This window comes from Zingiber officinale, chromosome 5A, assembly GCF_018446385.1.
Source record: "Zingiber officinale cultivar Zhangliang chromosome 5A, Zo_v1.1, whole genome shotgun sequence".
Classification (NCBI taxonomy): Eukaryota; Viridiplantae; Streptophyta; class Magnoliopsida; order Zingiberales; family Zingiberaceae; genus Zingiber; species Zingiber officinale.
The window spans coordinates 118,493,931-118,566,019 of record NC_055994.1 but is presented as its reverse complement, the minus strand read 5'-3'; the positions used below and the strand labels follow the sequence as shown (position 1 = coordinate 118,566,019).

The 72,089-nt window shown below is 37.2% G+C and overlaps 1 protein-coding gene across 3 annotated transcripts; it reads right to left on the bottom strand.

The window, feature by feature from the left end:
- Positions 1 to 28,940: 28,940 nt before the first annotated feature.
- Positions 28,941 to 37,993, bottom strand: LOC121981478 (2-oxoglutarate dehydrogenase, mitochondrial-like). Of its 3 annotated transcripts, XR_006111821.1 has the most exons (10): positions 37,843 to 37,993; positions 35,983 to 37,629; positions 33,187 to 33,413; positions 32,769 to 33,101; positions 31,122 to 31,368; positions 30,703 to 30,831; positions 30,401 to 30,616; positions 30,167 to 30,290; positions 29,188 to 29,505; positions 28,941 to 29,049 (listed from the first exon to the last, which is right to left on the bottom strand). XR_006111821.1 is itself a non-coding variant. In XM_042534014.1 (9 exons), the coding sequence occupies exons 2-9, from the start codon at positions 37,540 to 37,542 to the stop codon at positions 29,267 to 29,269; spliced, it is 3,075 nt and encodes a 1,024-aa protein (XP_042389948.1). In that variant the 5' UTR covers positions 37,543 to 37,629; positions 37,843 to 37,993; the 3' UTR covers positions 28,941 to 29,266. The 3 variants fall into 3 exon arrangements, 2 of the variants coding, with proteins under 2 accessions (XP_042389948.1, XP_042389949.1); XM_042534014.1 differs by having other exon boundaries at positions 28,941 to 29,505; XM_042534015.1 differs by having other exon boundaries at positions 28,941 to 29,505; positions 37,877 to 37,962.
- Positions 37,994 to 72,089: the final 34,096 nt, after the last annotated feature.

Sequence of the window (72,089 nt, the reverse complement as noted above, 5' to 3'; positions counted from 1 at the left end):
TGGCTGGGAAAGCTTATTTTCAGCATTTTGAACCTATTTTAGTCTAGGTAACCATTCCAAACCCCTGAAAATACATTTGTATACATAAAAAGGGTGTTTTCGTGTGGAAAACAAGGATGGATTGGTTAAGGAAGGCTAAGTTGAAGTTTAGGTTGAGGTTTGTTTCAAATTTTGAATATTTGAACCTCAAAACTTCTAAAATTGGGTTTCCTAAAGTTTTGGGGATTCCAAGTCATTGTTGGTGCAATGACAGAAGTTACCACCATGTCTTTATGGGGAGGGACTCTTTAAAGACATAAAAATTATTTTTCATGAACCTTGGAAGGTGGTTAACCTTCCGTTAAGAACATGCTCAAGGTTGAGCGTTCGAACTTTAATAGAGAGTGGATATCCTCATTGTTCAAGTGGTTTCAAGTGGATAATGCTCAAGGATGGGCATTTGCCTACATTGGGGGAGAATGTAGGGTTAAGGTTAATGAAGGGTATGGGACCTTCATTATCGTGCTGATCACAACGAGTGAAGTTGTGAACGACGATGAGCAACTCTTCAGGGGGAGAGTTTTCAACAAGTTAATCTGTTGATGTGTGCCCAAAAATGGGGCATGGTTTGATGTGTGCCAATAGGGGGAGAATGAAATGGAGTAAGTTAGGCTTTTATCACCTAGAGGGAGTTTGCCCTCTTAGGGGGAGAATGAAGGGCTTAACTTATGTATTCATTACCTAGTGGCATGAAGAAGGTTTAGGCTATGGGATTAGCCTAACTTACATGTGGTATTGTAAGTGATAGTGTTGGTATTGTCAAACATCAAAAGGGGAATGTTGGTGCAACATTCCTCGGTCAAGGTTGACTGGTTGACCAAGCTTGAGTCTTGGTTTGAGTTTCGATGTTTGACAATGCAAGGTTGATTGAAGAAGAGTCAAGTAGGTCAAGGATGACCGGATACTTGACTGGGAAGTCCTAACTGGGATGTTAGGCAGGAGGAAAATCCTGATGAGTGAAGCCAGGTGAAAGACTAGGCAATTGGGAAGTCCTAGTGAGTGAAGTTAGGCAGGAGAAAAATCCTGGTGAGTGAAGCCAGGTGAAAGACCTAGTGAGTGAAGCTAGGCAATTGGGAAAGTCCTGGTGAGTGAAGCCAGGTAAGAGAAATCTAGATGGGTCAAGGTTGACCAGACATCTGGTGAGAGTCCAAGTAGGTCAAACGGATTGACCGGATACTTGGCACGAGGAAGAAAAGTCCAAGTAGGTCTTAGGGAGTGACCGGATACTTGGCAAGAAGAGAAAAGTCCAAGTGGGTCAAAGGGATTGACCAGACACTTGGTGAGAGAGTCCTAGCTGGTCAAGGGTGACCGGATGCTAGGTCTTATGTACCAACAAGTCATGGTTGACTAGATGTTGGTTTAGGGGGCTTTGGGCTTGGTTTTGGGCAAAAACCAAGATCTGGATTGATCAGCCGATTGATCCAGCAGGTTTGGATTGATCCAGCAGGTTTGGATTGATCCGTGGATCAATCCAGCAGATCTGGATCGATCCGTGGATCGATCCGGTGAGTCCCCGCGAACAGAACCCCTCTGGATCAATCGGTGGATCGATCCAGAGGTCCCAATCGATCAGTGGATCGATTGGGACGCTGCTGCTTCGCTGGATCGATCCGTGGATCGATCCAGAAGTTTTTCCAGAGCACAGAGGCGCTCTGGATCGATCCGTGGATCGAACCAAAGCCTCCCCGATCGATTGGGAGCATTCCAATCGATCGGGATTCGACCGTTAGCGTCGATTTAAGCCGCAGGCGTTCATTTCCTTCAGCAGCACTTCACCGATTCATTCCAGATTCATCACAGCTCCTCCCCAGCACTCTCTAAGCTCCTCACCGCCAGTTCTTGAAGGTTCTTGGAGGTTCATCCAAGTCAAGAGGCGAGTTGCAACGAGAAGAAGAAGAAGCTAGGGTTTTTACTGCATCTCTTGTAAGCTTTTGCTTATTCTTTACTACCTTTTCTTCTACTTGTATTGAGAGTCTTGTAAGGCATCTCCGCCTTCGGTAGTTACCGAAAAGGAGTGTTTATTAGTGGAGGTGTGTGTGTGTGCGTGGATCCTTGGACTAGTCACCTCTTGTGAGGTGGATACCAAGTAAAATCCTATTGTTAGCATTGTTGTAGTTTGTTTCTTTGTATTTCGCTGCGCATCACTTTGAAGAAACAAGTAACGAAGCTCGACGAGCACACGCGAAGCTATTCACCCCAGCTATTTGGTCACAAGACCAAGGAGAGAGAAAATGATATGAAAGAAAAATTAAATAAATATATTTTGATATTTGATATTAAGGGGAAGAATTTTAGTTTTAGGTCAAGGGTATTTTTGGAATAAGGAAATATTTTGATTGTTGAAAATAGAATAATGGCTTTCCCCTCTGCAAGAACTCCTCAAGGGGATATGGAAATGAGTCATTACCCAATTATAAGGATTCATTTCTTTATTTGTATTTCTATTCATGTAATATTAACAATGACAATTAATGATTACTATTATTATTCCCCATTCTGAACCCAAACATAAGAGAAGAATATGATTCGACATGATCATATAGAGAGAAAAGCATATAAGATTAGAAACTATATGAACAAAAAAAAAATGATATTTTTCGAGTTAAGAGTAATAGCAATTCGTGTTCCGTTTGATCAATGCGACTGACTTAACAAATCACCTATAGCTTATTGAAAAAACATTAGGATGAATCAAATGATTCCATGAAATGGAATGACAAACAGTGCCCTAATCGGTTTGGATTGGTCGGAGTCAAATTCGATCGATGTTAGATCTCATATTTTGATTGGAGGTTAAGATGTTCAATAGCGGAGCTAGAAATTATAATCTACTCGGGTTGAATAGATGAATTTGATTTGGGGATTTTAGGAAGTGACAAAATCAAGGGCATAAAAGCATCTCCGTTAATAAATTTTTACTAGATATGTATAACAATATATATGAACTCTAAAACATCAAATTAATATCATTTGGTACTCAACTTAATAGTCCTCCTCTTTTATGATAAGGAGAATACTAGCAGAGCCAATTCATCATCAGCAGCCATTGAACATGGACGACGTGAAGCGAGCAAAGAACTTAGTAAGTTTAAGAATATGTGCACAAACTGAAAATATACATATTCAAGCTTGAATTATCTTTTTTGGAATCCCTTCATAATTTATCGAGTTCACATGCAGAATGTCTAACAGACTTATCAATTCTACCTCTACACTCCAAACAAACATAAATATAACATATAGACAAGTAAGCAAATTGAATTAAAGGCAAAATATCGATATAAAAAAGCATCAATAAGTTGGTGCAGTTCCCTATGATTGAAAAAAAAAAAAAGCCTATAGTCCAACAATCACCTGAATCCAGGACACAAATCAGAATTTTAAAAAAAACAGAGAGATCCAAATCTTCTTGGACAAATATATAGAAGCATAGTGAGGAATTTACAATTTCCCTTAAAACTGTGAGGCTGCTATTGATATTTTATAACTCCATCCAGTAAGAAATTAATGAACTTTAAATAAAATAAATATCTTTGAAATTAATCATTAATATTGATAATCAAATTAAATGTTATTTAGCCAAAATATACAAAGATGATTCATATATATATACACATTCCGACTCCTCTGTGTAGTCGTCATCATATTCCACTTCTATAGCATCCCTATGATAGGATTGCAAATGTACTATTATCGTTAAGTAATAAAAAAATCCATCAAGATATATTGTATGATCATACTCGATGCTAGAGGGACAGAATGAATAGCACTACAAATTTTATAGACTAAAATTTTTGAAAATAACTAATAACATAGTAGCATAGTGAAAATAATTGAAATATTGACTTAGCATAGGTTTAATCAAAAGCAACACAGCAATGTAAATATTCAAAACTTGTTCAATAATTTATCAATCAAAGCAGGGTTAGACATGTGCAACTATAATAAAATATAATTCTTATTTCTTGATTTCTCTTTTCTAGAAAGCCTCTAAAAAGTGGAGAAATATTATAGAAAAATAATTAAAAAAATTAAGCATAAATCAAGAATGGCAACAACAAAAAAATAAAGAATATATGCTAGGTGTTGCCATTTAGAAATAAAGCACAAAGTTGCAACATGTCATAAGCACAACACAGAAAGCACAAGAGCACAACACAAATGAATATAATTCTGAAAGGGATGATTTGTTTGTTTTGCCTTAATGCTTTGATATGGACTATGTTTGTCGCTGACGTGTTATTCTCTGGTTGACTAGAAGCTCTCCGATCGCTTGGAGACTACTGATATAGCTATTGTATACAAACCGCAAGTGCACGGTCTGTTGTAATCTGATTACGCTAACACAGTAATCTATTTGCACCAAAATAGCAAGCATGCAATAAACAGATAATATAAGAGTAAGGTTCAGAAATGGTGTATCTCTGGTTGAAGCGCCGACGTGCCGACTGTCTTTAGAGAATTTATTACCGCCCATGGTGCAGAGGCTGTCCGGCAAAATTCTCCCAAGATCCGACAACCACTCGTGTCGTTCGTAGGTGCACTCCAAGACGAACGCCGCACTCGGACTCAACCTCAGATCGCGGAACCAAAGCCTCAAAACAGAGGAAAACTCGGAAGGAAGAAGAAGAAGGAGAAAGCATAGAATGCTTTGCTTAAGAGAGAGTGAGTTTAACCAGGAACAGAAGGAGTGTATTTATACACTTTGAAGTAGCGCAAGCACACCAGGAATCAAAGCGTGCGTTGCTTCGCTTCCTCACGCGGATAGAGGTGTATCGCGTTGCTTCGCTTCCTCACGCGGACAGAGGTGCGTCGCGTTGCTTCCTCACGCGGACAGAGGTGCGTCGCGTTGCTTCCTCACACGAACCCAAGTACGCTTCCTCATAGGCGGGTCAGAACCAAGAACCAGAGACTGGCAAAAATAAACCAGGTCGCCTGCAAGCATGAGGCCCACGAGCAGGGGATTTGCACCCCCCCTGCGCGCGATGATCGCGTGCGTCGCGCCCGGTTTAAGGATTTCCGGCTCGAACCCCCCGAAACCACTTGATTTGGGCTCGGCCCGCACATGCGTGTAGGCCCCCTTAACTTTGCTAAGCAATGATGGAAGGGGTCCATATATAAGGCCTTCCAACCTTCTTTGCTTAGCAATGTGAGACTAAATGGATACATATGCATTACCAAAAGAAATAACTTGAATTAAAACTCAACAATCCCCCACTAATTCAAATTATTTTTGGTCGAAAACAAAGATATGTTCTGAGGCTTGGTTGCAATGAGCTTTTAGTGAAAATACCTTCTGGTTTGAATTTTCACCTAAGTACACCAATTTTATTCACATAGATTTGAAGAGAACTCAGTCTTGATCTTAAACCTTTTACATGTGAAAACAATTGGTAACAACTCATCACTTGCGACGGTTGAATCCTTCTGGGTTGGTGCATTATGGTCATGCCACCAAATCTTATTTCATAAGTGCTAAGGAGAGTTGCCTAGACCCCCCACACTGCGACCCCACAGTTACACTTATATAGGTGAGTTCTCCAAGGATGTACTGCGAGCATCCTGTCATTAAAACCTTGAACTCATTAAGAGCTCCTAAGCTCATCCTTACTAGCAGTCAAGCATCTATCCAGGAAGAGACTATGAGATTACATCTCAATCAATTTGATGCTTACGGTTCACCCTTATAGCTTGTTTATACCACATTGAACATACTTCTTGGGATCTACAATCAGATAGGTTGGGTTGCCGCTATAGATGAAACCAGGATAGGCCTCAGTCCCATTTCCTTACTGGATCTCTTGATTTTCTCAAAATCAAGTCCTTTAGTGAGTGGATCATCAATATTGTCATTTGAACTTACAAAGTCCAATGACACCACTCCAAGAGACACTAACTCACGAATATACTTTAATTTTATTCGTACATGTCTCTTTTGTTTCTAGTTATACTTGGAGCTTCTAATCTGAGCTATTGTTGTTTGATTATCACAGTGTATTGAAATAGAAGGTATTGGCTTTATCATCAAGGGAATTTCAGAAAGAAGACCCTTAAGTCAATCAGCTTCAGTTACTGTAGTATCCAAAGCACACAATTCTACCTCAGATGTAGAATGGATTATAATCGTCTGTTTAACAGACCTCCAAGCAACTGCACCGCCTCCAAGTGTAAAGACATAACCAGTAACGCCTTTACACTCAACAGTGTCAGCTATCCAACTAACATCACTATATCCCTCCATGTAACACCCACGAATTTCTTAAGCTAAGTATGTGAAGATTTTCTCTTAGAATAAAAAGATAAGATGGAACCAAAAATATATAAAAGAAAAGGAATTGGTCAAGGATTGAACCTTGAACCTTTTTAAGCTAAGGATTATGGAATTACCACTAGACCATCATAATTTATTGTTAAAGGAGGAATGGAAACTCTAGATAAAGTTAAGAGCATGATAAAAAGAAGAAACCAAGAAAAAGACAAATTGTCTTCTTTTCCTTCTTTTTCATTTTCGTGGATGACAAGATGAGGGAATTGGAGAGCAAAAGGGGATGAATGAAGACATTTCTTCATCATTAAGAGAATAAAGGATGAGTTAAGAAGAAGGGAAGGCAAAGTTTCTTTTTGCTTCTTACTCCCACCTAGCATAAGAGGAAAAACAAAGAAGGGATTTCATTTTTCTTCCCTTCCCTCACCATTGTCGTGACCTAGAGCATCCTCTCTTTTTTCCCGAAAATCCAACTAAGGTTTTCTCCCTAAGAAAACTAAACCACAAGAAGGAATCCTCAAGATCTACCTCTCACAAGCAAGAGAAGCAAAAAGGAGCACTAGGAGGAGAAGCTCTCTTCTTTCTCTTCACAAAGGGTATCTTCTCTTAAGGAAAAGACCAAGCAAGAGGAAGTGAGTATCCCCTCACCTGTGGTACAAGTTTCTATATGATTTTTGTTCGAGTTTAGATGGATTAACAACCTAGAGTTTCTTTTTGGGAACTTTCGGCCATGACACTTGTAAGGTTTATGGAAGCTCAAAACCAAAACCAACATGCTTAAGTTTTTCCTCATGATATGCTATGAATATGACCTTGATATTTCATGCTTGTATGTGGCTTGGAGTTAGGTAATACCCTACCTTAGGGTTCGGCCATGAAGAGACTTAAAACCTAGGGAAGCTCAATTTAAAAACTAACATGCCTATGATCTCTTCTATGATGTTATATGAATATTTTCTTGATGTTTTATACTTGTATGTTGCTTAGAACTAGTAGGACCTTACCTTAAGGTTTCGGCCATGAAGGGATTAAATACCTTAAGAAGGCTCAACCTCAAATCTAGCTTGCTTATGTTTTACCTTATGAAAAGATATGAAGATAACATAAAGCACTTGAGATTCATGTTGCTTAGGGTTAGGATTTTCACATGATGAACTTTTGGCCAACATGAAATGTAGGGCTTAGGCAAGCCTAAATTCAACCCTAACATGTTTATGTCCTTCTCTATGATATGCTATGAAATTCATAAGGTACTCATATGCTTGTAAATTCTAGAAGAAGTATCAAGTATGAAGTTTCCCATAATATGTTATTAATGTTATCTTAATGTTTTATACTTGTATGTTGCTTAGAACTAGTAGGACCTTACCTTAAGGTTTCGGCCATGAAGGGATTAAATACCTTAAGGAGGCTCAACCTCAAATCTAGCTTGCTTATGTTTTACCTTATGAAAAGATAGGAAGATAACATAAAGCACTTGAGATTCATGTTGCTTAGGGTTAGGATTTCACATGATGAACTTTTGGCCAACATGAAATGTAGGGCTTAGGCAAGCCTAAATTCAACCCTAACATGTTTATGTTCTTCTCTATGATATGCTATGAAATTTATAGGGTACTCATATGCTTAGAACCTATGTATTGTGGCATTCGGCCACCTATGTTTTGTGGACTTAGGAAGCTTGAAACTTTAACCTAATATGCTCATGTGGTTGCCTATGATAAATGCATGGAAATTGTTTAGGGTTCACATGTTTACATGCTATTTGTAACCAAGTCTTGGACCTTGTATGTTTCGGCCAATGTGGGTTTCAAAACCTAGGAAGCATAGAACCTAAATCAAGTATGCTTATGATGTTCCTTATGATAAATGTTATAGAAATGAATTTGGGTTCATATGCTTGTATGATTTTATGTAACCTAAATGAGCCTATGCATGTTTCAGCCACTCTTAGTGGGTTGAGGATTTAGACTAAATTATGACTCATTATGTACTTTCCTTTGCCATGATATGAATTAGGAGAAGTTAACTCGTGATCCATGCATGATTATGTTTTCTTTTTCCTTCCATGATATATTATACTGCTAGTTTAAGTACGCTTATGAACCATGCATGAGAATGATACCTATAATGGCTATGTGCCCAAATATGATGGCTATGTGCCCAAGACAAGTATGATGGCTATGTGCCCAAGTATGCATGGCTATGTGCCCATTTATGCATACCTTATGAATGACATGAATGACATGAACATGATATGCTATGAATGACATGAACGTGATATGCTATGAATGACATGAACATGATATGCTATGAATGACATGAACATGATATGCTATGAATGACACGGATATGTTATGAAATGATAAAGATATGATATGACATGTATTTTACTTTGAATGGCTTGTACCAAAAGGGTGGGCTCCTTATGCGCCCCTAGGTCGAATTACGGGCCTAGTAAAGGGTGGGCTCCTTACGTGCCCCTAGGCCGAGCTACGGGCCTAGTTTCCTAGTAGGTTCAAGACTAGCTACCTTGGGTCTACTTAGGATGCGCGCATTATGTATGTATGTGGTACTAAGCCGGGCCCCCTTCCATGTTGAGATTATTTTCAAGTACTATATGATATTGTTTTAAGACATCTCACCCATGACATAAATCATGATTTTGAAAGGCATATTGCACATGACATTACCCATGTTTTTAAAGGACATCTTGCATCCATGCTTACGATATGATGTGAAATAATGCTTACAGTTATGCTATGATATGATGCCTTGATGTTATGAAAAGAAATGTCATGATGTTTTCACTTATGCTATGATGTACACTTATACTATGATGTGATGTATGCCATGATATGATGATTTCCTATGCTATGATATGATCTATACCATGATATGATGATTACTTATGTTATGATATGATTTATTCTATGATATGATGTTACTTATACCATGATAAGATTTATGTCATAATATGTTGTTTTCTTTATGTTACGATATTATTGGAATTCATGTCATGATATGATATGTTTTTAATTATATGATGATATGAGCATCATTTATTCCATGATGTATGATATGATGATTTTACGTGATATGTTGGTTTTTGTGAGTAGGAAAGGATCTCACTAAGTCTTGAGTGCTTACAGATACTTTTACTTGTACCACAGATAAAGGTAAAGGATGGATAAACTAGAGGAGCAGCAGGAAGGGGCAAGAGATGTGTGATGGTGACTTGGCTAAAGAAATAAAATGACCTGCTTAGATGAACTTATGAATAATATGTTATGTTATGTTGATGTTTTTCATGATTCCCTATGTATGTGTTAGAAATGAATAATATGACTACTTAAGTTGAACCAAGTTATTTCATGCTCATATGCTTAGTATGATTTTAGAAAAAAATATATATATGCTTCCGCTGTATGTATGTTTAAGTCTGCTAAGTCTAAGGGAAAGTCAGTAACCCCGCCCCTCCACTAGCAGGAGGAGGGGGCGGGCGTTATACTCCAGGACTGCAGGGAATCTCCCATACCACAAGCCCAAGGATATAGTGCATTTTAGGTATCTGAGTACTCTGTCTAATGCATCCCAATGCGTTCTGTCCGGACAGCTGGTAAACCTGCTCAATTTCGATATAGCAAAAGAAATATCAAGTCTAGAACAATTTGCTAAATACATTAGACTACCTATTATTTGTGAGTATCTTAATTGAGACACTGCCACACCACTCTTATTCTTGTGGAGAGTTTTTGAAGGATCATAGGGTGCGACGACAGATTTAACTTGGCTATAGCCATATTTCTCTAATACTCTCTCAATATAGAGTGACTGAGAAATTGCTATTCCATCAGTTGAACGAGTTAACTTTAGCCCTAAAATCATATCAGCACAACCCATATCCTTCATATCAAACTTACCACTTAAGAGGGCCTTAGTCTCATTAATAATAGAAATGTTAGAACCAAAAAGTAGAATATCATCTACATATAAACATAAGATAATATAATTATCACCTTTCATTTTAGCATACACACATTTATCAGAGTCATTCATTTCAAAGCCAAACGATAGCATAGCACTATCAAATTTTTCGTGCCACTGCTTTGGGGCATGCTTCAAACCATAAAGAGATTTGACTAGCCTACAGACTTTATTCTCATTTCCAGAAACTACATGTCCCTCGGGTTGATCCATATATATCTCTTCTTCAAGATCTCCATTTAGGAATGCCGTTTTGACATCCATTTGATGGACCTCAAGATGATATATGGATGTCAATGCTATTAACACTCGGATTGTAGTAATTCTCGTAACAGGAGAATAAGTGCCAAAATAGTCAATCCCTTCTTTCTGTTTGAATCCCTTAGCAACTAGGCGGGCTTTGAATTTATCTACTGACCCATCTGGTTTTAGTTTTTTCTTAAACACCTATTTACATCCTATAGTGGTACACCCAGGAGGTAAATCTACCAACTCCCAAGTGGCATTAGAGATAATAGAGTCCATTTCACTTTTAATGGCCTCTTTCCAGTGCTTAGCTTCAGGAGAAGCCATAGCATCTCTATATGTCACAGGGTCACCTTTTATATTATAGGTGATAAAGTCCTGGCCTAGATCCGTAGACACACGTTGCCTCTTACTCCTTCTTAGTTCTGTATGCTCACTAGATTCATCTAGTCTAGAGTGACTTGAGGAAGGTGTACCTTCTACAGATAATGGGGCCTCTATGGAAGCAGGCATATCTCTAGTAGGAATACTAGATATAGACTGAGGTGTTCTCATCTTCATAGGAAATATATCCTCAAAAAATGTAGCATCACGAAGTTCTACAATAGTATTTGCATCTATTCCAGAAATTTCAGATTTAATAATCAGAAACCTATATGCAATACTATTTTGAGCATAACCCAAGAAGATACCATCTACGGTCTTTGGACCAAATTTTTTCCTTCTGTGTTCAGGTACTAGTACCTTTGCAAGGTACCCCCACACTTTAAGGTATTTCAAACTTGTCCTCCGGCCTTTCCAAAGCTCATATGGGCTTTTATCCCTTGACCTCATGGGGACTCTATTTAACACATGGCATGCAGTGTATAGAGCTTCCCCCCACATGTAGTTGGGTAACCCAGAACTGCCTAACATGGAATTAATCATATCTTCAAGGGTTCGATTTTTTCGTTCTGTTATATCGTTGGATTGAGGACTATATGGAGCAGTTACCTCGTGAATTATACCTGCATCTTGACAAACTTTTTGAAACAGGTTCGAGGTAAACTCTCCACCCCTATCAGACCTTAACCTCTTAATAGTTTTATTTATTTGATTCTCAGCTTCAGATTTAAAAATCATAAATTTATCTAAAGCTTCATCCTTAGTTTTCAGCAAATAAACATAACAATAACGAGAATGATCATCAATGAAGGTAATGAAATACCATTTATGGTCTCTCGTTATTACACCGTTAAACTCACAACAGTCAGTATGAATCAATTCTAAAATATCAGAATTTCTATCAACTGATTTGAAGGGTTTACGGAGTTGTTTATATTGCACACAAACTTCACATTTTTTCTTATCATTTATAGCATGCTTAGGAATCATGTCTAGATTCATCATCCTTTTTACGGTATTAAAATTGACATGTCCTAATCTGTCATGTCATATATCATAAGACTCAATGTTATATGAACAACCAATATCAGTAGAGTTATTTAAGGTAGCATTTTCTACATTGAGTTTAAATAAACCTTCATTAAGGTAACCTTTTCTAATAAAGGTTCCTAAATGTAATATTACAACTTTATTACATTTAAAGTTCAACTCATAACCAGCATGGACTAACTTTGACCCGCTAATCAGATTCCGACGGACCGCTGGAACATGATGCACCTCATGCAGTGATAGGACTTTTCCAGATGTGAACCTCAGGTCAACTTGTCTTATCCCAAACACCCTGGCTGCAGAATGGTTCCCTATGACCACGGAAGTGCCTTCAATTACCTGATAAGTAAGGAAGGCAGAGCGATCAGCACAACAGTGCACATTAGCACCTGTATCAACTAACCATTCATTGGGTTGATAGATCAAATTTAGTTTGGGTTTGAAGGTAACAAAAATATCCTTGGTGCTGTAACTAGCAGTCACGACATTTGCTTGTGCCTTGGTGTTGGACATATTGCTCTGGTTTTTCTTCTTAGGGTAGAATTTGGCATAATGTCCAACTTGTCCACATGCCCAGCACGGCTTGGTTCCATTCTTCTTTTGAATCTTTGGTTTGGGTTTCATCTTGTTCTTCATTTTCTGATTTTTGAATTTCTTCTTGTCAGATGAGACTACTATGTTTTCCTTTGGAATAAAATCCATAGGCATTCTTTTATCATCATCTTTATGTTGCTTCCGATGTTCTTCTTCTATATTTAAGGCAATCATCAAATCATCTAGAGAGATTTTACCTCTCCGATGTTTAAGAGTCATGCCAAAATCTTCCCAACTCGGAGGCAATTTTTCGATGATAGACAAGACCTGAAATTTTTCGAGTAATGGCATATCTCCTTCAGCAAGACCATGAATTTGAACTTGGAATTCATGTGTCTGCTCAACCACAGATTTGCCTTCAACCATTTTGAAGTTTAGGAATTTTGCCATACTGTACTTTTCTAAACCAGAATCTTCGGAGTTGTATTTTTTATCCAAAGATTTCCACATCTCTTTAGCCGAAGAGGTTGAGCAGTACACATCAAATAGTGCGTCTGAGAGGGCAGACAAGATTCTCCCATGGCAGAGATAATCCCTTTGCTTAAACCTCTGTAAGGCAGCACTATAGGCAGGTTCCTCTTCATCAGGTGAAGGAGGATCTGTTTCTATAATGGAGAATAGCCCTAGCGTAGTAATCCAAAATTTCATCTGTTGTTGCCAACGTCTGAAGTTTTGCCCGAAAAATCTCTCGGGTCTAGCACTAGCCTCATCAGACCTCGTTACTTTATCATTCATCATGTCTATTGATGCTTACAATAAATTCTCTAAAATTGTTGTAATCTGATTACGCTAACACAGTAATCTATTTGCACCAAAATAGCAAGCATGCAATAAACGGGTAATATAAGAGTAAGGTTCAGAAATGGTGTATCTCTGATTGAAGGGTCGGCGTGCCGACTGTCTTTAGAGAATTTATTGCCGCCCACGGTGCAGAGGCTCTCCGGCAAAATTCTCCCAAGATCCGACAACCACTCGCGCCGTTCGTAGGTGCACTCCAAGACGAACGCCGCACTTGGACTCAACCTCAAATCGCGGAACCAAAGCCTCAGAACAGAGGAAAACTCAGAAGGAAGAAGAAGGAGAAAGCAGAGAATGCTTTGCTTGAGAGAGAGTGAGTTTAACCAGGAACAGAAGGAGTGTATTTATACACTCTGAAGCAGCGCAAGCACACCAGGAATCAAAGCATGTGTTTCTTCGCTTCCTCACGCGGACAGAGGTGCGTCGCGTTGCTTCGCTTCCTCACGGGCGGGTCAGAACCAAGAACCAGAGACTGGGAAAAACAAACCAGGCCGCCTGCAAGCGCGAGGCCCATGAGCTGGGGATTTGCACCCCCCCCCCCTGCGCGTGATGATCGTGTGCGTCGCGCCCGATTTATGGATTTCCGGCTTGAACCCCCCGAAACCACTTGATTTGGGCTCGGTCCGCGCATGCGTGTTGGCCCCCTTAACTTTCCTAAGCAAGGATGGAAGGGGTTCATATATAAGGCCTTCCAACCTTCTTTGCTTAGCAATGTGGGACTAAATGCATACATATGCATTACCCAAATAAATAACTTGAATTAAAACTCAACACTTTCGAGGTGACATTGCTAGTGCGATCGCTTTCTCAAGGAGGCTCTTGTCATTAGAGTCCCCTAGTTGCATTCCTTTACTTCATAACGCTAAATCGAAGCAAACCCATTACACTCTATGATAGCCAATGAATCCCCTGCTAGGGAATAAATTCATTCCCTCATGGTATACAGGCCTACTTTCGTGGCCGACTCTACATGTCTCGGACATTTATGGGTCAGAGATTTGGGTTCACCTTTCGGCCATTTCCTGCGTCCTATGAGATATGAAGGTACATGTTAGTATCAGGTATACAAAATAAAGCCAGACCATGGAATACATATGTCATACAATAGGAAAATTAAGCAAAATTTTAATTGATCATCAATAATTATATGTGGTGCTTCCTAATGCTAGAATCAAGATAACTACTTTATAGAGATGGAGTTACAACCAAGAGACATAAAATACAACAATCTACAACTAAAAACTAGAAATAGAGATAAGAGAAAACTTAGCCAAGGGTTTCCAGTGTCTTTGGAAGAACTCCAAGATCTAGTCGATGGATGGATCATCACGGTGACTCTTGGAACGGTGGCTCTAGGATTTCCTAGAATAGGGAAAACCCTCCTCCCCATGTTAGGAGATTTCTTGGGCTTTTTATAGCCCTCCTAATTGTTAAAAATGGTTGAGAAACTTTCAACTGATGGGGAGAAAACCATGTGACAAGGTTGTGCTTGGGAGGCACAACCTAAGCATGTCGCATGGCCTGTGAATTGAGGGTTGAACATAGTCGTGCCTGGGAGGCACGACTAGGCATGTTTGGCTCGAATGCTGGATCTAGGCCAAACACAGTCATGCCTAGGAGGCACGGTCTGGGCATGTCTGGCTAGGTGATGAAAACAAAGTCATTCCTAGGAGGCATGATCAGGGCATATTGCATACGATCGAGAGAAACACTGTTATGCTAAAGGCATGGCGATGGCTAGCGAGCTCCGAATGAGTCACAGTCAAGCCTAGGAGGCACGGTCAGAGCGTGTCAAGTGCTGGAAATTCCATTTTAGCTCAGTTCTTCAATTAACTTCATCCAGAGGAACACATTTGTGTCATGGGACATGGCCAGAGCATGTTCTTTATTGTAGCTTCTTGTTCCATGGCTTAAATGATTCAAATTCTACTCCGAAAATATGTTCTTTCAATAAAATCATACAAAGAGTAGTTCTCTGAAATAAAAGAGTAAAATAAACATTTGAAAGATGAGAGAATGCGAAATATGCTCAGGAAATGTTGTAGCATGTATGCGAAACAATACTACAAAATATGTAAGAAACACACACTTCAATATCTCGAACTTAAACTTTTGTTTGTCCTCAAGCAAAACCTATAATCTAGACTTATGTATGTGAATTATGCATCATAATCCCTAATGAATCAGTTTAATCTCATCATATAGTTTCACTAATGCAATATAACTGAATTATTTTAGTATGGCCTAACTGAAAGTTCTCAACTTTCAATCCTAGTGCAAACCTGGCTCAGTGCAAAGAATGACTCAACTTTTTCTAGTTTAAACTTTCAATCATAGTTAAGTCATCATCTAATCATGTTCCAAATGCTATCAGTAAAAGCACTTACCTGCCACATGCAAGGTTTGGCCCCCCCCCCCCCCCCCCCCCTTCCCAAAGTGTTATCCATAATATACACAAGGTCTCAAAGGATTACATGGTATCAAGAAAAATGTAATAGGTATTTCCCTAGTAACATAACTCAGTTTCAAAAGGATATCTTGTTAGTTTCTACTCACAATAACTATTTTTTTATCCCATATATTATCTTTTATCTCTTTTTTTTTCCTTTTTTTGCAAGGTACAATATCCAGAACAATTTTTCTCTCTATTTTTTTTTGGGATTTTGATTTTTCCCAATGAGTACCATAATCTGAGTTTATCCAGTAATCAAAATGCAATGGAGTGGTCATCTAGAAAATAAGAGTACTAGTTCAGTCTGTTGGATCGAAAGCGCTAGAGGGGGGGTGAATAGTGCTCATGGCTATTTCGCTCGTTTCGGATTCGTAAAAACAACGAGTAACGCAGCGGAAATAAGAAACAAACACAGAAGACCCAAGTAGTTTTACTTGGTTCGGAGCCTTGAGCGACTCCTACTCCAAGGCCCACACTCGTTGAGCGTTTACTTTGGGCAATTTACTATGAAAGCACAAGGTTACAAATTTGTATTACAAAAGAATAATTAAAAGACTATACCGATAATCAAGAATATAGAAACTGGAGCTCGGGGTCGTCAGGAACTTGTCGTTGCTTGGCCGGGACGTTTTTTGAGTAGCACGCAATGGAAGAATACTTTAGAAATCGTTGAATTAAGCTGCTGCTCGAACACCCCTTTTATACAGTGCTGGAGGCGCTTCAAACCTCATCCAAGGCGCCTCCAAGCCTCCGGGTCAGCCGCGTGGATCATCGCTGAACTGGTCGCAACTCCTCCACTCGAAGGCGCCTCCAAGCTCTGGTCCGAGGCACCTCCAGCCCCATCCGAGGCACCTCCAAGCCTGCTGCGCAGCCAGCTTTTGCTTTGCACCCGAGGCGCCTCCAAGCTCCATGGAGGTGCCTCGGACACTGTTCATCCGAGGTTCAACCTTGTTCTTTTGTACCTGCAAGACATGTTAGACCCAAAACACAAGCATATCCTACAATACAAAAGTTAGCACATATAATATCATAAATATAAAGTTTGACAGTCATCGGACTGTTCAGTTCTGACTTCGGATTTCCTACCGAAAACTCTAGGTCGAACCGACGCCTACTGTTCCCTCTTCCGGAGAACGCGTCCTCACCTACTCCACTCAGGAGAGTTTACCCTTGCCAGTTCGATCCTCCAGATCGACTGTACTTTTGCTCAGCATCCGTTGCTTCCGGTCTTCATGCTGGATGTCCGGTCCTCGACCCATCCAGTCTTCTACCCGGTTCGCGACATCATAACCTAGGGTTACCACCCCCTAGGATTTTTGCCCGAAACTTTGACCCGTCAAGACTTTTCACATAGGGTTACCACCCCCTAGGGTTTTCCCCTTGCCTAACCACAGCTAGGACTTTCCTGAAACACTCAATCATACACATTAGATAACAATTAAACTTAACTTTGAATCCCTTTGTCATTATCAAAACTTAAGTTCGATCGTTGGATGCTTCCCGCACCAACAATCTCTCCCTTTTTGATTATGGTAACCGAAATTCAAAGTTAAGAAAAAAATGCAATAAAGATAAGCATAAATTTGCACAAACATAACTAAAACTTAAGCACATTAAAGCTCCCCCTTAATAGAAGCTACCCCTTAAAATAATTTCTTTTTATTTTAAATTTTCTTTAATTTCTTTTCAATTTCCTTATACTCTCCCCCTTTGCCATATATCAAAATAAATAAGAGAGTAAAATGAGTATAGACATAAACACTTAGCTATTTTAAAATAAGTTTTCCTGCAAACGTTTAGCTAAGTTAGAAATTTTGCCATAAGTTTGAAACCACAATTTTTTCAAGGATTTTAAAATTTAAATTTGTGAAGTAATTTTTAAATAATTTCCAAAGTATGCTTTTAAAAGATTTTCAAATGATTTTTCAAAACATTTTGAAAGATCTAAGTGAAAATTTTTAAATAAGTTTTTGAAATAATTTTTCAAAGAATTTTTAAAATATATTTTTGAAATAATTTTCAAAGGATTTGAAATAAGTATTTGAAATAATTTTCAAAGGATTTTAAATTGATTTTTAAGAGATTTTGCAGATAATTTTGAAATTGATTTTTAAAGAATTTTCAAATAATTTTTAAAGAATTTTTAACATATTTTACAAATAATTTAAAAGAATTTTTAAAAGATTTTTCAAATAATTTTTAAAGAATTTTTAAAAGATTTTTCAAAAATTTTCTAAAGAATTTTTAAAATATTTTTCAAATAATTTTTAAAAATAAATTAAACGATTTTTAAAGAATTTTTAAAAGATTTTTCAAATGAATTTTAAAGAATTTTTAAAAGATTTTTCAAATGAATTTTCTAAAGAATTTTTAAAAGATTTTACAAATCATTTTTAAAATAATTTTTAAAGAATTTTTAAAAATATTTTTCAAACAATTTTTAAAGAATTTATAAAAGATTTTTCAAATAATTTTTAAAGAATGTTTAAAATGATTTTTCAAATAATTTTTAAAATAACTTTTAAAATATTTTCAAATAATTTTTAAATAATTTTTAAAATGATTTTTCAAATAATTTTTAGAGAATTTGAAAAGTGATTTCAAATAATTTATAAAGAATTTTTTAAATGATTTTTAAATTATTTTTAAAGAATTTTTAAAATTATTTTTCAAATATTTTTTAAAGAATTTTTAAAAGATTTTTCAAATAATTTTTAAATGATTTTTCAAATAATTTTTAAAGAATTTTTAAAATGATTTTTCAAATAATTTTTAAAGAATTTTAAAAGTGAATTTTCAAATAATTTTTAAATAATATTTAAATAATTTTTAAAATGATTATTCAAAATAATTTTTAAAATATTTTTCAAATAATTTTTAAAGGAATTTTTAAAAGATTTTTCAAATAGTTTTTAAAGAATTTTTAAAAGATTTTTCAAATAATTTTAAAAGAATTTTAAAAATGATTTTTCAAATAATTTTTAAAAGAATTTTTAAAAGATTTTTCAAATAATTTTTAAATAATTTTTAAAGTGATTTTTCAAATAATTTTTAAATAATTTTTAAAATGATTTTTCAAATAATTTTTAAAGGAATTTTTAAAAGATTTTTAAATAATTTTTAAAGGAATTTTAAAATGATTTTTCAAATAATTTTTAAAAGAATTTTTAAAAGATATTTCAAATATTTTTTAAAGAATTTTTAAAAGATTTTTCAAATAATTTTTGAAGAATTTTTAAAATAATTTTTCAAATAATTTTAAAGAATTTTTAAAAGATTTTTCAAATAATTTTTAAAGAATTTTTAAAAGATTTTTCAAATGATTTTTAAAGAATTTTTAAAAAAAAATCAAAAAAAAATAAAGAATATTTAAAAGATTTATCAAAAATTTTATAAAGAATTTTTAAAAGATTTTCAAATAATTATAAAAGATTTTTCAAATGATTTTTAAAGAATTTTTTAAATGATTTTTCAAATAATTTTTAAAGCATTTTTAAAAGATTTTTTTAAAAAAAATTAAAGAATTTTTAAAATATTTTTCAAAAATTTTCTAAAGAATTTTTAAAAGATTTTTTAAATAATTTTTAAAAGATTTTTCAAATGATTTTTAAAGAATTTTAAAATGGTTTTTCAAATAATTTTTAAAGAATTTTTAAAAGATTTTTCAAATAATTTTTAAAGAATTTTCAAAATGATTTTTCAAATAATTTTTTAAAGAATTTTTAAAAGATATTTCAAATAATTTTTAAATAATTTTTAAAGAATTTTAAAAGTGATTTTTCAAATAATTTTTAAAGAATTTTTAAAATGATTTTTCAAATAATTTTAAAAGATTTTTCAAATAATTTTAAAAGATTTTTCAAATAATTTTAAAAGATTTTTCAAATAATTTTTTATGAATTTTTAAAACATTTTTCAGATAATTTCTGTAGAATTTTAAAATTGATTTTTTAATTAATTTTTAAAAGATTTTTCAAATAATTTTTAAACAATTTTTAAAATGATTTTTCGAATAATTTTTAAAAGATTTTAAAAGTGATTTTTTAAATAATTTTTAAAATGATTTTTCAAATAATTTTTAAAAAGATTTTTCAAATAATTTTTAAATAATTTTTAAAGTAATTTTTAAAATGATTTTTCAAATAATTTTTAAAAGAAGTTTTAAAAGATTTTTCAAATAATTTTTAAAGAATTTTAAAAGTGATTTTTCAAATAATTTTTAAATAATTTTTAAAATGATTTTTCAAATAATTTTTAAAGGTATTTTTAAAAGATTTTCAAATAATTTTTTAAGAATTTTTAAAATGATTTTTTAAATAATTTTTAATAGAACTTTTAAAAGAATCTTTAAAAGATTTTTCAAATAATTTTTAAAGGAATTTTTAAAAGATTTTCAAATAATTTTTAAAGAAATTTTTTAAATGATTTTTCAAATAATTTTTAAAAAGATTTTTCAAATAATTTCTAAAGAATTTTTTGGATAAAGGTTGATTGGGTTTAGTTGATTTTAATTAAATTTGCTTAAATTTTGAACAATTTGAACTTATTTGAACCTAGATCCATCTCACCCGATTCTAAATTATCAATCAGGTAATTTTAAATAATTTTGTGAGATGGTTATCTTTAGTTTAAGTTATTTCTAAGGATTAATTTACATTTGAGTTAAACTTAGATTTTCCAATTAGTCAATTAAATATGTCTTTCCATGATTGATTCCCAGGTCAGGGCGAGGCTCTAGGCCTTCTTGGGTATGGGATCATCCACCTCTTCCTAGACAGAATCACTCAAAGAAATATATATTTAATTTTCTTTTTGAAACTCCTAGATTTAACTAGCAAGTGTAAATTACACCTAGATCCTTAAGCTATCCTAGTCTAAACATGTATATTGCAAGGAAAATAAATAAACAAGCATCAATCAATTTATCTATTTATTGAGATGGTTTTTCTATTGGCTCCCCCTGAATCATAGCCTCGATATGGTCTATCAAGGAAATGGATCTGATCCTTTGGGACCCAATAGTGACCAGGTCCAACTTGATTAACCAAGTTGGACTTTGGCACCCATGCTTGGACAATTTTTCTATTATTTATATTAACTAGCGATAAATATGATTTGTATTTTATTTTAGTTTTAAATCCAAGTCCGATTTTGTTGTAAACGGCTCGCTGTTTTCCAAGAATCATATCCAAATTCTTGGAACCCAAGGTGAACCATTCCAACATGTCCTTGAGTTCTTTAATTTGAGTTTTCAAATTGGAATTTTCTTCCTCAAGTTGTTTGACTTGAGTTGAACTTCCAATTTGAACTGGCTCAGTTAAAGAACTCGAGTCAGTCGCTTCCTTAAGGGCTATTACCTCCTTTTGGAACGACTTGACCCGAACGTTGGATTTAGCCAACTTTTTTAGCAAGTAAGGAACTAAATTCTTTTATTCATCTATTTGAGTTTCGGCGAGTAAAGAACTTACAGTGGGGTTCAGCCCTTAGGAAACGGATGCGGATCCGTGGCTTCGCTCGGACTCGGTGTCTGACTCACTCTCGGTATCGTCAAGGTTTACTTGTACTGGCAATGCGAGGAAGCTTGTCGGTTCTTCTTCGTCGGACCCGGATTCATCTGATGACTCGGACCAAGTTGCTTTCAACGCCTTCTTCCTTCATTGCTTCCGATTTGGACAGTCCGACTTGTAGTGCCCCTTCTGGTTACAGCCGTAGCAAGTGACTCTTGTCTTGTCCTTTGTGTTCGTTTGAGTCACCTTTTTCGACTTGCATATCTTCCGTACAAGCTTTATCAGTTCGGAAATAACTTCATCTTCGTCCTCTGTGTCTGATTCGTCTTTGGATTTGGGTTTGGTTTTCTGCCTTGATGTCGGTTCACGCGTTCTGCTAGTACCTGCAACCAAAGCTATACCCTTTTCGATCGGGCGTGCATTAATCTGCTCATGTAACTCGAATTCAGAAAACATTTCATCTAATTTAATAGAAGAAAGATCCTTGGAGACCTTGTAAGCATCTACCATGGATGCCCACAAGGTATTCCTTGGAAAGGCATTTAAAGCATACCTCACGATGTCCCGGTTGTCTACTTTTTGTCCGATTGTATATAAACCGTTGAGTAGGTCTTGTATCCGGCATGGAGCTGGCTGGCCATCTCACCTTCCTGCATTTTAATATTATATAATTTATTGAAAATTAGATCGCGCTTACTTACCTTAGAATCGGAGGTGCCCTCGTGCAGCTCGATTAGTTTGTTCCACAGCTCTTTTGCACTTGAGAATGGTCCAACTCTGTTGAGTTCTTCTTTTGAAAGGCCGCATTGTAACATGCAAGTCGCTTTGGCATCACCTTCCACCTTCTTCTTTATGCTAGCATCCCAGTTGATGCATGAGACGAGTTCTCCGGTGCCATCACGTGGAAGCTCGAGACCGGTCTGGATAATAATCCACATCTCGACTTGCGTCTTGAGGTGGTATTCCATTCGGTTCTTCCAATAGGCAAAGTCCTCGCCGGAGAAAAGTGGCGGGCGGACTATGTTAAATCCTTCTTGAAGGGCCATTTAAAAAGCCTACACACCAAAAAAAAAAAGAAAAACAACTGGTCCCAGGACTTGATCCTGGATTAGTAGTGCGAGAGAAGGATAAGGATAACAAGTAACTAATTTTGGAAAAAAATAATAATAAAATATTAATAAAATATAAAAAAAATATTATTTCAAATTTTTGAAAACGCGATATTTTGCTAATATGGACCAATGAAAAAAAAATGGCAATGAATTTTTCGAAATTGATTTTGAAGAGAAAAAACGAAAGGCGTAAGGTTTTATTTTTATCCTAAACGAACAAAAAAGCGATGAAAAAAAAAATGCTCGAACGGTAGTTGTACCAATTCAGAGCAACCCGCTCTGATACCAATTGTTTGATCGAAAGCGCTAGAGGGGGGTGAATAGTGCTTGTGGCTATTTCGCTCGTTTCGAATTCGTAAAAACAACGAGTAACGCAGCGGAAATAAGAAACAAACACAGAAGACCCAAGTGGTTTTACTTGGTTCGGAGCCTTGGGCGACTCCTACTCCAAGGCCCACGCTCGTTGAGCGTTTACTTTGGGCAATTCACTATGAAAGCGCAAGGTTACAAATTTGTATTACAAAAGAATAATTAAAAGACTATACCGATAACCAAGAATATAGAAACTTGAGCTCAGGGTCGTCGGGAACTTGTCGTTGCTTGGCCGGGACATTTTTTTAGCAGAACGCAATGGAAGAATACTTTAGAAATCGTTGAATTAAGCTGCTGCTCGAACACCCCTTTTATATAGTGCTGGAGGCGCCTCAAACCTCATCCAAGGCGCCTCCAAGCCTCCGAGTCAGCCGCGTGGATCATCGTTGAACTGGTCGCAACTCATCCACTTGAAGGTGCCTCCAAGCCACTCCAAGGCGCCTCCAAGCTCTGGTCCGAGGCGCCTCCAGCCCCATCCGAGGCGCCTCCAAGCTTGCTGCGCAGCCAGCTTCTGCTTTGCACCCGAGGCGCCTCCAAGTTCTATGGAGGCGCCTTGGACACTGTTCATCCGAGGCTCAACCTTGTTCTTTTGTACCTGCAAGACATGTTAGACCCAAAACACAAGCATATCCTGTAATACAAAAGTTAGCACATATAATATCATAAATATAAAGTTTGATAGTCATCGGACTGTCCGATTTTGACTTCAGATTTCCTACCGGAAACTATAGGTTGAACCGACGTCTACTGTTCCCTCTTCCGGGGAACGCGTCCTCACCTATTCCACTCAGGAGAGTTTACCTTTGCCAGTTCGATCCTCTAGATCAACTGGACTTTTGCTCAGCGTCCGTTGCTTCCGGTCTTCATGCTGGATGTCCGGTCCTCGACCCATCCAGTCTTCTACCCGGTTCGCGATACCAGGATTTTAACCTAGGGTTACCACCCCCTAAGATTTTTACCTTAAGCTTCGACTCGTCAAGACTTTTCGCATAGGGTTACCACCCCCTATGACCTAGGGTTACCACCCCCTAGGGTTTTCCCCTTGCCTAACCACAGCTAGCACTTTCCTGAAACACTCAATCATACACATTAGATAACAATTAAACTTAACTTTGAATCCCTTTGTCATTATCAAAACTTAAGTTTGATCGTCGGATGCTTCCCGCACTAACACAGTCCTATGGATTATGACTATTTTCAAATGTATCACTATTAAAATCAAGCATAAGTGTAAAATGATCCTAAACAACTAGGCCAACATCAAAACTCTTACATCAAAATCAAGCTTAAGTCATGCTATTATTGATAGAAGAAAATAGCTCACTAAGAATATTAGCATGTTATCACAAGAACATAATGTCAAGCTATAATTAATAAACAAACAAATGCATGATGACATGATAATGCAACAAAAGATAAATTTATGATGCAAAATTAAACATAGAAAAACTAAGCTAAAGAATTAACAAATTAACAAAATTAACTAATAAAAAAAATATACATACATCCCCTAAACTTAACCTTTTCATTATCTCAATAAAAATTGAACTATTAATAAGGAGGAGAGGGAGGAAAAGCAAGAAATTCAGTAAACCAAGGCTTAGTACTTAAATTCTTATAGTATCTATAAATGCTATCGATCTCTTTGCTTGTCATTCGCATCAAGTTTCGATTATCGTCCCTTGCCACTCATGCTGCTTATGTTTGCATCAAGTTTTGATTATCGTTCTTGTGGTATTAATGTGGCTTAATACTCAAGACTCTTACTCCATGGCTTATAATTTGTCGATGGATCATGCCTAGAAAGTCACTATCTTTCTCCTTCTCATAACTCTTTTAGAGGTGGAGAAATCTCTTACAAACACAAGAATTTACAAAGAAATTTAGAATACAGGGAGAAGCTATAATAAGACTTAACCAATCTTATTTTCCTTATCCGTTAATCCTCCACCAGCGTCCCCATTATTGTTGGGGTTACAAGTTTACAAACATAGTCTCACATTGAAAACACATAAGAAAAGATCATGGATTTATAAGAAAAAGATATCTCTATTGGTATAAGACCTTTTGGATAGAGCCCAAGAGCAAAACCATAAGGGTTTAAGCCCAAAGTGGATAACATCATACTATTATGGAGATATCTAAAAAAAATTTATCCTACAATTGATATCAGAGTCTAGACTGTCAGAAGATCGAACCGCCGACTATGCACAAGAGCTATGGTCTAATTGAGCTATGTGAGTAAAATATTGACCTCGAGCAAAGGAAGTGGGGGCTCCCGTGTCCAGATCAAGAGGACCAAACACCAAGCAAAAAGTCCTAGTTGCGGCTACGCAAGGAAGTCCTAGTAGATCAGGTGGACTGAGGGGTAGGAAGACCTAGTAGGTTGAGGATCAGACGTGGGAAGCCTTGGTTCTTCGTTTAAGGGGGGGGATTATTGGGTTGTAAGATTGTAAACAAAGTCTCACAATAAAAATATATAGGAAAAATCATGGGTTTATAAGAGAAAGAGGTAGAGCCCAAAAATAAAATTATAGGAGCTTAGGCTGAAAGTGGACAATGTCATACTATTGTGGAGAAATCTAAATTATTTTTTATCCTTCGGTACCATCAAGTTGCCAACTTAGCTATGCTAGGCCATCGCTCTAGAGTTGCTCTAGCACCACTTCATTGTTACTCATCATGAGGTTCCTCATATGTCCTATATCACCTATCTCTTTGATCTCTTCATACCTCTAATCCACTAAGTTTGTCACGTTAGACACGTTAATCCATACACTCAACCTCATCGAGCCATGAGCTCTCTAAATTCTATGTGTGTTCCTACGAGTCTATGTACACTTAAACACACATATAAAAAAAATAAAAGGCAAGATCTAACTTACTTAAATCCTTTATCTAAACATCAAAACTCAAGATCACATGGGTTACAATTGCATCAACACAAATTATATGTCACTTGTAGATTCTTTCCTATCAAGATGTCATGTCTCTAGGACTTTCTTATTTGTTTGGTATTGGTTGACCTTGACCTATCAAACTTTCACTGTCTAGATGTCTAATCTCCGAGACTTCATTATTTGTCTCATGTTATCATCCTTGACTCACTAGGACTTCTACTTGTCCAGCCTCATGTCCATCTTAACTCGCTAAGACTTTCATTTGTCAAAAGATTTAGCATTTAAGACTTTCACTTGTTTAACATCACTTGTCAAAGCATCTGATTAACATGGACATGTTTTTGTTTGGACTTTCACTTGCCAACCTCTATTGGACTTTCCACTAGCTGACACTTGTTAGACTTTCCTCTTATCAACACTCGTTGAACTTTAAGCATTTGCCAACACTTTTTAAACTTTCATAATTACCAATTATCTAGTATATCTTGACCGACTTGAAGTTTTATCTAATGTTAATTAAGCGATCACCACCTATTAGTCTAACTTAAACTCAATTATTTTCGAATATAATTGCCCCAACATCAAACCCTATGAAAAAACATAAAAGCATAACTAATTGTTCAAACATCAAAACACAAACCATTGATTTCACAAGACCAACAAATATGTTGCTTGTAGTGGTGCAATCGTGCCCTAAGTGGTCAATTTTAACCTTAATTTGAATGTTTGAGCAAAAAAATTAATTAGACCTTGCATTTTCTATATAATATGTATGTTAAGTCGTGCAAGACACACTTGGAGTTCACGAAGCTCCTGACTTGATGAGATTGTGGATGATGACTTGGTACAGCTAAGGCAACACCCTCAACGGCTTGAAAGTCAAATGTAGTTTAGAGAAGATTGTATAAAGCATACAGGAGAAGAAGCATTAAGGTGTTGTTAGAGTAATGCATAAAGCTTGACTTAGCACGTCTAAGTTGATTAACTTGGCGGCCCAATGAATTAAAGAAGAATGGAAGAAGACATTCGAAAGACTGCATGATGAGGAGCATATTGGCAATAGCTAGAAGAAGGAGAACTATGCAGTGAAGCGTGAAGGACGAATTGTGGAGTAAGATGAGGACTTGGTTGATGAACTTAGGGCATCTTCAATAATTAAATCTCTTTGTAAGTTTTTTTTAAGTTTTCAATATGCCACTTTAATGACACATCAAAAATAAAAAAACTTACTATTCTCTCCACAATCAAAAAACCTCCATACAACTTTTTTTGTGGGTCCTACATTACAAATCATACATCTTTATTTTTATTTTTTCATTTAATATCTCTATATAATTTTTACTTAATATTTTATTTAATTCTCATCTTTAAATTAATTTATTTATAATTTTTAATTAATAAATTAATAAACTTATGATTTTTAATTTAATTTAATTTGTAATTTTTATTTAATATTTAATTAACTTATGAATTTTAATTTAATTATAGTCATTTGTATTTTTTTTTAACTTACCAAATATATTTATTTTCAAAAGAAAAATGTATAGTTTAACTATTAAATAAAATATTTAATGATTTTAAAAAAAATCAAACATGCAATATTAATTTTTCAATGATTAATGGCTCCATCTTCAAGAGAAAAAAATAGGTTTGAAATATCAAATTTGTTCTTAAATTAAAAACCTCAAAGCTTATGTCTCCATTCATTAGAGTTTTTTTTGTTGAGCTTTTTCAACTTTATAAACCTATTTAAAAAATTACATTGGAGATACTCTTAGTCATTTAGGGAGTCAACTCATGTTAAGTATCTCACAAATAGAATATTTCTATGTGGGACCCAGTCAACTAGGCAATTAAGTCCAATCAACTAATGTTATATTTTGGTCGACTAATACAGTTAGAAAGTCTAAAAGAGTTATTGATTTCACTAACGGTCGAATGAGTTAGGGGCTTATAGTGGATTAGTCGATTGAGATAATCATTGACAGATTACAAGATGAAGTGATTGAAAAAATAATTGATTGATGGTGAATCTAATGCGATGATAGAACAGTAAAATAATAAGTGAAGCTTATAAAGATTGAAGGCTATAAAAAAACAAGAGAAGTGTTTGAAGATGGTGAAATACTAATTGTTTGAATCTTTTAGTCTTTTTCCTTGGAGTCTTATATTTAAAAAAAAAGTGTCCCAAAACATATTACATCAACATATTAATAATTGATATTTATTGAGTTTTATATTTTATTTTTGCATTGTCAAGATAAAAAGTTTATAATTTACAAATCAATTGATAGTAATTCCCAAAGGTTTAATAAGCTATATAAATAAAAACCCTGACAGACTAATTGTTAATTGTGTAATGGAGCAAGCACTAGATCAATGGCATAGAATTTAGTTTTCCTCTCCTTTTTAAAAGATAATTTAAATTTCTAACAAATGTATATACGCTCCTTTTGAATGTAATAGGTATTTCTTCGAATAAAAAAAAAGACAATTTGATACATTTAATTACAATTTGATAGGATGGAATCGATTAAATTTTACCTTTTAAAAGAATATATAAAAAAAACCTTGGCCAAATTAAACGGATATTGCCACTTTTTTATTAATATCTTTCTACAGAATTATACTTTGGCGAAAATAGTAAAAGGAAATTCCAACAAAAGAATGAAAATTTGATTTAACAAATTAGATTTTCTAAGATTAAGGGGTCAATTTGAGCCATCATTGTAACTTAAATAACAAGAAATTACTACACAATTCTAGAATGTATTCATATTTAAGATTGTGAGTGTGAAGGCATGCAAATTAAAAATCCATTCCAAGAGTAGTAGGCCATCTAACAAATAACAAAGAGATCTGATTTTACGTTTAGTGAAAAATGGACTGAAAAATATTCATCATCTAAATATGTAATAAACACTTCTCGATTTATCTTAATAGTTGATAAAAAAAAACTTTCGTAAAATCAAATCAGTCACCCCAAGATTAGTTGATTCAAATAGCTGGATACTCGAGGCCAACTAAAAAAAATTCTCAAAAATCCTATGAATTCAACAATTAATTCAATGAATACAAGAAATCATTATCAAAAAAATAAGCAAGTCTAATTTTAACTCTCAAATAGGATGAATATCCCAGAAGTTACATAAACTATGCTCTGAATTTATTCGATAGACGAATAAGGAGAAACATTGTCCCCGAAATTATTAAGGCAAAATCTGGACATCTAAATTAAAAAATAATAACAAAATGGTTGTCACTCAATAATGAGAGTTGCCCCATGCGAAGACAACAAGATCACTGCCCTTTCTGAGGTAAGAAATTAAGTTGCCAGTAGTGACTGGGTATTGGTAAACAAACAAAATATCAGCAAATGCCGAACTAAATCAGCATCCACAACTACTTGAGGGAATGACATAAAAACAAAAACTCAACTTTTTGAAAGCTCAATAATCACTCTTGAGCATGAGCTCCTTACCTGAAACACATCATAAAAACTCAGGCAAGCACATCTTATTTGCTAAAGGTGAGGTGAAGTGAGGTGAATCAAAGTGCTTTCAACAAGGATAATTGATCGGCTCAGGCTGCATTGCTTTCTGCATAATCTCAGTTTGCTCTTGTACATGAACAGTGGAGAAACCTGTTGCTGTTGCAGCAGAAGGTGCTCTTCCTACATATTTGATGTTTTCAAAGTTACCACGATTTATTACCTTCATTGCAGTATATAACCGAGGACTGATATAACTGTATGCGCCCATGTTCATTGGCTCTTCCTGACACCAAACAATTTCAGCATCTGCATTTCCAGGTAAGCACGAAGATCATTGGATATTAGCATTGAGGGAAATAAAGTCAGAAAGTCAGAAAGTCAGAAAGAACGGAAGCAATCATGAGAAGGGAAAATAGCTGCAGCAGCAAAGCTTGTCAGATAACTCAAATACCAGGAGCCAAATAGAGATAGGTATCAACCAACTAATAACACATTCTCCAGCTTCTTGGATTTGGACTTCAATCAAAATACATGGAAAAGAAATGTGTTAACCATTATGTTGGGTTTTATATGCACACCATGTAATAATTCTCTAATAATAATAAGTGGTGCAACTTTGTTTCGCACAGCTTAACACCAATTAAGTCATTCAACATATGGATCGTACCAATATTCAAATATGCCCATGCATGTTGAGAATAGGAAAACTATAAACATGTCTGAGTACCTCTTTTGATAATTTGAGCTCTTAGGATTGATCACCTAGTTTAATTTTACTCATAATCCTTAACTGAGACATCAACCATTTATGGACAATTAGACAAAATTAACTTATCCCAAGATGAATGGGCAACCAATGTGACATGATGAACATGACAATAAATAGACTAACTTCTTGAAAAGAAATACAAAGAAACTAGGAAAATTAAACTTTATAAGACTGATGATAAACAACAAGAGAGCATACTTGGATAACGCTTAAGTTCTCTTTGGATCAGGTCATAGGGGAATGGGCAAAGTTGTTCAACTCTACAGATAGCAATGTCCTTGCGGTCTGACTTCTTTCTTTCTTCATCAAGTTCATAGTAGACCTGAAGAAAAATGTGAAAAGAAATTCTTGCACAGGTATAACAAGGTAAAGCCAAAATTCATATGCAAGCTCAAATTTTTTCAATATCAAATGCAAAATCACATAGCTTGCCTTTCCAGAGCACAAAATGAGACGGTTGACACCCTCCTCAACCTCCTTGTGATTATTTTGGTCCTTTATCAGGCGCTTAAAACGTGTGCCCTGCTTATCGAAACCTGGGTGACCTTCAAGATCATCAAACTCGGATAAATCTGATCTGCAATCCTTGTGCCGTAATAGGTTCTTAGGAGCTATCACAATCAGAGGCTTGCGGAACTCCCTATGAATCTAGAAGACCAAAACAATGTCCATCATAAGGCTAGTTGCAGATAATGCAACAGCGTAATAAGCTAAGCATGTGTCTAAATACTAACCTGACGACGCAAAACATGGAAATAATTTGCTGGGGTTGTAACGTTGACAACTTGCCAATTACAATTCTGGATCTGTTTTCTGAGAGTTGGTTCCATCTCAGGAATGACATAAGGGTTATCATCACTCATCTGTGCAATACAGCAACCATTAGTTCTCAGGAAAAGAAAAACAGAACTTCAAATTTTCAATATTCATGTAGTTTTAAGAGTATGATCTGTGTAAAACAACTCTAACAAGATGATGCAGTAAAATGAATTTTCTTCATCCTGATAGCAAATAAACATACAAACAAATAGATATCTGTGTAAAAACAATTACATGGAAGGTCTCTCACAATGCATGCAAACAAGTTGACCTAGATAGTTAAAAAGGAAAATCAATGAACCTAGTCTATGAAATAATGACTCTGAACAATTACCTGGAGAAAGCGCTCCAGTCGTGAGCTGGAATGTTCTGGACCTTGACCATCATAACCATGGGGAAGTAAAACAACTAGCCCAATTTGACGAAGCCATTTGGATTCTCCACTGCTCAAAAACTGGTCAAACATTACCTGAGCACCATTTGAAAAATCACCAAACTGAGCTTCCCACAATACCAATGAATTGGGATTTTCCATGGAGTATCCCATTTCAAATCCAAGAACAGCAAACTCTGATAGTGAACTGCAGGTCATATGGAGAGTTAGAATGTCATACTCATCTAAAATGGATACAATAAGCAAATATAAAAACAACTACATTCATATTAAAAATCATTCTCAAGGTTTTACACTAATCTATAATCAATTTCATATCACCTCAAATGCTTGAAAACCTAAGCAACACAAAATCAGTTATGAGAATAGAAGACATAGTATATTAAGCTTCCAGTTTCAACAATATGGTAATACTAGCTAGACCCGACCATGGTTCGGAACTGGTTCGACGGTTCCTAAAACATCGACCCTTAACCTTAACCGTCCAAGACGGTTATAGCTCATGACGGTTATTATTAATATTATTATTTAAAATATATATACATATTTAAAAATTATAAATTTATATATATATATATATATATATATATATATATAAATTCTTCTAGAATTTAAACTTTATCTCTCTCCCCCACACGCCGCTGCACGCCGAACCCACCACCCACCTATTTCTCTTCTTTCCAAGCACGGGCTTCCTTCCATCCTTATCTTCTCCTCCTTTTCTCTTATCATTTTGGTTTCTGTGTTTTTTTTGTTCAGCAGCAATCCAAGCAAATCTTGCTGCCGCAGTGGCCATTCTCTTCTAAGGTTTTTTTTTCCTCCACAAGAGCAGCCCTCTCTCTTCTTTCTCTTTTCTTTTATTTCTTGTTTCGTAGGGTTTGCCAAGGTTGCTAACAAAGATCAGCGCCATCTTCAAGCCCTCAACGACTTCCTCTTCCCTTGATCGAAGATGTTGCTTCTTCCAATTTCTTCTCCACCTAACTCATTTCATTGCTAATCCAATTCTTGCAGTGACTGATCTGGGGATCAGAGGCCTAGAGATGAGAAACGGAATTGAACTGTTGGTCACGGTTAATTTCCACCTGGAACCATGACGGGTCCACCCCAGATAGGCCCGTTCTAGCCCATTTAACCAGGTCAACGGGTAACAGGCCCATTGACCCAGTTACGGGTCTGAACCCGGGGCCCGTCTAATACTAGCCAAGTTCATTTGCACCTACATGGGGTTAAATATTCTAACTTATAAAAATCCTTTTGTTATGAGGCTCGTATTGGATATGAGAACTAATAATCAAGTCTGGCAAGATTATAAGTTTTGATAATTTCCAATGTTTATTAAATGTTCCCCCTTAGTAGTCATGAGAATAATCATGCAACTTCCATAAAAGAATAAAACCATCAAAAACTTGGAATGTATTCCCTTGTTTTATCAAAGAAGGAACCTCCAACTAGAACCCCACCATCCAATTCAAATCACAAAGAAACAAAAGTTAAACAATCTTAGGCACCTATAGACTAAATGGACTTCCAAATATTTAACAAAAAATAAAAAACAAAGTGAAATCAGTAAGTAGGACAAGTACAGACCTATTGCTGACAGTGAACAACTCCTCATTTTGATTCATCAGAATATGATCCAAAGGGCAGTACTTCTCTCCTGTTTGTTGATCATGAATAACTGAATGGCGATGACTAAATGTACCTCTTTCGACATCCTGGCCACTAAGCCTCACATGATTTCCTTCAACAATAAGCGTTGCAAAAGCAAGTGCCTCTCCCATTGCCCAGTCAATGCCTCCCCCAGTTTCAATCATCTTAGCACGTTGCTCAAAAATCTTTTTCACCGCTCTATGAGGCATGAAATTTTCTGGAAGAGTTGAAATGGCTTGTCCAACACTTTTCAAAATCTCAGGTTTAACTCTGCAAATCCATGTGGTAATTTAGATAATGAATCAGCAAAATACAACAGGCCAGAAGAATATATAAAATCCAGAATAAAGCATACCCAGTGTTCCGAATGCGTGAAATTTGCTCTGGAGTCTTAAATCCTGTCCAATATGCTGAGAGCCAATCCCTCTTCTTGGGAAGATAGTCTTTACTGTTTATGAACTCTTCGTTCAAGATATTATTAACTTTGTTGCGGATTCTCTCAATATCCTCTTTAGCAATTTGTCCAGATTCCAAAAGTTTGTTTTGATAAATTTCAAGGGCACTTGGATGATTTCGAATGACCTAATAAAGGCAGGAGGAAATTTTATTTAGTAAAGTTTTCTTAATTTTCATAGAAATTGACAAAATAAATTTGAAATAAACAGTGGCATGGCTATAGTTACCCACTGTTGTCACCCATTAATATGATGGCACATATACTGCGTAATTAGTTGATAAGATTTTAAGGATTAACCATGAGAATGGAAAATGGGAGACATTGTCTTTGGTAGCTAAGAGATATTTTTGGTCGAGCTTCTGCCAACATGTGTATAGCCATTTTCTAGGAGTTAAATATGCCAAATTTCTAAAGGTCAACAAGAAAATATTAGTTTGTATACTCCATTACCAGTACCAACAGTTCGATGTAAAGAAGTTAGTATATTTTTTGTAATGAGTTTGCCAAAAAAAATGTAAGGGGGTATGGATTCAGTGCTAGTTGTACTTGATCATTTCTCTAGAAAGGTGCATTTTCTTGCTTGCAACAGATGTTGCAAATCTTTTCTTTAGAGAGGTGGTTTGACTACATGGAGTGCCAGAAACAATTACAAATGGACCGGGTTGTAAGATTTCTAAGTCATTTGTGGAGGACGTTGTGGAAACTAATGACTACTAAGCTGCAATAATGCATTTCACACAAAGGTTCAAACAAAAGTGGCAAATCAAAGTTTGGGAAATTTGTTAAAATATCTTGCAAAAGACAACATTAAGCAATGGGATCTGAGTTTGGCACCAGCTGAGATGCAGGAAATGCCTTTGCAGAAAATTTGAAGAAATCCAAGAAAATATTCCACAAACATTAATTGAGATGAACCAACATTACAAAGAAGCCAAAGATCAACATAGGCAGTTCAAGAATACCGAGTTGGAAATTTTATGATGGTGTTCCTACAAGGAAAGGTTTCATGCAGGTACTTGTCACAAGTTGAAAAGCAAGAAGATAAGCTCTCGTAAAATACTGCAAAAATTTGGAGAAAATGATTATGAAATAGAGCATCCTCAAAACTTAAATATATCTCCTATTTTTAATATAGGGGATCTTATACCTTTCATGGGAACATGAGCACTGAAGACAACAAATTTCAAAGAGAGATATTAAACCTAATTCCTAAAAAAGAAGTTGAAATTATTGAGACAGTTATCCAGGTGCGAGAGATGAAAACCCATTCTGGTTCATATTTTAGCTTTCAAACAGCCTTATGCTCGCAGACGAACAGTGACAACGAGATAGTGAAGGCTCTTACAAGATCATGATTCGACTTCAGCATGTAGAAGGTGGCATCAATAGCAAAAGAGGCAACAAACAAAATATTTTGTAATTCATGCATAAATATTTTTCCCAGTAAAATTTTTCTTTGTAATTTTTTCCCTTAGAAAATTATTTTGAATTGAAAATATATATATATATAAGTAAGTGATGTGCTGGGTGCCCACACACACACACACACACACACATATATATATATATATATATATATTATTGTTTAATATTTTACCAAGTATATATGTGGGCACCTAGCACATCACTTATTTATATATATAAATGTTATACCGCACACCCTGTGATCACCTAATGTATTTTTTTTTGTTTGAAATTTTTTTAGACTTAATACTATACCCTAACTCCTAAACCCTAAATGGCTAAACCCTAAACTTAAAAAAAATATATAAATGTTGCGCACTGTGTAACATAATATATATACAAGCACCAAATTCAATCTCCATTTGAACTAAGAGCACCTAATTCAATCTCCAATCTAAAGGCACCTAGTTCAATCTTCATCATCGAAATCAAACATCCTTCGACAAAATATCATGCTTAAGCTTCATTATCTGATTGTGATTTGGCCATTTCAAACATTACTTGGAATTTGCTAATTCAGGCGTACACCTTTGATAGCCAAATATTTTGACATACTATCATATTTATTTAAGGCATAAGGCGCCTAAAAGCGCATAGGTGCTATGGGATATGAGGCACAATGCGCAAAGTGAGGTGCACACCTTACCAAAGTAAAGTGTTATGGGTATAAATTTTTCATAATTCAAACATATATAGAAAATTTCTACTAAAATATTTCGCTAACAAAACTATACTTGGTAAAATATTAAACAATAATATAAATATAAAATTCACTAGTAAATAAATACGTTATACACAATTCAAATTTTAAAAAAAATCAAATATCTAAATCATCAAAATCTTCATCATTTTCTTCAATCATATCATTATCATCATCATCACATGTTTCAGATTTGTATAACTGAATCTTCATCGATTGCCTCAAGACCAAGCGACTCAAGACAAGCCTATTGCCTATCACAAAGTGCACACTTAAGGCAACGAAGCACAAGAGGGTCGCTTGGCGACACCTTGCGCCTAGGCACAACGAGGCGAGCGCTTTTAATAACTATGCATACTATTGCAACTATAACTTTCATTTGCCCTAACAAAGCACATAAAAAAACAGCAACAATATGATTTCTCAGCAACAATAAGAAATGAAATTGAAGAAGACTATAGTGGGAAATGAGATATCCAACTCAATGCAGCCAATTAGGCAGAAACTAAAATGTATAGAGAATGATTCACCTGATACATCTTAGGTTGTGTGAAGGAAGGTTCATCGATCTCATTATGTCCAAATCGTCTGTAGCAAACAATATCAACCACTACATCAGAATGGAATGTTTGTCGCCATTCAGCTGCAAGTTCACAAACATGAACAACTGCTTCCATATTGTCTCCATTTACATGAAATATAGGAGCATTCAAGGCTTTGGCAGCATCAGTGCAGTACTGAGAAGACCTTCCAGACCTAGGATCAGTCGTGAATGCAACCTGATTATTAATTACAATGTGAATTGTTCCACCAGTAGTGTAGTTGGGGAGTGCACTAAGATGTAGAGTCTCATAAACAACACCCTGTCCCGCAAAACTTCCATCCCCATGGATCAATACACCCATGTTCTTTGTCCTATCAATGTCATTAGAGTAGTATTGTTTTGCTCGTGTCTTCCCAACTACAACTGGATCAACAGCCTCCAAATGACTTGGATTTGCAACTAAGGATAAATGAATCCTTTTTCCACCTCTAGTTGGCCTATCATATGAAGTACCCAAATGGTACTTTACATCACCAGTTCCAGTGTACAATCCTACTTCCCCATCCACAGGTTTTGTGCCACCACTGAATTCACTGAAAATCTGGCGCAAAGGCTTCCTCACAACATTGCCCAACACATTTAGCCTTCCTCTATGAGACATCCCAATAACAATACTCTCCACCCCCATGTCAGCTGCTCTATCGAACATCTCCTTCATCCCTGGAATCAGGGTTTCCCCACCTTCAAGGCCAAACCTCTTTGCAGCAGTCCACTTGGTAGCCAGAAAGTTCTCAAATTCAGTGCTCCAAATGAGTCGATCAAGAATGACCTCACGACGTTCTCGACTATACTCCAGCGGTTTCATCATCTCAATTTTGTCCCTCAACCAATTGCACTTCTCCCTATCAGGGACGTGCATGTACTCATATCCAATGTTCCCACAATATGCCTGCTCCAGCCTGTTCAAGATTTCACGGAGGGTCTGCACAGGGCGATTCTCCGACAAGAAGCCAGCCATCCTCCAGACACCGAGGAAGAACTCCCTATCCAAGTCCGCCTCTGAGAATCCATAGAAACCCAAATCCAAATCCTCAGGGACTTCACGCACTTCCAATCCCAAAGGATCCAATTTAGCCTTCATGTGGCCATTGACCTGGTAGGCCCTGACCAGCAGAAGCAGCCGCATGCTCTCCTGGATAGTCTGGCCAGAGATACCCGGCGAGGTGGCAGCTTGGCCTACAAAGTTCCTGAAAAAATTATCCCACGACTCATCGACGCTGCTGGGGTCGGCTTCCCAGGCCCGCTGCAGTTCCTCCAAGTAGACACTACTAGTACCATCGAGAAAACTATCTGACATCCTGGAAAGCGGCACAGGAAGAGGGGTCGAGGCAGTCGACTCAGGCTTGCACAGTGGGGCACCAGTGCGGAAACCCCGGGATGGCGGATGGGGCACTTGTCCGGCCCTCGAAATCAGATGCGGTGATCGAGCTATGTTTCTTCTGACTAGTGACCTAGCGACTCCTGAGACCGCTCTAAACCACGCCATTGGGAAAGATATCTTGGCGAAGGCGAATCCGCCACGAGTAAAAATATCAACTTTTTCGCAGAGCAAGGTCCGATCTCGTAGAACAAACTGCGAGGAGATCAAGGCTGGATTATATCACAGAAAATAGCCAGCATAGAACGAGGAAAACATTAAATACGAGAGGAAAAAAAACGATTTAGTTTTCCTATTCCCTCATCAGAATCTCCGGCGAAAACTCGAGAGTCGAATCGACAGAAAAATGCCAAAAGAAAAACCGACGTGAAAAAAAGGAGAATGAGATCCTTGCGGTAGGCATTTTACCGGAGAAAGATTATGCAGAGGGCGGATCCCTAACCTTCTTCGACGGTGCCGAATTTTTATAGGGAGGCGAAAAAACGGCGGCTTGCTCAAATAGAAAAGGATGGAATGCCCTTACAAATAGAGCCGAACGAGATCCAGTTGGACCCGTCGGGTTGGCATTGAAATTTTAACGACAAATTTGAACTACGTAGCTGAAGTTCTGAATATTTAAATCACGTCGAGGAGGGTAGATATTTACGAGATCTTCTAGTCCAGAATTTTTTTATCAAAAAAGGTCCTACCTATTTATTGATTGAATAAATTAGATCTTATATATTAAACAGATGGGATTTAGTATTGGTGCAACATCTCTCAGGTCAAGGTTGACCTGGTTGACCAAGCTTGGTCTTGATTTGGGTTTCGATGTTTGACAATGCAAGGTTGATTGAAGAAGTCAAGTAGGTCAAGGATGACCGGATACTTGACTGGGAAGTCCTAACAGTGAAGCTAGGCAATTTGAAAGACCTAGTGAGTGAAGCTAGGCAGGAGGAAAATCCTGGTGAGTGAAGCCAGGTGAAAGACCTAGTGAGTGAAGCTAGGCAATTGGGAAAATCCTGGTGAGTGAAGCCAGGTGAAAGACCTAGTGAGTGAAGCTAGGCAATTGGGAAAATCCTGGTGAGTGAAGCCAGGTGAAAGACCTAGTGAGTGAAGCTAGGCAATTGGGAAAGTCCTGGTGAGTGAAGCCAGGTGAAAGACCTAGTGAGTGAAGCTAGGTAATTGGGAAAGTCCTGGTGAGTGGAGCCAGGCAAGAGAAATCCAGATGGGTCAAGGTTGACCAGACATCTGGTGAAAGTCCAAGTAGGTCAAAGGGATTGATCGGATACTTGGCAAGAAGAGAAAAGTCCGAGTGGGTCAAAGGGATTGACCAGACACTTGGTGGGGAGTCCTGGCAGGTCAAAGGAGTGACCAGATGCTAGGCATGATATACCAATAGGTCAAGGTTGACCGAATATTGGATTGAGAGGCTTGGGACTTGGTTTTGGGCAAAAACCAAGAGCTGGATCGATCAGTGGATCGATCCAGGAGATGGATCGATCAGTGGATCGATCCAGGCCTTTCCTTGCGAACAGAGAGCCTCTGGATCGATCCGTGGATCGATCCAGAGGTCCCAATCGATCAGTCGATCGATTGGGACGCTGCTGGTTCGCGCGATAAGCGCTGGATCGATCTAGGCATTTTTCCATAGCACAGAGGCGCTCTGGATCGATCCGTGGATCGATCCAAAGCCTCCCCGATCGATTGGGAGTTTTCGAATCGATCGGGATCCGACCGTTGCGTCGTATTTGAGCTGCAGGCGTGCGATGGCTGCGGCATCTCTTCACCGATTCATTTCAGATCTTCACCAGCTTCTCCACAGCTCTTCTCAAGCTCGAGATCGCCAGTTCTTGAAGGCTCTTGGAGGTTCTTCCAAGTCAAGAGGCGGATCAAAGCAAGAAGAAGAAACTAGGGTTAGGGTTTTTGCTCTCATTGTAAGCTTGTAAGCTTGTATTTCATTACCTTTCCCTTTCTTCTTGTATTGAGTCTTGTAGGGCTTCTCCGCCCTTGGTAGTTACCATAAAGGAGAGTTTTATTAGTGGAGGGTGTGTGTGTAGGTGTGGATCCTTGGACTAGTCACTTCTTGTGAGGTGGATACCAAGTAAACCAACCTTGTTAGCGTTGTGTGGTTTGTTTCTTGTATTTCCGCTGCACATCTTTGAAGAAACAAGCAACGACGAACACCTAGCGAGCGACGAGCTATTCACCCCCCCCCCCCTCTAGCTACTTTTCGATCCTAACAAGTGGTATCAGAGCAAGATTGCTCTTCACCGGAATCACCGCCGGAAGGGGCAAACATAACAAGCAAAGCTAGAGGGTGAAGAAGTTGGAGCAAATTCATCAAAGTCAAAGAATTCAAGAAGCTCAACTTCAAGATGCAATTCCAAGATGGACTTGGATTTGATACAAGGGTGGCTCCACCATACACATCCACAAGCTTCGATTCTTGGAGATCAAGAATTGAAAATTTCTTGATGATGGAGATAGAGCAATGGTTTGCTCTAATGGAAGGTTTAAGGCTCCAAGGAATTCAAAGGGCAAAGTTCTCAAAAGGAGTAAATGGAGCCAAGAACAAATCCAAAGATGTGAGGCCAATGACAAAGTGACCAAGCTTTTGGTCAATCTATTGCCGAGCAACATCTTGGAGAAAATTGGAGAAGTTGAAGATGCCAAAGAGCTATGGAGAAAATTGGAAAAGGCTCATGAGATCCCCTCCACTGTACCTAACCAAGAAGAATCCAAAGAGGGTGACTCATTGGAGCAAGATCAAGAGGAGGACTCCGAAGTTGAGAGATGCTCAACTTCCGAAGAAGAGGAAATCCAAGAAGCTTCATTCTCAAGGGGGTGTAATCAAAAGAGCAAGGAAGGAGCATATTCCTTGTTTCATGTACAAGAGAATGAAGAAGAAGGTGAAGCCTCCACCTCTAGGATTGAGGGGGAGCAACTCTTGGTGACACCGGATCAAGAAGAAGGAGAATCGTCCACATCCGGGTCAAGAGAAGAAGAGGATGAAGAAGCTTCCACCTCCACAAGTCAAGATAAATCAATTGGAGGAAATCGAATTCGGATCAAGAGGAAGCCTCTACATTCATATCAAATGGAGGAGCAAGTGTCACCCCTACACAAGAAGGTATAAATAGTTCAATAAATAATAAGAATCATATTATATGTTTTGAATGTAGGGAACATGGGCACTACAAAAGCAAGTGCCCTAAATTGGCCAAGAAGAAGGGCCAAGTGGCACCTAAGGGCAAGGAGAAGCCAAAGGAAACCATCCCCGGAACAAAGAAGAGCAAGGAGCACATTGTGTGTTTCTCTTGCAATCAAAAGGGGCATTACCGGAGTCAATGCCCTAAGGGGAAGAAGATGGTCAAGGCTCAAGGAGGAAGCTCAAGTCAAGGGGGAGCCTCTAAGGTAAAAAGGAATGTAACTTTTATTGAGCCTACCCCTTTACATTATGGTAAAAAGCATACTAGTTCTAACTTATATCATTTTAATGCTATTTATCATAAGAATAGAGAGCATGGTAAAATTAAGGAAAATAATGTAGCTTACCATGCTAAAACTACCACACCTAGGATTAGGAAGGTAGATAAAAATCTAGGCAATCACACTAAGGACCTTAGCTACAAGCCTAGAAATAAAAATGCTCATAAATTTAATGGAAAACCAAAAACTAAGGACTTAGTGATAGAAAATCAAGTCTTGAGGTCAAGGCTTGATAAAATGGAAAAGACCCTAAAAAGGATGAAAAATATCCTAAAAGGACAAAATGAGTATAGCCTAGGTCTAGGAGCACAAAAGCCATCAAATGGCCATAGAGGTTTGGGATACAAACTCAAAGTAAAAAAGGATGTGCCTAGTTATCATAGGGTTCCATATAGTTATGGAACAAACCCTAAGTCTAGAGGTCAAGCCAAGGATACAAGGGAAGATATCCCTAGAAGTATCTTTGCAACCAAAGTGACTAAGACTTTTAAGAAGTCTAAGAAAGTCACTAACAAGGCCACAAGGGAGGCTATCCCTAGAGTTGACCTAGAAAATGTGACCAAGGCTTCTAAGAAGTCCAACAAGGTCACTAGGAAGGTATCTAGGGAAGTTATCCCTAGTGAGTACCTAGAGCATCCAAGGAGCACCAATAGGTGTTGGGTTCCTAGGAGCATCTTCTCTACCCCATAAATGGGTTAGAGAGTGTCAACTCCGATTAGAAGGGTAGTTAACCCAACTTTGAAGAAATTGACACTCAATGAGCATTTTCAAGATTTTTGTTAACATTTGAAAATGAAATGGAATTATTATTTACTCTTCGAAAAGAGTAAAATGTGCCAAATTTGAGAAGTCTTGATCTTATTTTAAAATGGCACTGTTTAGGAAAACCTAGAGAAATACCAAGTTGAGATTTTGGTATTCTCCTAGAAATTTAAGGCAATCCGGGCCTTGATTTATGTGATTACTCTTGAGGAAAAATGGAATATGTCAACATTTGAAGATATGCCTAATTTTTAAGTGGCATAAACAAATTAAGAGAAATAGAAATGTAAATTTAGGTTTTGGCATTTCTTTGAAGCATTTAGGGCAATCTAAGTTTAACGTTTTAAGTTAAAACAAGTTGTATATTTTGAGTTAGCTAAGTGGTTAAGAATACTTAGATAGGTAATCTAGGTATATTTTATTTATGCTAAATTTTGCCATGATTGTTTGCCCATCATATGACATGACATGATATTTATTTTTGCATTCATATCTTATTATGAAAAATACAAAAATACCATGTCATGACATACATACATCATGTAGTTATAGGAATCTTTATTTTGAAAGTTCTTTCATTTTGATGTATGTCATAACATAATCATGCATTAAGTTTAATTCCTTGTAATTAAGGACAAATGGCATTTAACAACACTTATTAACAAGTGACATCCTAGGTGGATGTCTGATATCTCTAAAATGCCTAGATAGATATGCATGATCCCTAGAATAGGGCAAAACCAAAATCTCACATCTCACAAGGACGATAAGGTGACTTGTATGTATTTTAGTGCACATTAAATACAAGTGAGATGTTAGGATGATGAACAAAACTCAAGATGTTGATTTAGTGCATTCGTTTGAGTTTTTAAGTTCATCAAAACACATAGTTATGTGTTTTCCCATCATTGGGAAAGCTAATGTACAAGTCATGTGCATTAAGCCCAAGGAACATGGTGGGATATTGGTTTGAAAATGTTTTCAAAATGATTTTGGAAAACCTTGGTGAAGGCTATTTTTTTATATAGTAATCACCATTGAATAGTTAGACACAATCTTGAAGAAAACACTAAAGTTTTTGCAAGTTTTCAAGTTTGTGTCAATCTTTGAAAATATGAAGTATTTTCATATAAAACTATTTTTCCTTGATAAAGTATACCCTAAGTAATGTCTACACGAAATTTCATGATTTTTGGATTTTTGTAGAATTCTCTAGGGATTTCTGAAGTTGGCTGATTTAGAATTTCAACAACTATCAGAGCTCCAATCGATCCATGGATCGATTGGAGTGCCTGAATCGATCCGTGGATCGATTCAGAGGGTAATTCTCGTGAGGAGAAGCTCGCTGGATCGATCAGCCGATCGATCCACACATCCTGAATCGATCAGTGGATCGATTCAAATAGGTTGAATCGATTGGAACCCAACTCCAATCGATCCAGGATGCTGATTTTGGCTAGGAAGGCTTGATTTCAGCACTCTAAACCTATTTTAGTCAATGTAACCATTCCAAACCCCTGAAAATACATTTGTATACATAAAACGGGTGTTTTCGTGGGGAAAACAAGGATGGATTGGTTAAGGAAGGCTGAGTTGAAGTTTAGGTTGAGGTTTGTTTCAAATTTTGAATATTTGAACCTCAAAACTTCTAAAATTAGGGTTTCCTAAAGTTTTGGGGATTCCAAGTCACTGTTGGTGCAATGACAGAAGTTACCACCATATCTTTAGGGGGAGGGACTCTTTAAAAACATGAAAATTATTATTTTTCATGAACCTTGGAAGGTGGTTAACCTTCCGTTAAGAACATGCTCAAGGTTGAGCGGTTGAACTTTAATGGGGAGTGGATATCCTCATTGTTCAAGTGGTTTCAAGTGGATAATGCTCAAGGATGAGCATTTGCCTACATTGGGGGAGAATGTAGGGTTAAGGATAAATGAAGGGTATGAGACCTTCATTATCGTGTTGATCACAACGAGTGAAGTTGTGAACAACGATGAGCAACTCTTCAGGGGGAGAGTTTTCAACAAGTGAATTTGTTGATGTGTGCCCAAAAATGGGGCATGGTTTGATGTGTGCCAATAGGGGGAGAATGAAAGGGAGTAAATTAGGCTTTTATTACCTAGAGGGAGTTTGCTCTCTTAGGGGGAGAATGAAGGGCTTAACTTATGTATTCATTACCTAGTGGCATGAAGAAGGTTTAGGCTATGGGATTAGCCTAACTTACATGTGGTATTGTAAGTGATAGTGTTGGTATTGTTAAACATCAAAAAGGGAGAGATTGTTGGTGCAACATCCCTCAGGTCAAGGTTGACCTGGTTGACCAAGCTTGGTCTTGGTTTGGGTTTCGATCTTTGACAATGCAAGGTTGATTGAAGAAGAGTCAAGTAGGTCAAGGATGACCGGATACTTGACTGGGAAGTCCTAACAGTGAAGCTAGGCAATTTGAAAGACCTAGTGAGTGAAGCTAGGCAGGAGGAAAATCCTGGTGAGTGAAGCCAGGTGAAAGACCTAGTGAGTGAAGCTAGGCAATTGGGAAAATCCTGGTGAGTGAAGCCAGGTGAAAGACCTAGTGAGTGAAGCTAGGCAATTGGGAAAATCCTGGTGAGTGAAGCCAGGTGAAAGACCTAGTGAGTGAAGCTAGGCAATTGGGAAAGTCCTGGTGAGTGAAGCCAGGTGAAAGACCTAGTGAGTGAAGCTAGGCAATTAGGAAAGTCCTGGTGAGTGAAGCCAGGCAAGAGAAATCTAGATGGGTCAAGGTTGACCAGACATCTGGTGAAAGTTCAAGTAGGTCAAAGGGATTGACCGGATACTTGGCAAGAAGAGAAAAGTCCGAGTGAGTCAAAGGGATTGACCAGACACTTGGTGGGGAGTCAAGGGAGTGACCAGATGCTAGGCATGATATACCAATAGGTCAAGGTTGACTGAATATTGGATTGAGAGGCTTGGGACTTGGTTTTGGGCAAAAACCAAGAGCTGGATCGATCAGTGGATCGATCCAGACCTTTCCTTGCGAACAGAGAGCCTCTGGATCGATCCGTGGATCGATCCAAAGGTCCCAATCGATCAGTCGATCGATTGGAACGCTGCTGGTTCGCGCGATAAGCGCTGGATCGATCCGTGGATCGATCCAGGCGTTTTCTCCAGAGCACAGAGGCGCTCTGGATCGATCCGTGGATCGATCCAAAGCCTCCCCGATCGATTGGGAGTTTTCGAATCGATCGGGATCCGACCGTTGCGTCGTATTTGAGCTGCAGGCGTGCGATGGCTGCGGCATCTCTTCACCGATTCATTTCAGATCTTCACCAGCTTCTCCACAGCTCTTCTCAAGCTCGAGATCGCCAGTTCTTGAAGGCTCTTGGAGGTTCTTCCAAGTCAAGAGGCGGATCAAAGCAAGAAGAAGAAACTAGGGTTAGGGTTTTTGCTCTCATTGTAAGCTTGTAAGCTTGTATTTCATTACCTTTCCCTTTCTTCTTGTATTGAGTCTTGTAAGGCTTCTCCGCCCTTGGTAGTTACCATAAAGGAGAGTTTTATTAGTGGAGGGTGTGTGTGTAGGTGTGGATCCTTGGACTAGTCACCTCTTGTGAGGTGGATACCAAGTAAACCAACCTTGTTAGCGTTGTGTGGTTTGTTTCTTGTATTTCCGCTGCACATCTTTGAAGAAACAAGCAACAACGAACACCTAGCGAGCGACGAGCTATTCACCCCCCCTCTAGCTACTTTTCGGTCCTAACATTTAGTCCATCCAACCAATAAATAGATAGGAGATCAGGACTGGTCCAGGGATTCTGCACCAGAGGATCCCTGCCTGTAAATATGAGTGAGCAGTGAGCAGTCAACTTGTCAAATCGATCAATCCATTTAAAATCGATCTGAAAAAAAATCTATCGGATATAGGGCCGGATGTAGGATCATAATATTACATTATCCAATCTAGTAGGGTCAAATAGTTTTTTATCCCAATAATCGAACTAATCCAATCCGTGATCACTCCTACTTGTAGCCACTACTGTCGATAAGTTGTTATACGTTGTTATAGCTACCGCCGATAAGCTGCTACATATTATAGTAGCTACTGGTGATTAACTACTATAACATGTAATGAGTAATGTCTATTATCATTTTAAAATATTTTATTTTTGTTGTTGTTTTATATTTATATTTTATATTTCATTGGATATAGGGTCAGATATCCAAATAAATGACAATCCGTCGGATATCTGATATATAATAACCACCGGATATAAGGTCGGATGTAGGTCCTGATATTGTATTATCTAAGTTAGTAGGCCCGGATAATTTTTTACCCTAATAATCGAACCAATCTGATTCATGGTCACCCCTAGATATTATAAATATGCAGGGAGTAATTTTCGACTAACAGAAAAATTACTTTTAATTTTTTTAATTATTTGATGATTAATTATAAATTAAATTTATAATTTATTTTTTTTATCTATAATGAATGTAAATATTTTTTACTATAATAAAATATTTAAATTATATTTTTTAAAATTATTAAATCGTATATCCAATTCTCATTTTTACTCCTCTCTTATTGTTATCAAAGCAAAGCAATTTATGGATTAGGAATGATTATGTAATTTGATCATGTGATATGTCAAAAATTCACTGATAGAAAATTATTTTTTTAATATAAATTAGATTATTTTTTAATCTACTAATATATTAGTGTATCAATCGATTCAAGATATTACTATACTAATAAATAATATTTGAATCGATTATTATACTGTAATAATCAATTTTGAAAGATAAAAATGAAATTTGATACGTAAGTTGGTAATTTTAAAATTTGGATAGATGATTTAGATATTCTAAAACTTAAGCTACGTAGTTCAGTAATTTGTCGAAATTTTAACAATCCATTTAAGAAACGGACCTTAATGAATTAATCCATATTGATTGTGAGTCGATATGAGCTAGCTCGTGGTGGGCTCAATTTGCCGCGTGGATTGAGAGAAAAACAAAATTGAAACTAAAATGAAAAACTCAATAAGCTTATGAACTTGCTTACCTAATCAGCAATTCAAATTTAAAATGTTAAATAATTTTTATATATATATATTTTTTGAGCTAGTAGATGACCCACCAAACTCATAACTCATCTTAGATGGCGTTTGATTTTTTCCTAGGAATCAGAATGAGAATAAGAATTATAGTATTATGGAATGAGAATGAGTATAAGCATAGATATAACTTTTAAAAATAATATTTGGTTAGTTAAATATTTTCTATCGGAATAAACTAAATTTTTTTATCTTTAGAGGAAAATAAGAGAAAAAATTAGATGTGAAAGAAAGTTAAATATGAGAAAAAAAATATGATGAGAGAAAATGATTAGATAGAAAATGTGATGGGAAAGAAGAAGAGAGGGAAAGTGTGATGGGAGGAAATGAGAAAAGAGATTGTGATGGGAGAGAGCATGATAGTAAAAAGGAGACTATACTCGCCCCCAGCGCCTTTGCCAATCCGTCCCAAGGCCAACACGGAGGAGGTAAATCATGTGATGGGAGAGAGCATGGTGGGAGAGGATAAGGAGAGAGAATATGTGATGAGAAAGAAAGTGTGATCGGAGAGAATGAAGAGAGAGAAATCTGTGATGGGAGAGAATGAGGAAAGAGAAAATATAATAAGAGAAATTATAGAGAGAGTGTGTGATGGGAGAGATTGAGGAGAGAGAAAGTATGATAAGAGAGAAAGTATGATAAGAGAGAAAGCATGATGATAAATAAAGTGTGATAAAAAAAATTAAGAAAAGGAAGTATGATGGGAAAGAAAGCATGATGAGAAAGGATGAGGAGAGAGAAAGTATGATGAGAGAGAGTCTGCGATGAAAGATAATGAAGAAAGAGAAAGTGTGATGAGAGAGAGTATGTGATGAGAAAAATTGAGGAGAAAAAGAGTATGATGAGAGAGAGAGCATGATGATAGAGAAAGCTTTATGAGAAAAAAAAAGGAAAGAGAGTGTGATGGAGGGAGAAAACATAAAAATGATAATCCCAGTTAGCATCACTGACTATCTCTACGGGTGACTGACCCGGCCCAACGGAAGTTTCCCATCGGTCACCAGGGTAAATGGGAAAGCGCATGCGACGACCAACCCAGAAGCCCAACATCCTTTGGTTACGCCCCCTATTTGGAGGAAAAATTCTTACAAATACACCATAATTGAGGTTCGAACCGCGAATACCTGAGTGACAACCTAGATATTCTACCGCGGCACCATAGCCCCGGAAACGTGATGGGAGAGAAAGCATGGCGAGAGAGGATGGGGAGAGAGAAAGTGTAATGAGAGAAAATAACGAAAGAGAGTATAAGATGAGAGAGATTGAAGAAAGTACGATGAGAGAGAATAAGAAAAAAAAATGATATAAAAAAAATTGAATAAATACAGTAAAGATATTTTTATCTAAAATTTAATTTTTATTCTATTTTTATCAAAATCTAAACAAAGAGATGGATTTTATCGATATTAAAATTTTTTATGTTTATTTTAAAATTTTAATTTTATTTCCATCGATCAAATACAAAATTTAAAAATAAATTTATTCACATATTTTTAAATCTCTAAATCAAACATCACTTTAGATCAGATTAATTTGAAATTTCTCAATTGTCGGGATGGCGAGCCGACCATCCCGACTATGAACTTTTAATATATCGGTTCATCCCGCCAGCCGCACAGACCGACCTGTTTGAACGTTATACTTATTATGGGTGCGTTTGGTTCGGGGTTATTCTTGATAACCTTGGTTATCCATCCAAGGTTATCAGCAAAAACCTTGTTTGGTTTAGGTATTCGATGATTCCCAAGTAATGTTTCATGTCCGACACGTCAGCAAAATGGTCATGCAGTCCGGAATCGGAAAACCTCAAAAAACTAAGGTTTTCCTTGATTCCGGGGTTAACGAATTTTTTTTACCAAAAATACCCTCCGATAAGAAAAAACATGAAAAAAAGAGAAAAAAAAAGTAAAAAAAATATTAAAAAATGTAAAAAAAATAAAAAAATGTTTTAAAAAAATAAAATTTAAAAATTTATTTTTTTTTAAATAAATAATTTTAAAAAATAAAAAAATTTAAAAATATAAATTTTAAAAATAAAAAAATTTAAAAATAAATAAAAATTGTAAAAAATTTATTTTTTTAAAAATAAAAATAAAAAATTTAAAAAAATTTAAAAAATTTAAAAATTTTAAAAATTAAAAAAAATTAAAAATAAAATAAATAAATAAATATTAAAATTTAAAAATGTAAAAAATATAAATATAAATAATATAAAAAAAATATAAAAATGTTAAAAAATAAAAAAACACATAAAAAAGTAAAAAAATATACAGAAAAAAAAAGTAAAAAAATAATAATAAATAATAATAATAATAATAATAATAATAATAATAATAATAATATTATTATTATTATTATTATTATTATTATTATTATTATTATGTATAGTTGGTTTTGTAACTGAGGGTAATATACGGTAAAATATTAAATTAGGGTATTCATTAAAACCTTCATACAAACAAGTTTTTGTTGTATTACCTAGGTTGAACCAAACAACATTGGTTATGTTTTATTCCCCATAACCTTGGTTATGTGATTACCAGGTAATCACATAACCAATGTTATACGTGATAACTTGAACCAAAAGTACCCATAATACTATATGGTTTGTCCCAAATCCAAACAATACGTGTACGGTAGGTAATTCCAAAAGTTATGATAATCTGTTTTGGCTGAAACTAGACCTGACCACGGTTCGGAACCGACGGTTCGACGGTTCGGAACCGCCGGTTCGACGGTTCCAGGCAGGTCGACCCTTAACCTTAACCGCCCAAGACGGTTACGGTTCACGGTTCAGAACCGCCGGTTCACGGTTCGGTTCACGGTTCGTCACGGTTCGTCACGGTTCAAGATTAATATGTTAATAAAAATTAAAAATTAAAAATTAAACATTAAACATTAAAAATTAGAAATTAAAATTTATTAAAAAAAGGGCTTGCACTTATTTAAGTTGCCTACGTATCCCTTTAGGGGAATCAAAGCCCACGTAGTTCTTTTACATTTTTATCCTTTTACATTTTCATTCACTTCCATTTCCTGTTCCTGTCGTATTTGTTCCTTCAGTATCAAAATCTTCAACTTCGTCATCTGAAAGTTGCATTCCTTGGATTCTTTTCTCCGCTCTGGTCCAATCGTCCAGTAATGCTTGGGCTTCCAATGAGTCGGGAGACAAAGTTGATCGTCGTTCATCTAATATGTTGCCGCCGGCACTGAACGTCTGCTCCACAGCAACAGTTGACACTGGACAAGCTAAAATTTCTTTTGCGATTACGGAGAGAACGGAAAAGCTTTGAGCCTTCTGTGACCACCACTTTAAGATATCGAAGTTTTCGCTATCTACTTCATTAAAATCAAAAGAAGTCGTAAAATAATTCTCAAGTTCCTGTGTGGAACTTGAGGATCCCCGTGGACGTTTTGTCCGTTCTTTTAATAAGAGTTGTGCTTTTGTAAGTTTTAAATTACTACTAGTAGTTTGTTGAATTTCAGAAATATTAATTTGTGTTCCATATTTTGCATAATATTGATTATAAATATCATATAAATAAATTCTAACATTATATATAATATTAGCTGGATCAGGGGAAGAAGAATCTTTAATTGGAATTAAAGCATCATAATATAAAGTTAACATTTCTTGTAAAACTTCTAATTTAAATCTAGGATCTAAAGCAAATGCAATTAAATAAATTTCAGGAATTAAATAAAAATATTTTTCCCATTTAGTTTTCATAGCTAAGATGCAAGGAGATAAAGATTCATTATTAATATGTTTATTTAAAACTAATACTATATTAGAAAAATTTTCTAAAACTAATTGAGCAGTGGGATAATAAACACCGGAAAGTTGTTCGGTTGCATCATTAAATACTTTTAAAATTTCACAAATACTACTACAAATATTCCATTGTTGTGAAAATAAATATATATTAGCATTAGTGTTTTGTGCAAAAATGAACATAATAATTCTTTATATTGAAATGAATCTTGTAATAATTGGTATGTTGAATTCCAACGTGTTGGTACATCACGTGGAAATTTTTAGGTCTCATTCCATTAATTTTACAAAACCTACCCCATTGTTTCATTATAGATGGATGAGACCATAAATAAGAAATTGCAATTCTAATTGGTTTAATATAACTTTCTAAAATTTTTAAACCATCTTGAACACATAAATTTAAAACATGGCATACACAACGAATATGAAAAAATAAACCTCCAATAATAGGTTGACAAACAAATTTTAGATCATCTATACAAGCGGTATTAGAACTAGCATTATCTAATGATATTGAAAATATTTTATGAGTTAAACCATATTCTTCTAAAATTAAACATAATAATTGTGCGATATTATGAGCATTATGTGATTCATCAAAAACTCTATAAGCTAATAATCTTTTTTGGAGATTCCAAGAGTTATCGATCCAATGGCAAGTCACATCCATATACGAATGTGTTTGCCAATGATCACTCCAAATATCGGAACATAAAGAAACTTTATTATCTAATTTACTAAATTCATCAATTAAATTTTTTTTCCTTGTTTTACTAATTTTTTAATTGTACGAGTAAGTGTAGGTCCTAGGAACACGTTTAGCACATGGATTAAGAGATTTTTTACAAAAATCTTCAAATGTGCATTTAGATCCAAAACTAAAAGAAAGATGTTCTACGGAAACAAATTTAGCTAATGATTCTCTTAATTTATTATCCGAATATAAAAATAAACCGGAATCGGTACTACCGCTAGTTGAAGAAAATCTTGATAATTGTGTTTGAGAACGGTCGAGTCCATATTCCGTCGGGTGCTTCGTTTCTACATGTCGTTTCAACGACTCATAGCCGTCGCCGGCTTGGAATTTGTAGGAAGCATTGCAGTGCTTACATTTTGCACGCATTTCTCCCGACGGAAGAGTGACCTTCTCAAAATGTTTAGTAAAAATAGAAGACTTTAGAGGAGGAAGTTCCCGAACCTTAGAAGTAATTGCATCGGTACTTCCTTGTGTTTCGGGTGTTGGATTCGGAAGATGCTCGATCTCATCATCGGTGGATTGAATGTTGGGGTCCTCCTCCCGCGGATTCATAATTTGCTTTCCCTTCCGAGCTCGAGATGATGCACCTCCGTGGCCTCCTTCCATTGTAATTGAAAATTGAAAACAAAAGCGTGTAGAGATTAGAGAATACGAATATGAGATTAAGAGTAGAGAAGATGTGTGTGAAAAATGATGAAATGAGCTCTCTGTTTATAGAGTTTTGATAGTAATGGACACTAAATCATAGCCATTGATCAAAAAATGGTCAAATGATCCTAACCGTTGAAAAAAATACCCAAAAAACCCTCCCAACGACTATGAACCGCCGGTTAACCGGCGGTTCCAACGGCTATGAACCGTCGGTTAACTGGCGGTTCAAGCCGTTTAAAAAAAATAAAAATTGTGGTTGAACCGCCGGTTCAACCCGCCGGTTAATCGGCGGTTCGCCGGTTTTACAATCAATGAACCGGAACCGGCCCGGCAACTTGCCGGGCCGGTTCCGGTTCGACCCGGCGAGTCGAGTCAACGGGCAACCGGCCCGTTGACCCGGTTACGGGCCCGGACCGGGTCCAGGCCAGACCCGGCCCGGGGTCGGGTCTAGCTGAAACACGGGATCCTTTATTACTTCGGCTCTTTAGATCCACTCTGCCTCAGTGTTGGCCCACGGATATATTTATGGTTGCTGGGCTGATTGCTCTTTAGATTACTTTATGGTTTGCTGGGCTGATTGCTCTCCGCCGCTGGTAGTGCCTAAAACGTGAATTATTCCGCCGCAGTATGTGGAATATTTTTATTTATTTTTTTCAATTTTTAAGTAATCTCCTTGTTTTAAAAATTTTGTTGCTTTGCAAGATCATGGCATGGATGAATTTATTCATTTTACTTAAATAAATTTATATATTTAGACAATAATAAAACTGTCTCAAATTTGTACTTCATTCAAATTTTAAAACATTCTGTCGCTTTGCGAGATAGGGATGAATTTATTCATTTTACTTAAATAAAATTAAATATTTAGACAATAATAAAACCGTCTCAATTTTGTACTTTACTCAAAATTTGCCAAGCTGCAAGCGGACTGGTGGCCAAGCCACGGGCGCAACTCGTGGCCAGGGTGCAAATTTGGCCAGGGTGTTAGTTCTTGGAATTCGTTGATCAAAATTTATGGCGAGAGTTTAACGATGGAGGGATGGAAGATGATGGATGGAAACTCATTTTATCTAATTTTTGAGTGGACAAGAAAATGTTTTTTTTTAAAAAAAAATATCCATAAATGAATTCTAAATTTGTTCGCTGATAATTTTGGCATCAAGTAAATGAAATTATTTCAGCTCTCTACAGTAGATCCTTTTCACGATCCACCTTTTAAAGTAAACAAGTCATAATGCTCTTTATATTAAAATAGTTTTATTCCCTTCTATAGTATTCTACTTTGTCTTTGTCATATCCTTTGCTCCACCTTTGAATCCCCTTTTGGCTCCTCTTAACCCACTAGACCTAAGGTCGTTTACGCCTCTCATACCCACTTAGCTCAAGTTTCCATCTCATCCAATGACCTCAATTTTTCCCTTCCATGATACTTGATTTTGTTGGGACCAGTCAAGCGGCTAAGGGGCTACATAGATATTTTTTTCCCCTTAAGTTTGTTAGTGTAGCGGAAACAAAACAAAATAAAATAAGTAAATCAAACACAAGAAAACCAACACAAGGAGTTTAGGTGATTCGATTATCCTCCCTTGGACCTCTATTCCGAATTTCTGTAGGACTGAATTGATCATCTTTGAGATTAATTAAATTATAAAACTTAGATACCTAAATTACCCCCTAAAAAATCACCTCTTAAAGTACTACTAGTCTTTCTCTTTCTTAGAAGTCTTCTAAAGATGGAGAAACTCTTACAATCAGTTCTTACAAGGTAGAAAATTTAGCACAAAGAAGAAAACAGAATGACAAATAATGAGCTTTATACAAGGAGTACTAGATATCAAAGCTTTTAAAGGTGTTCTTGTACCTCCAACACCTTGTATATATAGTCTTCTTTCTCAACTTTAAATAAATGATAATTATTTTGGTGTTGTATAAGTGGTTTGGATTGCTAGAGGTGAGTGGTGAATAGCGACCTGCAAATTCAAAATCGGATTTCTCTTGCTAATGACTTAGCAAGAACACATATTAGTTAAATGAAAACAAACACAATATAAAAGAAAGAGGACATGAAAAATTACTTGGTTAGAACCCTCGGGTTGTTAGTCCATTATGAAAACTCCACTATCTTCTCCTCTTCGGAAATGATTCAGAAGCAGAGAAGCCTCTTACAACGGTTAAACACGAGAGTAAATAAAATAGAATTGAAACAGAATTAATTTGAAAGTGTGTTATGATTCTTCTTCAATAAGGATGACAATGAGTCGAGTTTAAGTCGGATTCCATTTCCTCCGTCCCTATACTCATTTATTATATTCATCCTCATCTCTATCGGATTTTCAACTTTCATTCCCATCTTCATACCCATTGGAGATCAGATATCCATTTTCATATCCATACCTATTAGAGGATCAAATATCCTCTATACTAATAATTTTTTTAATTACATTACTGTCATTTTTCAGCAAAAACATCTTAAAATTAACATCATATTAAAAAATATCTATAATTTTAAAAAGTAGATTAAACAGATATAACACACTCCTAATTTAATCATATTTAATAAAAATAGATTAAAGACCAACAAAAATAGTTTGTGGGTTTTGGAAAAAGAAAATTTTCTTTGATATATATATATATAGAGTTTTGATATATTATACCCCTTATGCTACACACCTTGTGAGCACCTAAAAAAAATTATTTTGAAATTTTTTGTGTTTAATCTATAACTCAACCCTTAAACTCTAATGACAAAATCTGATTGGCATAATCGAGAACTTAAAAAATGATGATATGCTGGGCACCCACAGGCACACCCAACCTCCTTCATTCGAGTTGGATATTAAATCCTCTGTCAGGTTTGGAGAAAATTATCACACCCTATTCTTCGAACTTCAGTCCCTTTTATAGACTCCATCTCGATTTGACCCTTGTGCAGACGTGGCATCTTCTAATTGTCCGAAAGCCTTCTAATCGATTGGATCTTTACTGACTCAACTTTAGACTTTATCCACTTCAACAATGGCTCGATAACGTCTCTAGATGACTCAGCTCCTTCTGGTTGCCTAGAGGATCTCCGGTCTCCTGGAGGTTGTTGAAGTGGTCGTTCTGATCTATTTTGATGAGTTTGGATGACTCAGCGGTCGACTTCCGATCGCTTGGAATATGGCCAACCATTAGTCTTAACCATTCGTTGATATAGTCTTCTCCAGTGGCTTAGATGAGTCTCTAGTCGCCCGGACATGTGGCTGTCCAAACCTTGTCTTGTTCACTTTGTGTAGTCTTCCTTCTAGTTTCTTGTCACTTGAATGCACTGAGTCCTTCCAGCTTGCTCCCATGCATTCTTCTCGCTCCACTAGAGTATTCTTCCACAGCTCCTAGTAGCTCAGATGCATCAAGTCTGTCAACTTCTTTCCCGTGTCATCATTCTCGCTCGCTTGCATTTTACCAAGATTTGTCATCTCTGATGCTCCTTAACTATCGGGTACATGTGTATTCTCCTAAGTCTCTGTACACTTAAACACATATATTAAAATACAATAAAGACATAACTTAAACTTATTTGACAATAAATCAAAATACCACTAGAGGTTCTAACATTCTCCATTTTTTTTTATGTTCATCAAACTAAGTTTAAATTAGGATAAATCACAATAAAATAAGCATAATGCAAATGAGTTAAATAATTCTAACTCCCCTGCATTTATGCCTAATTTTCATTTCTCCCCCTTTGACAACAATAAAAAATGAGGTTTGAAAAAAACTCAAAATTTCTTCCTGTTTAGAAATTGACAAAAATATTTCAAAATTAAAGAAAATTCTAAAATATTTATCAGGTGTAAAAATCAATATTTTCTATTACAAAAAATTAATTTTAATCAAAAACTATTTTTCATTAATTTTTGAATTTCAATATACATATTTTTCCAAAAATAAGTTTAGCAAACTTTCTAAGCCTCTAAATAGCATGAAATTTTAGACATCAATAGAAAACAAGCTTTGTTTTCATAGAACATATGTTACATAAAATTTTGAATAGAATATTTAGAAACAAAAATTTTGATTTCATGCCATTTGTTCAAAAATATTATTATTATTATGGTTAACTATTCTAAAATCTTTCTAAGTGATCAAAATAGATTCAGTCACCCAAAATAAATTCATACTTACTAGATTTATCAAATATTTTTATGGAATATTTTCTTTTGTATTTTTCTAATTTGGCCCCTAGGATATTTAAAATTATATTTTGGTCTTCCATATCCTAATTCTTGTTGGCTAAATTTTATTATTTAGTTCTTTAGCATTGTATTCAGATTATTTGAACCAATGGAAAAAAATTCTAATGCTAATCTTTGAGTTTCTATTTGTTCCCTTAATTTTGCATTTTTTATCCTTATTTTTTCAATTCTTCCTTAGAGAATGAATTTCCTAATCTATTTTCTAATTCAATTTTAATGTGTTTCAATTTCATGCATTTATTCTAGGTTTACATAATGATCTAGATAACATCTTTATTGCATCATACAATTATTCTAATGGTAAATTATGTAGGTTCTAAAGCATGAAAAAATCTAGAAAACGAAATCCGTAAACTATAAAAACTTATGGTGCTCGGAGAAGAAGATTGGAAGAGAAAGAAGTTGTCATCAGAAAAGCGATCACCAATCAAACTGCCTTCACAATTCCACGCACCAAATCTCGAATGAATGATCCTTTTGATCTCTTGATGTTCTCTTCCTTTTTCTCTCTCACTGATTAGAGATGTTGACATTAAGAAGATGAAAGGGTTAACGTTGAGAAGAAGAAAGGGTGCCCCTTCCTCCTCTAACCCATTCATCTTCCCCTCCTCCTCCTCCTCCTCCTCCTCCTCTCTCTCTCTCTCTCACATCCAAGTAAATCCATAAAGATTATCTAGTCACAAAGACCATGTAAGAACATTCAATTCATACTTTAGGAAAAATGATTTGTATGACAGCAAGCACATTAAGTAATTACTACTAAGAAAATTGTTACACTTAACTTAGCTGCTCTTTAAAACGAATCTAAGACATCAATATCTTACCTTTACTCCAGATTAAATTATTTACATCAATATGAACATCTCTAATCCCTTATAATGACTATTATGTCAAGAGCATGTTTAATATCTCCAATCAATATAATTATTCACAATCATATTTTAAAAACTCAACAAAAATGTAACTGGTCGACCAATGAATAAATGTTAAAGATATAAATCAATATTAATCTTTCTTTTTGACTAGAATCTATTCATTCTGATCAGTCACTTTCTTAATTATGCTACCTAGACCGAATCATCTTTAGTTAATAGGAAACATGCTAAAGTAGCATACACTGATTGAAACTTTAAGTAGACAACTAAATAGTCACTTGGGATAATATTGAGATTAACTTATAATCTCAAGGGGCTCACATAATAGAGAAGTAGGAATTCATTCTCCTATTATCCTTATTGCTGTCATAGCACATATGGTATAAATCGTATGCTACGATATTTTTCCTTTTACAAAAAAAAGAGTGCATATTTTTCTCAAAATTTATCATCGTACAAATTTTGATCTAGACATACTTAATGTTTAATCTTGAATTCAACATATGAATTTCAATCTAGCCTTAAACAGATTCAATAAATAGTGGGTTCATTTACTTTGATCATTCTTAACACATAAATGATCTCATCTTAACACAATTATGAAGGCGACCTTAACTAATGGGTATATCTCTATTCACAACTACATAAATTATCCTATAAATAACGGTATTATCTACATTTATACTTAACAAATAAAGATGATTGTTCATATGAGTGGACCAATCTCAACCTCTTAACATGCTCATCAAGACTTTTATCCAAATGTAACAAAGATATTTATACTGAATAGATCATGATATTTCATATATCTAATTATCTTTACGAAGTGTTACATTTTATGAAGTTCCAAAGATTTCACATGTCCTTGAAATGACTTTTTAATCAATGAATTAGTAAAAGAATTTACAAGCATAGCACGTGTAAGGATATACTCAAGAATTATTTTTTTTTATCAAAAATGTCCCTTATAAAATTATACTTAATTTCTATGTGCTTGCCCTTGCTATGATATTTAAGATCCTTAGTAAAATCTATAGCAGTTTGATTGTCATAGTACACTATAATAGGACTCCCACTATCCTTAGTAATCTTTAGATGCTTTAAGAACCTTGTCAACCAGACAACTTCTTGCACAACCATTGCTTAAACCACATACTCGATTTCCATTGTCAACAGACTACACAAGCATGATTCCTGTTGTTCCATGAGATGATGTCACTATTCAGCAAGAAGACATAACCATATATGAATTTTCTATCATCAGGGTCTTCTACCCAATCTGTATCTATATAGCTCTTCAAACTCATCTTAGATCCTTGGAAATAGATACAATAATATGTTATTCCTTTAAGATATCTGAATATCCTTTTCACCTCTTTATAGTGTCTCGATCCTAGATTTGACTGGAAATGACTAACTAAGCTAATAACATAGCTTATATCAGAATGAATACACAACATAGTGTATATTAAACTGCCAATGACACTGGTATATGTTTTTTTTTCATTTCAACTATTTTTTTAGAAGTCTTGGAATACATACTTTTGCTCAGAACAGTACCTCTCGTTATAGGTATTTATTCAATATTACAATCTGACATATTGAAGTGTTGTAATTATTGGATCGATACGCACGTGAGAGGGGTAGAGGGGGGGGGGGGGTGAATCACGTGGTTTTCAAAAAACTCATCTTTTCTTTTTTAAATCTAAAAACAAAGTACGCAGTTGAGAAATAAATAAGAAAGCGAGAATAAAGAACACAGGAAAACACAGTCGGTTTACTTAGTTCAAAGCCTTTGACAACTCCTACTCCAAGACCTAGGTCCCGCAGACGTATCGATGTGTAATCCACTAAAAAGCCTCTTCTAGTACTTTCGGAAGAGGGAATTGAGTACAAGAAGATTAGAACAAGTGCAACACACTGCACTTGTCCTTTTATAGTAATTAAGTACACAAATAGAACTTGTTACCAACACGTAAGGATCGAGTGTGAGAACATTTGTGTGTTGGTGTCGGTCTACCGGCTGTGATCGGAAGTCCTCGGAACAGTCGTCGAGCATAGTATCTTCATGGCAGAGTCATAGCAAGAGCCTAGAGCAGTCGAGAGCTCAAACGGATGCATAGTAGCTCGTATATGAATATCGTATCAAAGCCTTCTCGAGATTGCCTTAAATAGGGCTTGGAAGGTGCCTTCCATAGCTATTGAAGGCTCTTTCAACCTAGAAAATTCGATCTTGATCAGCGCGACACTTATCCGCGGTGAAGTCAAAATTTCATCCTGCGAAAGGCGCCTTCCATAGCTATGAAAGACGCCTTCTATGAACAATACGAAGGAGCCTTTATTGCTTGAAGGCACCTTCAGATACTGTTCATCCGAAAGCAAATTTTCTCCTTTTGTCCTACAAAACAATGTTAGTCCCACAACCCGATACTTATCCTCATCTCCCTCCTGATAACTTTGTTACTTTCTTCAAGGATCAATTAATGGCGGGTTTACATTTTCCTATTCCTCCCTTCTTAGCGGAGATAAGTCAGTACTTTGGTATTCCTTTACAACAATTCACCCCAAATGCTTTCCGATATCTATGTGGGTTGTACATGTTGTTTCGCCTCTTCAATATTCCTCATACGCCCTAAAATTTCTTCATGTTCTCTTACCCCAAAAAATCAGAGACAGGAGTATTTATTTTCCAATCCCATCCAAAGATGGTTTTCTTTGAAGAAATGCCTTCATCCATCAAGGGTTGGAAGTCACGCTTCTTCTTCATAAGATTTCCTAGACCCGTCACTTGGTTTACTTCATGACAATCTTCTTTCCCCCCTCTACTTGACATAAAAGAACTTCACCAAAAGCTAATCTTCTCCGATTATTCCAATAGACTACTTGGTCATCATTTTTACATTCACAAATGGATACGTAGTGACCTTCTATACATTTTTGGCCTAAACCCTGTTCAAAAGAAATTGCGCTACTCCTTTGGTAAGTTATGACATCTTCATCGTTACTTTTTACTAACTAAAATACTCTTTATTCGATGTAGTGGATGCTGTATTTGAAGCCTTGGTCGACAAGGAAATTGGTCTAGAAGAGGAGGCATTCTTGGACAAGGAACAAGAACTTAATGCTGAGCGAAATCAACCCTCTACTACTCCTTTACACGAAACCTTTATCCAGCAAGTGACTGCCTCTAGCTCATAAGTCATTCCGAGGGAAACATCTACAAATTCACCTCTATTGCCTGAAGCTACTCCTCTAGAAATACAAGAGAAAGTGCAAGAAGCTACTCCTAAAGGAAAATGTCTAGGGTGCAGACTAACCCTAGCGCTCTTCCCCCAGAGACGGACCATTTCTGTTCCTGAAGATGTGGTCCAAGGAGATATCCAAACTACTTCTCCTAAACCCACCTTATCCTCCTTATATCCTATTCTCGCTTCACCATCTATCCCGCCCCAGGGGGATCTCCTGACTCAGAGTACCAATTCAGATTCTGGGTTTGTTATGACTTTTCAGGAACAAATTCCTTTACCTCTCCAAGAAACTCAGGATCCTCCTTTTTATCTCTTCTCCCCACCCTCAATTCACACCTCCTTATCGTCCTCATCCACACCCTCTTCTACCCTCCCAATATTAGTAGGAGGTTCTTTAACAACATCTTGGGCAGAGACTTGCCAACAGATTGAGAAGTTTACTTCTGCTGAGTTAGTGGATAAATTTTCTCTCGAAGAAACTAAGGTAAAATATTCTTTATTCAATTATTCTCTCATTCATGCACTTTACTGATGACTTTCCACTCTATAGCGCTGGCGTTAGAGTGAAAACTAAAAGTCTAGCTTTTTGTATAAATATTTATTTTGAAATAAGAATCACATTGGTTAAGTGTCTACATTTATGCTAAGTGTAGTTGTCCGTTTAATTTATATTGCAGATAACATGGTGTGAGGAGACACACAGAAGTTCATGTTATCAGTTCCTTATAAATTATAAATAGTTGCTCACAACCAAGATGGAATAAGACAAACCATTGGAGTGGTTGTAGTGTAATTAGGTATTAGTTTATCTTGACTAATAAATTACACTAGTACACTATGAGTGTATTGAGCAGGACCATTTGAGGTAGTTTCTTTTTATACTGACTATATTAAAGAATAAAACCTCTGTTATTATGGAAGTACGTACTCTTAATCATGATATAATAACAAACACATATATTTAATATTTATTTCTTTAATTTATCAAAGGGTGTGATTTAGCTCGTTAAATCAATAGACTCAATAAGTTGGAAAATGATATTATTTATATGGTGTGTTGTTGATTATAGAGTGAAACTGTGTCCTAGTAATCTAGGTTTATGATGCCCCCTTGAGGAGCTCATAAGGATTGTCATGTAAACCCTACAGGTGGACTTAGTTTGACATGACAATAAGATTGAGTGATACTACTCTTGGAGCTAGATATTAATTAAGTGAGTTGTTAGTAACTCATTTAATTAATGGACATTCAATATCTTAAACACAGGGAGACTAACGTACTCATAATAAGAAGGAGCCCATATTGTAATATGGGATTGGTGCGGTAGTGCAATAATAACTCTTTAGTGGAATAAGATATTATTGATGAACTTGAGTTGGATGTTCGGGGCGAACATGGGAAGCTCAAACTCATCAGGAGACCAAAACCAATTCTTCATCTCGGTCCCTATTGTAACTTCTTATTTATAAAGTCTTATATCCACCAAAAACCCAACTTCTTACCCACCTCTTGGTGGCCGGCCAAAGCCTAGCTTAGAGCCCAAGCTAGGGTCGGCCAAACCAAACCAAGATGGGAGCCAAGTTGTGGCCGACCCTAGCTTGGAGCCCAAGCAAGGGTGGCCGGCCACATTAAGGTTAAAAGGAGTTTTAAATTTTGAAATCTTTCCTATTGTGGGAGTCATGGTTTTAAAAGAAAGTTTAAAAATTTTAAATATTTCTACAAAGGATTAAGAGAAAGATTTGATATCTTTCATTATTTGTAGTTAAAAGAAAGATTTTAATTTTTGATAAAACTTTTTTTTTTGTAACCATCCACATGTTTTAAAAGAGAAATTTTAATTTTCCTTTTATAACCAACAAGGGATTTAAAAGATAAATTTTTATTTAAAATTTTTCTTTATAGAAATAAATAAGGAAGTTTTAATTTCATGTTTAAAACTTTCCTTGTTTGGAGAAATAGGGGTGACCAACCATGACAAGAAAATAAAGGAAGTTTTAATTTTTGTTTTAAAACTTTTCTTTTTAGTCATTAGCAAGGAAAATAAGGAAGTTTTAATTATGTTTAAAACTTTCCTTATTTGCCAAGACCAAGGAATATAAAAGAGGAGGGGGTGCCTCACCCAAGAATACATCTTCTAATCCTCCTTTCTTTTTCCTTGTGGCCGACACTTCCTCTTCCCCTTTTCTTCTTCTTTGGTGGCCGGCGACATCAACCCTTGTGGAGATATTGGTGGCCGGCTTATGCTTGAAGGAGGAGTAGAGAAAGGAGGCATTGTTTTCTAGCATCCCTTGGAGATTGGTTGGTGGCCGGAACTCATCATCCTTAAAGGTTGTTTGTAACACCCAAAAATTCTCGAAACTGCATTATAAATATTCTATGATTTTTCTGGAATTTTTAGATATTTTTTCAGAATTTTTCGAGTAGCGGAAGCAGCAAAAATAATTAGAACCGCAAAATAGCTTAGGCGGGAATCGAACCCGGAACCCCTCGGATCCGATAACTTTTAGTTAGCCTTAGTAACCGGTGAACCCAGCAGGGCCGTGCTGAAAGAAAGAGGAATCAATTATATTTATATTAGAGTTGGGTTCAACTATCCACTTAATATAAATAGAAGAGTTAGGTTGGGTTTGGTTTATTTTAGAGTTTGGTTCGGCAAACTCCTCCCCTCAAAACCCTCACGCCGAACACCCTTCTTCTCTCCTTCTCTCGGCGCCAACCACGAGGAAGACCTAGGGTTCTCTCCCTAGGGCCCCAAGGACATCTTCCGGCAATAACTCCGGCACGAGGATGCTCTCCTTCACGAGGGGAACGCTTAGACGCGAGAAGATCGTCGAGAAGTCGTCTCCACCGGAATTCTAGCGAATAGAATTGTAAGGAAATTAGCGTACGAGGTAAGAAACCCCTCACCTGCAGTATAAGTAGCTCCGTTTGGATTTTCTACGCATTAGTTTATCTATATGCAGACTTTTATCGACGCATAGCATGAAATTGATCCTCCTCGCAGGTTTAGGGATTTAGTGAGCACTTCTAGATGGGCCGGACACGTAATCCCTATTCAGTGGGGGTTTCTAGACGTTGTCGGGTGCCTAGAAGTGATCTCCATAATAGAGAGGAGAGTTGGGGCACACTAAGTGTTCGATAAAATAGCTAGATAAGTAAAAATACAAATTAGGCATTTTAACAGCTCAGTTGAATGCATTAGAAGCATCTAAATCAGTAAATCAGTTTATTCTAGCTTATATGGGACTACGGTCCAATGGGTGGGCTCCCACAGTCGCCTCTGGGTTCAGACAACCTAGCTCTAGGTTCAGATAACCTAGAAACAGCAATTTAGAACAGTTTAGGTATATTCAGTATTTTACTTTTCAGTTGGCACTGTACCGGATTAGATATCCATTGGGTTGGACTCCCACAGTCGTCCCTAGGTTCAGATAACCTAGTAAACCCTACTAAATTCGGGACTTGCAAACCCGGGTTTAGTTAGGGATGCGCGCACAGCTGTCGGGCCCAACAGCACATGATTATTATTTTGATCTACTATGCTATTAGTTTTCAAAACTCATAAAATCAGTTATGTTAGTTGAGTTTGATTTCAGCTTCAGGTTAGCTTCAGTTAGCTTAGTTCTCTATTATTGTTCTATGTGATTAGCTTGCTATGCCATGTTTCAGCTTACATGTTCAGTTATTTCAGTTTATGCTTGCAACCATAGTATGCCATGCCAGTACATGTTTTCAAATAACATTCTTTAAAAGCATGTTTGCATCGTTGCATATTTTAGTGAGGTAGTTGGTTTCTTACTAAGCTTTAAGCTTACAGATTCTATTTTCCTTATACTGCAGATAAAGGTAAAGGGAAAATGGACTAGCAGAGGAAGATGGAGTTCAATGCAAAGATGGTGTGTGTGGTAGGAACTGGAATAAAAGATCCTCAGGGGTTTTAGCAAGCTTAAATAGTTGAATTCTTAGTATTTCTTCTTTCATGCAGTTTTTAGACCTTAGAATGTTTAAACCATGGGAGATTTATTTAGTTTGTTAGTAATTATGTTGGAATGCTGGTTAATAGTTGCTAGAATATATTCTAATTGATTTTAGAATTGTTGTGTGAGGTTTTGGCATGCCAGAGTGCTGAAATCAGAGTTTCAGAGTGAAATCAGAACCCAGATCGGTCTACAGACCGATCAGAGTCGAGTTGTGCCGCTGGATCGGTCAGCCGACCGATCCAGATGCGAACAGAGAGTTAGCGTCTGTTATGGATCGGTCAGCCGACCGATCCAGATGCGAACAGAGGGCACAGAAGCTCACTGATCGGTCAAGCCGACCGATCAGTGTGCTCCTGGATCGGTCGGTAGACCGATCCAGCCGCATACAGAAGCTTTATAGCTTATGGATCGGTCAGCCGACCGATCCAGAGCCTTTTTCCGTGCCAGTATCAAGCTGGATCGATCACGGGATCGATCCGACAGCCGAATCGATCCATAGATCGATTGAAATGCCTGATTACAGCTAGCAGGACATCCGGGAGGCATAGATTATCTTCCCTAGTATGTGTAAAACTCCTAGGTACACCCAGAATATTAAGTTCAGATTTTACAGTAATCAGTTTAGTAAAAATTTTAATCAATCCAGATTTTCACAATAGTAATTTAGCACAACATTACGTAACGATCGACCTTACAGCCTAGTCAGTAGAAGGCGGGTCGTTACAGAGTGGTATCAGAGCAGTGTTCCATACTTCCTACACACACACATCAGCATTGAACCTGCAGCTTCCAAGTAAGAATATCTCTGCTTTATTTATGTTTCTTGCTTTCTTGTTATAACTCATGTTTATAAATAATTGATGCATGTTAGTATGTGATAGTATATAACATGATAGCAATAGTTATATAGTTATAATTGTATTAGTTATGCATGTCCTGTCCTCCATGTCTTTAGAAATGGCACGAGGACGCCCAGCTAGAAGGATACCAGCTACTGAGCCCCAGCATGAGGCAGGCAGTTCAGTGCCTCCCCCAGACCTTACAGCACTAGTGGCTCAGTTACAGCAGCAGCTAGCTGAAAAGCAACAGGAGATAGTCGCCCTCAGGGCTAATCAGCAGAATATCCCCACAGTCACCCCGGAACCAAATCTGACGACTCCAGTGGTCTTAGAGGTTCCACCAGTCCAGCCTGCAGCATCAGCACAAGCAGCCCCAGCAGCAGAGGCAAGGAGAGAAGCCTATCTGATCCAGTGGCAGAGAGTCAAGCCAGAGAACTTCTCAGGCACTAGTGAACCATGGGATGCACAAGCCTGGTTCAAAACACTGGAGAGTACGATGGAGCTTCTGGACTGGCCAGAACACGAGAAGGTGAAGTGTGCCTCCTTCTGCCTGACAGGGGATGCACGCATGTGGTGGGAGAGAATCAGAGCGAAGCGCCCAGTGAACCAGATGTTATGGGCTGACTTCGAGAAGGAGTTCTTTGAGGAATTCTTTCACATGCGGGTTACGAACCGCCACTACGACGAGTTCACAGAGTTTCGTCAAGGCAACCTTTCAGTGGAGGAAGCCGTGAAGAAATTCAACAGGTTGGCTCGTCTATGCCCAGAACTAGTCAGCACAGAAAAAGAACGAGTCCGGTTGATGCTCAAGATGCTGAGGCCGGAAATAGCAATGAACGTGGCTGGCGGCATCCACAGGCCGCAAACCACCGAAGAACTAGTCAGCAGCGCCTTGACCACTGAGCACTACCAGAATAGTATCAAGCAGCAGAAGCAAATCCTCTCAGAACCTAAGGGTCAAGGAGGCTCAGGTACCTAGAAACAGCAGGGCCACAGCTCTCATGGCTCTAACTGGAAAGGGAGCTCCAGCAACAAGCGCAAACCAGGGAGTTACCCAAAAGGAGGACCAGCCAGCCAGCAGCCCAGTTATCCAAAGTGTGCTACTTGTGGGAAATTCTATCCTGGAGTTTGTCGTAAGGGCACACGAGGATGCTTTGAATGTGGACAAGAAGGGCACATGGCTAAGCAGTGCCCAAACAAGACCAGTCTTCCTCAGCCACAGCCAGCTCAGTTACATCAGATGCAGGCCGCTTTAGATGGTCCACACATCAGCCAGGGCAGATTAGAAGCCCCTCCAGCTATGACCAATGCGAGGATCTACTCACTTACCAGAGAGGACGTAGCAAATACCTCGACAGTTGTTACAGGTCAGATTAGTATTTTACAGCAAAGTACAACTGTCTTATTCGATACTGGGGCAACCCATTCATATATATCCAGGGCATTTGCCGAGAAGTTAGCAATACCTCCAGAGGTACTCAGTAGTCAGTTTCTGACGACACTGCCTTCAGGAGAAATTATGGCATCCACGCATTGGCTCAGAGCAGTATCAGTTATTATAGCAGACAGAGAACTCTTTTGTGATCTGATAGTGCTAGATATGACTGACTACGATGTCATCTTTGGAATGGACTTCCTGATCAGATACGGTGCTTCCATAGAGTGCCGTAAACAGAAAGTCATATTCCAACCCGAAGCAGAAGCACAGTTTGAATACATCGGGGAACCAAGAAGAAAGGCCAAGAAGTTTCTCTCAGCTCTGAAGGCACAGAGGTTGATGGATTCAGGATGTACGGGGTTCTTAGCAGCACCAGTCAGGACAAGGACCAACAGCTAGCAGAGGTCCGAGTCGTATGTGACTACCCAGCAGTCTTCCCTGAAGAGTTACCGGGATTAGCACCAGACAGGGAGATCGAATTTGAGATAGAGCTCATTCCCGGTACAAATCCTATCTCCAAAGCACCTTACCGCATGGCTCCAGCAGAACTGAAGGAACTTCATGAGCAACTACAGGAGCTTCTTGACAAGGGCTTCATACGTCCTAGTCACTCACCATGGGGAGCACCTGTATTGTTCGTAAAGAAGAAGGACGGGAGCATGCGTCTGTGCATAGATTACATGGCGCTAAACCAAGTCACAATCAAGAACAGGTATCCTCTCCCCAGAATAGATGACCTGTTTGATCAATTAAAGGGAGCAGCAGTGTTCTCTAAAATAGATCTCAGATCAGGTTATCATCAGGTGAAGGTCAAGGAAGGGGATATACCTAAGACAGCTTTCAGGGCCAGATACGGACACTACGATTTCGTAGTTATGCCCTTCGGTGTGACAAATGCTCCAGCTACTTTCATGGACCTTATGAACAGAGTATTCAGAGAATACTTAGATAAGTTCGTTATCGTGTTCATCGATGACATTCTTATCTATTCAGGAACTCAGGAAGAACACGCAGAGCATCTGAGAATAGTACTGCAGACCCTCCAGCAGAACCAGTTGTACGCCAAGTTCACAAAATGTGAATTTTGGTTAGATCAGGTGTCCTTCCTGGGTCACATCATCTCAAAGGATGGTATCATGGTAGACCCCAGTAAGATAGAAGCTGTGAGCAATTGGAAAAGACCCAAGAACGCCAGTGAGATCAGAAGCTTTCTGGGATTAGCAGGTTACTACAGGAAATTCGTAGAGGACTTCTCCAGGATAGCCTCCCCACTGACAGCTCTTACCAGAAAGAACAGAAAATTTCAGTGGACAGAGGACTGTGAGAACAGTTTCAGCGAGCTGAAAAGGAGATTGACCAGTGCACCTATTCTGACTCTACCAGAGAACGCAGATAGCTTTGACATATATAGTGATGCCTCGAAGTTGGGACTAGGAGCAGTGCTGATGCAAGATGGCAAGGTGATTGCCTATGCCTCCAGACAACTTAAGGATTATGAGAAGAACTATCCTACTCATGACCTTGAGCTTGCAGCAGTGGTGTTCGCTCTCAAGATTTGGAGACATTACTTGTATGGAACTCAGTGCAGAGTGTATACAGATCATCAGAGTCTGAAGTACTTCTTCACTCAGAAGGATCTGAATATGCGACAGCGCAGATGGCTAGAACTGGTCAAAGACTACGATATAGACATCCTCTACCACCCAGGGAAAGCAAATAGGGTAGCAGACGCCCTCAGCAGAAAGTCCAGCGCTGCCCTATTATGTTTAGCAGCCATGTCACCGCCCGTACAGAAGGAGATCTCAGATTTCGGTCTCGAACTCATAGTCGGACAGCTCTCTACTATGACATTAGAGTCTACCTTGCTTGGTGATCTCCAGACAGCTCAGGAGCAGGATCCTGAAATTCAGAAAATCAAGCAAGGATTAGCAGAATCAGAAAGTGGAGAATTCAGAGTGTCTGCTAGCGGGGTGTTGTACTTTGGCGACAGATTATGCGTTCCAGATCAGGAGGAACTACGAAGAAAGATTCTAGATGAGGCTCACAAGACTCCCTATACGATGCATCCTGGCTCCACCAAAATGTATCAGGACTTGAAGAAACGTTTTTGGTGGCCTGGGATGAAAAGAGACATCGCTAGATATGTTAGCACCTGTCAGACCTGTCAGAGGGTCAAGGCAGAACATCAGAGACCAGGAGGAGTTTTGCAGCCTATTCAGATTCCAGAGTGGAAGTGGGAAGACATTTCTATGGATTTTATAGTGGGATTACCCAGAACCACGAATGGTTTTGATACCATCTGGGTAATAGTCGACAGATTGACTAAATCAACCCACTTCTTAGCGATCAAGATATCCTACTCCATGGAACAGCTAGCTCAGTTGTATCTCAAGGAGATCGTTAGATTACATGGAGTCCCATGAACCATTATTTCAGACAGAGACAGTAGGTTCACATCACACTTCTGGGAGTGTGTACATACAGCTTTGGGCACGAAGTTAAAGTTTAGCACAGCTTTCCATCCTCAGACAGATGGTCAGACGGAGCGAGTAAATTAGGTACTCGAAGATATGCTCCCAGCATGTGCCCTAGATTTCAAAGGAGGTTGGTGCAAATATCTGAGTCTAGCAGAATTTACATACAACAACAGCTATCAGGCCACTATCGGCATGACACCTTACGAGGCTCTCTATGGGCGGAGGTGTAGATCCCCAATCTGCTGGTATGAGAGTGGTGAACAGAAAGAACTAGAGCTTCAGACAGATCTAGTAGCAGATACCACAACAGCTATACAACAGATTCGCCAGAGGATAGAGACAGCTCAGAGCCGCCAGAAAAGCTATGCTGATACACGGCGCAGACCCTTAGAGTTTTCAGTCGGGGATACAGTGTTCCTCAGAGTAGCTCCCATGAAGGGAGTAATGCGTTTTGGGAAGAAGGGCAAGCTAAGTCCCAGATATGTGGGACCATACCTTATCAGTAGAAGAGTGGGCAAGGTAGCATATGAGTTAGAGCTACCCCAGGAGATGTCAGCTATCCACAATGTATTTCATGTCTCTATGCTGAAGAAGCATATCCCAGATGCCACCCAGGTGATTGAGCCCCAGTCGGTACAAGTCCGCGAAGACCTCAGCTATGACAGTCGGCCTATTCAGATAATAGACCGAGCAGTTAAGAAATTACGGAACAAAGAGGTACCATTAGTAAAAGTCATTTGGCAAAGTCACACAGCAGAAGAGGCAACTTGGGAGACAGAAGCCAGCATGAGACAGAAGTACCCAGAGTTATTCTAAGTTCGAGGACGAACTTTTTATAAGGTATGGGGGATTGTAACGCCCGAAAATTCTCGAAACTGCATTATAAATATTCTATGATTTTTCTGGAATTTTTAGATATTTTTCCGGAATTTTCCGAGTAGCGGAAGCAGCAAAAATAATTAGAACCGCAAAATAGCTTAGGCGGGAATCGAACCCGGAACCCCTCGGATCCGATAACTTTTAGTTAGCCTTAGTAACCGGTGAACCCAGCAGGGCCGTGCTGAAAGAAAGAGGAATCAATTATATTTATATTAGAGTTGGGTTCAACTATCCACTTAATATAAATAGAAGAGTTAGGTTGGGTTTGGTTTATTTTAGAGTTTGGTTCGGCAAACTCCTCCCCTCCAAACCCTCACGCCGAACACCCTTCTTCTCTCCTTCTCTCGGCACCAACCACGAGGAAGACCTAGGGTTCTCTCCCTAGGGCCCCAAGGACATCTTCCGGCGATAACTCCGGCACGAGGACGCTCTCCTTCGCGAGGAGAACGCTTAGACGCGAGAAGATCGTCGAGAAGTCGTCTCCACCGGAATTCTAGCGAATAGAATTGTAAGGAAATTAGCGTACGAGGTAAGAAACCCCTCACCTGCAGTATAAGTAGCTCCGTTTGGATTTTCTACGCATTAGTTTATCTATATGCAGACTTTTATCGACGCATAGCGTGAAATTGATCCTCCTCGCAGGTTTAGGGATTTAGTGAGCACTTCTAGATGGGCCGGACACGTAATCCCTCTTCAGTGGGGGTTTCTAGACGTTGTCGGGTGCCTAGAAGTGATCTCCCTAATAGAGAGGAGAGTTGGGGCACACTAAGTGTTCGATAAAATAGCTAGATAAGTAAAAATGTAAATTAGGCATTTTAACAGCTCAGTTGAATGCATTAGAAGCATCTAAATCAGTAAATCAGTTTATTCTAGCTTATATGGGACTACGGTCCAATGGGTGGGCTCCCACAGTCGCCTCTGGGTTCAGACAACCTAGCTCTAGGTTCAGATAACCTAGAAACAGTAATTTAGAACAGTTTAGCTATATTCAATATTTTACTTTTCAGTTGGCACTGTACCGGATTAGATATCCATTGGGTTGGACTCCCACAGTCGTCCCTAGGTTCAGATAACCTAGTAAACCCTACTAAATTCGGGACTTGCAAACCCGGGTTTAGTTAGGGATGCGCGCACAGTAAGTACAGTTGCCGGGCCCAACAGCACATGATTATTATTTTGATCTACTATGCTATTAGTTTTCAAAACTCATAAAATCAGTTATGTTAGTTGAGTTTGATTTTAGCTTCAGGTTAGCTTCAGTTAGCTTAGTTCTCTATTATTGTTCTATGTGATTAGCTTGCTATGCCATGTTTCAGCTTACATGTTCAGTTATTTCAGTTTATGCTTGCAACCATAGTATGCCATGCCAGTACATGTTTTCAAATAGCATTCTTTAAAAGCATGTTTGCATCGTTGCATGTTTTAGTGAGGTAGTTGGTTTCTTACTAAGCTTTAAGCTTACAGATTCTATTTTCCTTATACTGCAGATAAAGGTAAAGGGAAAATGGACTAGCAGAGGAAGCTGGAGTTCAATGCAAAGATGGTGTGTGTGGCAGGAACTGGAATAAAAGATCCTCAGGGGTTTTAGCAAGCTTAAATAGTTGAATTCTTAGTATTTCTTCTTTCATGCAGTTTTTAGACCTTAGAATGTTTAAACCATGGGAGATTTATTTAGTTTGTTAGTAATTATGTTGGAATGCTGGTTAATAGTTGCTAGAATATATTCCAATTGATTTTAGAATTGTTGTGTGAGGTTTTGGCACGCCAGAGTGCTGAAATCAGAGTTTCAGAGTGAAATCAGAACCCAGATCGGTCTACAGACCGATCAGAGTCGAGTTGTGCCGCTGGATCGGTCAGCCGACCGATCCAGATGCGAACAGAGAGTTAGCGTCTGTTATGGATCGGTCAGCCGACCGATCCAGATGCGAACAGAGGGCACAGAAGCTCACTGATCGGTCAGCCGACCGATCAGTGAGCCACTGGATCGGTCAAGCCGACCGATCAGTGTGCTCCTGGATCGGTCGGTAGACCGATCCAGCCGCATACAGAAGCTTTATAGCTTATGGATCGGTCAGCCGACCGATCCAGAGCCTTTTTCCGTGCCAGTATCAAGCTGGATCGATCACGGGATTGATCCGACAGCCCAATCGATCCATGGATCGATTGAAATGCCTGAT

Excerpts from the sequence above, each read along its gene's own strand:
- LOC121981478 (XM_042534014.1), bottom strand. The coding sequence starts at position 37,542 with ATGGCGTGGTTTAGAGCGGTCTCAGGAGTCGCTAGGTCACTAGTCAGA. Across the intron at positions 33,414-35,982 it reads CACAACCTAAGATGTATCAG|GTCATTCGAAATCATCCAAG; the intron begins GTGAATCATTCT and ends TGCCTTTATTAG. Across the intron at positions 30,291-30,400 it reads TCATTTTGTGCTCTGGAAAG|GTCTACTATGAACTTGATGA; the intron begins GCAAGCTATGTG and ends ATTTTTCTTCAG.